We start from the raw sequence: 72,089 nt of genomic DNA, 5'->3' as shown, positions 1-72,089 counted from the left end.
GGTGTTTACAGAAATCATATAGTAAAGTTAAGATCCCTATTGTCACTTAAAAGTAATTCTTATTTATCTTGTTTTTAAAGTAGAAGTTTAGGGGCACCTGGGTGGCTCAGTCGGTTTGTAGCAGGATTCTCGCACACAGAGTCATGACACTGAGGCTTTTCTTTCCAGGAAGCAACTTTATTGAAGCTAGCATCACTCAGTTGGGTTTGTACCCAAAGAACTGAGCCCCGAACACCACATGGCATGGTTTTTTATATATTTTTTACTTCTTTGTCTCCCATATATGGTAACACACAAACATGCAGTATGATTAAAGTGGTCTCATGTTACAAGGTCATGAGGAATGTTGTCACATACACGAAGAGCAAGGTTGCCTGGAGATGTTCTTTTTTTTTTTTTTTTTTCCCTTTCCTTAGGGAGGGGACCCTACCACAAGTTAAGTGTCCAACTTTGGCTCAGGTCATGATCTTGCAGTTGGTGGGTTTGAGCACTGCATCAGGCTCTGTGCTGACAGCTCAGAGCCTGGAGCCTGCTTGGGATTCTGTGTCTCCCCCTCTTGCAATCTGTTTCTCTCTCTCTTTCTCTCGCTCTGTGTCTGTAAAAGAAATAAAACATTTAAAAGGAAAGAAAGAAAGAAAGAAAGAAAGAAAGAAAGAAGGAAGGAAGGAAGGAAGGAAGGAAGGAAGGAAGGAAGGAAGGAAGGAAGGAAGGAAGGAAGAAGAAGGAAAATTTAGTTTGCTCCTTTGGTTTTTGGTACAGCACAACATAACTAAATGATATTTAATGTTTTAGAATTAGATATCCTTTGTCACACTGACTTATTTCATCTAATTTTTTTATTTGGAAAAATAAATCCTAGAAGAAAGTTAAAAACTAGTACCATGAACACCTGCATTCTTTTCACTTCACTTCACCAGTCTGTTACTAACTTAACTATAAGTTCCATCAGCTCTAGTTTATATCACTCCTTGTTTTGTTGTTTCTTTAAATATAAAACAAGAAAATCAGGAATGAGATTTCAGTTTGGGGAGGAAAGGTGTTTAATTTGTTTTACATAATTAATGCAATTTCGAGTAAATAGAGGTCAGAAAAAACTCACTAAAAAATCCGGTTCTCAAATGTTATTTAGCCATAAAAAGAAGGAAATCTTATGACAACATGGATGGAACTTGAAGGAAAAGATGTATGATTCTTTGTTTTTAAATTTTTCAAAATATTTATTTTTGAGGGAGAAAGAGAGAACCTGTGTGTGTGCTTGAGTGGGGAAGGGGCAGAGAGAGAGGGGGCAGAGGATCTGAAGAGGCCTCCACGGGCTGACAGCACAGAGCCCAATGTGAGGCTCAAACTCAGAAACCGGGAGATCATACCCTGAGCTAAAGTCTGATGCCTAACCTACTGAGCCCCCCAGGCGCCCCTGTTTGACTCTGTGTATGATCTCACTTACCTGTGGAATCTAAAGAAAAAAGAAAAAAAAACACAACCCCTGCGAAACCTCCATAGAGAACTGGTGGTTACTAGAGGGAGGGGCTGGGGTGGGCACATGGGTGAAGGGGATCACATTTCCAGTTTTAAAATAAAGAAATTAGAGACGCCTGGGTGGCTCAGTCCATTAAGTGTCCGACTTCGGCTCAGGCATGATCACACAGCTCATGGGTTCAAGCCCTACATCGGGCTCTGTGCTGACAGCTAGCTCAGAGCCTGGAGCCTGCTTCTGATTCTGTGTCTCCCTCTCTCTCTGACCCTCCCCTGCTCACACTGTCTCTCTCTCTCTCAGAAATAAGTAAAACATTAAAAAAATTTTTTTCAAATTACAGGGATATCATGTGCAGCATGGTGATAATAATACTGTATTGTATATTTGAAAGTTGCTAAGGGGAATCTTAAAAGTTCTCACCATGAGAAAAAAAATGTGTTGATGGGTGTTAATGTATTGTGATTACCATTTCACAATACACAAAAATATTGAATAATTATGTTATACACATGAAAGTATATAATGTTATATGTCAATGATATCTTCACAAAAAAATCAGTAAGCTAAATCTAATTCAACCAATTTGGTTGAGTAAATTAAAGAAAACATGGTCTTTATTAAATACTAAGACTTTAAGAACTGTTTTTTGCCTTTAAACATAAAGAAATCAGCCATTAGTTTTGTCTCCAGGGTGAAAGACAGAAAAGGGGTGGGGAGTGACTGCCAGGAAATGGAATGCAAATATTGTGAGTCCTTGGTGAGTTTCGCATTTTATCTGCCAGTCTCCTGCTAGCCTCCGAGTCCCCCAGAGGAAACAAGTTGTCTATATACTGTTATTTACCGATACTTTGCTCTAGGCTGGTTGAACTAGACTGAAGAAAGAATCAACAGGGCCACCTATTTAAAAAGAGTCAACTGAACCCACCTCTAGCAAATGCTTCTCTTTCTTGAGAGTAGAGTGAAGAGCTTTAAGCATTTCATAATGGAAAGTTCTGGTTCAATTTTTATTCTTTTCTTAAGGTATTAAGGACAACTAGGTCTATCTAGTCAACCAGGGCAAGAGTTAAAATTTCTGCCCTTTTTAAAAAAATGTTTATTTAGGGGCGCCTGGGTGGCTTAGTCGGTTAAGCGTCCGACTTTCGCTTAGGTCATGATCTCGCGGTTCGTGGGTTCGAGCCCCGCGTCGGGCTCTGTGCTGACTGCCAGCTCAGAGCCTGGAGCCTGTTTCAGAGTCTGTGACTTCCTCTCTCTCTGACCCTCCCCTGCTCACACTGTCTCTCTCTCTCTCTCTCCTAGAAATAAATAATAAAATATTTTTAAAAAAATTTTTAAAAAATTAAAAATGTTTATTTGGAGAAAGAGAGAGTGAGCAAGCAGGGGACGGGCAGAGAGAGAAGGAAAGAATCCCAAGCAGGCTCTGGCTGTTAGTGCAGAGCTGAACATGGGGCTTGATCCCACAGACTGTGAGATCATGACCTAAGCCAAAACCAAGAGTCCAACACTTAACCAACTGAAACACCCAGGTGCCCCCAAAATGTCTGCTCTTAAAATTTGCAAATATTTCTGTGAAGTTTGTGGGAGTTAGATAAAAATGTTTAGTCCTTACATGCTTCAGTGAATATTTCTTTGAGTTTACCTCCCAAACTTCTGGAAGTAGGTCAGCAAAATCTTTTTCTAAAATTTGTTTCAGTTTATTAGAAGACCATACTCTCTACCAGGCTAAGAAATCATCCCTATTCTATCTTGCATATCAGTTTATATTTATATACACTGGGCACTACAATGGGCAGAATTCTCCAACACCCATTTGCATGTATAGAATGACTGAGAAATAAACATATATTATTTTAATTTTGAAAAATCTGGGGTGCCTGGGTGGTGCAGTTGGTTAAGCATCAGCCTCTTGATTTCGGCTCAGGTTATGATCTTAAGGTTCCATGGGATGGAGCCCTGTGTCAGGCTCTGGGCTGGTGGCAGATAGGCTGCTTGGGATTCTCTCTTTCTCTTCCTCTCTGCCTCTCCCCCACTTGTGTGTCCTGCACTTGGGCTCCCTCTCTCTCTCTCAAAATAAATGGATTAAAAAAATTTTTTAATGAAGCTTTAAAAAGAAAACTACCTCTTTTTATATTGGTCGTAACACTGAACCTGGTGTATGTGGTTACTTTGAAATACTTTCATTAAGGGGCACCTGGGTGGCTCAGTCAGTAAAGCTTTCGACTTCAGCGCAGGTCATGATTTCACAGTTTGTGGGTTCGAGCCCCGCATCAGGCTCTGTGCTGGCAGTCAGCTCAGAGCCTGGAGCCTGTTTCGGATTCTGTGTCGCCTTCTCTCTCTGACCCTCCCCTGCTCACGCTGTCTCTCTCTCTCTCCTCTCTCTCTCAGAAATAAATAAAAACACTAAAAAATAAAATGAAATACTTTTGTGAAAACCTATTAGGCACCTGGTCAAGGGTTAGGCCAAGAGCCTTGTGAATCAAACAGTACAATATATTCTCCCATGAAAGAGAGCTGCGTGGCTGGGAAATAGGAACTGGGAGAGATTTTAACCCTTTTGTAACTTTTGAATTTTGAATTACATGCATGTATTCAAAATTTTTTATCATCAAAAAAAAAAAAAGTATAGGGGCGCCTGGGTGGCTTAGTCGGTTAAGCGTCTGACTTTCCCTTAGGTCATGATCTCGCGGTTCGTGGGTTCGAGCCCCGTGTCGGGCTCTGTGCTGCCTGCCAGCTCAGAGCCTGGAGCCTGTTTCAGAGTCTGTGACTCCCTCTCTCTCTGACCCTCCCCTGCTCACGCTGTCTCTCTCTCTCTCCTAGAAATAAATAAAACATTTAAGAAAAAAAAAAAGTATAGATGATCCCCTGCATAAGGTTTTTCTTCTAAAACACTATTTAGGCTCAGTTGGTTGAGGTTCCAACTCTTTTTTTTTATTGCTCAGGTTATGATCCCAGGGTTGTGGGCTTGAGCCCCAAAATGGGCTCTGTGGTANAGCTGAAGTTGGACGCTTAACCTACTGAGCCACCCAGGCGCCCCTCAGGTGTCCCATTGATATGCGCTTTTTTTTTTTTAACCCTCGTTTTATGCTTCAGTTTAGCCTTCATTAAAATTTCTACTTCATGAGGGGCTCATGGGTGGCTCAGTCACTTAAACTTCCGACTTCGGCTCAGGTCATGATCTCACAATTCTTGAGTTCGAGCCCTGCTTTAGGCTCTGTGCTGTCAACACACAGAGCCTTCTTGGTTTTCTCTCTCTCTCCCTGTCTCTCTGCCCTTTTTCATTTTCTCTCTCAAAAGTTCTACTTCATCAGTTTCCGATAAAGAATAAACAAGATAAAGTTGTTGAAAGTTCAGTTTACACTGAAAAGCATTATGCACAGTTAAGCCATTGCTGAGGAGTATCAGGGACTGAATGTTTGTTACCCCACACCCCAAATGTGTATGTTGAAATCCTAGCCCTCATAGTAGTGTTATTGGGAGGTGAGCCTTTGGGAGCTGCTTTGGTCGTGAGGGTGGAGCCCGGATGAATGGGATTATAAAAGGGACCTCAGCGAGCTCTCTTGCTCCTTCCCCCACGTGAGGACACAAGAAGAAGACGCTCATCTATGATTTGGGAAGCAGGTCTTCACTAGACACTGAATCTGTGGCACCTTGATCTTGGTCTTGATTCCCCACCTCCAGAACTGTGAGGAATAACTTTGTTGTTTAAGTCACCCAGTCTATGGTACTTTGTTATAATAGTTCAACAGACTAAGACAGGGGGCAATGTGGAGAAGTAAGAAGAGCTTTGGAGTCCTACAGACTGGAGTCATCACTCATCAGATAGGTGAACTTGGACAAGTGTCATAGTCTCCGGAATGCAGTTCGCTGGAATGTCGTCATGTGGGTAGGGACTGTTTTCTTCACTATGGTGCCCTCAGCACCTAGAATAGCATCTGACATCAGGTACTCAACAAATGTGTTTTGTGGAGACCTCTCTGCGCTGCGGTTTCTTCATTTGTAAATTACGGAGAATTTGGTCTGTAAGAAGAGAAATGTTTAGAGGTTGGCCATGTGGCTGCTACCTCCTTAGGAGCCTCACAGTAATGACAGCTGTTTATCATGAGATTATTCCCAGAGGTGAATGAATGTCCGTCTCACAGTGTACTGGCAGGGGCTTCTGGCCCTGGTGGGGTATTGGGGCTGGGAGACGCTCTTTCCCACAAACAACTAAACAAAAGGTCAGAACCAGCCATTTCAGGGCTCTGGAAAATTGACTAAAGACAAACAAATCAAGAAGTGCTTATTAATGAAAAACTGCTGAATTGTAAGAGCAACGTGAGTCTGCGCGGTTCTGGCCCGGGGCGCCTCCCTTTCCCATCCCCCTCCCCCCTCTTGCTCCAAGAGTGAGGACGTTCTACCCGGCTGGCTGTGGGCTGTGGGAAGCAGTAGCTTCACTGACGGACAGATGAACTGATTTGTACCAAGAGCAGAAAATAGAACCCAGCCGTGTGGTCAGCAAAAGTGGCGAATCTGGTGAGAAATGAAGGGGCAGAGTCTACCGTTCTGCTCATCTTAGGTTGTAGAGTTCGATGCGGGAGTGGCTGGCAAGACTCATAGCAGGGACGCATCGGGCAATCACAGAGCCCTGGGGAGGCTGCAAAAGCTCTTCACACATCTCTGGCTGCCTGATGGGCTGCAGGCAGGTTCAAGGGAGACCTGAGGGGCCCTGGAGAGAATTAAAAGTTTGAGCAAAACTCAAACAATTCCTGAATTTTTTTTTTTTTACAAATAGTTTATTGTCAAATTAAAACAATTCCTGAATTTTGAACGGACTCGTAAACCCACAAATCCATTGGCAAGGGTTGGAAATCTTACTGGTTTGAAGTGTTGTTTTGTTTGTTTGTTTGTTTTGTATTATAAAGCATTTCTATTTGCTTTTATTTATTTATTTATTTATTTATTTATTTATTTAAATAGTTTATTGTCAAGTTGGTTTCCATATAACACCCAGTGCTCATCCCCACAAGTGCCCTCCTCCATGCACCTCTCCCCCCTTCTCCTCTCCCCCTCCCCCATCAGTCCTGGGTTTGTTCTCAGCATTCAAGAGTCTCTCATGGTTTTCCTCCCTCCTTCTCCCCAACTATTTTTCCCCTGGTTTGAAGTGTTTTAGCACAGCCTTGGACCAATCAGTGGCTGACTACCAGGCAATACACACAGAGGGGCGACTCCTAGCAAGCAAGTCAAGACATAAAAGTAAGAATTGAAAAACGAAAATACGGAGCAGGGACATTAATGGACACACAACACAGGAGAGACATTTTGTTGTCTCTTGGCTAGAAATTCACCCTGGGATTATTAGCTCTGTGAAAAAGAATACTATTGTTTAAATGTTATTTAAACTGAGGCTTTTAAATACTGTTTCTTGGCCAAATATCACAATGTTGAAGTTTTTGAGTAGAGAGCAATGAATAATCACTGCAACTGGAAGGGATTTCCCTTGCTGATTTCCTGTGTCTCTATGCTCCTGTAGGATACATGGTTCATCACAGTTCAGCTCCTACCGCGTCCATGGTTGCTCACTCCCAAGGATAGCTTCTCCACTACTAGGGTCCTGCAATAGCCTGTTACATAAGCATATAAAAGTCTTGAATATCAGCACTGTCAACTAACCTTACCTAAGTGACATTTACAGAGCAGTGCACACAACTGTAGCAGAATACACATTTTTTTTCAAGTACACTTAGAACAATTTCCAGGACAGAACATATGTTAGTTAAGTCATGAAACATATCTCAATAAATGTAAAAGAATTGAAATTATTTGCAGCAAGTTTTCCAGCCACAACAATTAAATTATAATTCAATAACAAAAAGAAATTTGTTTTTTAATGTTATTTATTTATTTGTTTATTTTGTGTGTGTGTGTGTGAGAGAGAGAGAGAGAGAGAGGTCAGAGAGACAGGGAGACACAGAATCCAAAGATAGGCTCCAGGCTCTGAGCTAGCTGTCAGCACAGAGCCCGATGCGGGGCTTGAACCCACGAACCACAAGATCATGAACTGAGCCAAGACGGACGCTTCACCAACTGAGCCACCCACATGCCCCAAGAAATTTGGATATGTAGTCTCGTGCTTTTGGTGAGACATTTTGCTCTGAATAGCTTTTCTGAACACTGTAAAAAGAATATTCCCCACAGTGCTGAGAGGAAAGTATACAGCATTAATGGTAATATTAGAAAACAAAGTCTCAAATCAATAATGTAAGCTTCCACTTTAAGAAACCAGAAAAGAAGAGCAGATTTACCTCAAAGCAGGCAGAAACAAGAAAATGATAAAAATCAGAGTAGAAATCTATAAAACAGAAACAAAATAGAGAAAAATCAATAAAACTAAAAGATCCTTCTTTGAAAAGATCAACAAAATTAATAAGCCTTTAGACAGACCAAGAAAAATGAGAAGGCATAAATTATCAATATCAGGATTGAAAGAGAAAGTTAGTACTGATCTTTCAGAAATTGAGAGAATAATAAGGACTATTTGAACACCTTTCAGTGTTCAAATGATAAAAACTTAGATGAAATGGATAAATTCCCCAAAAGACAAAAACTACCATAATTATTTTAAGAGGTATAAAATCTGAATAGAAGTGTAAGAAATAAAAATTTAGAGTGGTAATGAAAAATATTCCCATAAAGAAAATCCCAAACTAACATAGCATTGTATTTTTTAATGTTTATTTATTTTTGAGAGAGAAAGAGACAGAGTCTGAGCCCAGGAGGGTCAGAGAGAGAGGGAGACACAGAATAAGAAGCAGGCTCCAGTCTCTGAGCTGTCAGCCCAGAGCCCGATGTGGGGCTTGAACTCACGAACTCTGAGATCATGATCTGAGCCGAAGTTGGACTCCCAACTAACTGAATCAGTCAAGCATCCCTGTAACATTGTATGTTAACTCTACTTCAGTAACAAAGAAAGAAAGAAAGTCCCAAGGGCAGATGGCTTCACAGGTAAATTCTAATTAAAGAAGAAATAGTATCATTCTTACATAACTCCTTCACAAAACAGAGGCAGAAGGAACACTTCCCAACTTACACAATGAACCTAGTATTACCTTGACACCAAAGCCAGCCAGATAAATACGTTGTGAAAAAATATACTATAAACTATAAAACTATGGACCAATATCCCTCATAAACATAAATACAAAAATCCTTAATAAAATATTAGCAAGCCAAATCTAGCAACATATAAAAAGGATTGCCCAACATGAGCAAGTGGAATTTATCCTAGAAATATCATGATCATGTCAAAACATACAGAAAAAGCATTTTTAAAAAATCTAACATCCATTCATGATGAAAATTCTCAACAGTATAGAACTATAATGGAACTCTTCTCACCTAATAGAGTCTCTCTAAAAACCCTGTAGCTAATCTCATACTTAATGGTGAATAACTTATCCCTTCTTCTAAGGATCAGGAATAAGACAAGGATGTCAGTTTTCATCAATTCTATTAAACGTTGTACTGGAGGCTCTAGTCAGGGCATTTAGAAAAGAAAAAATAAAGACATAGATATTAGAAGGAAAAAGAAGGAATAAAATTGCTTTTATTGACAGATGACATGATCTTGTATATAGAGAATTGACAATAATCAACAAAAAACCTACCAGAACCAGTTTAGCAAGGTCTCAAGATAAAAGATCAAGGTTTAAAAATAATTTTATTTGTATGTACTAGCAAAGATCAGTTCAAAAATGAAATTAAGAAGGCCACCCTATTTCCAGTAACATCAAAAAGAATACAATACTTTGAAATACATTTTCAAAGAAGTGCAAAAACACTACTGAGAAAGTACTGAATATTTTTTTTTAAAGTTTGTTTTTAGGAGAGAGAGACAGACAGAGAGGAGAAAAAGAAAGAGAGAGAAAGAGAGAGAGAGAGAGATGTGGAGGGTCAGAGAGAGGGAGAAAGAGGATTTGAAGTGGGCTCTGTATTGACAGCAGTGAATCCGATGCAGGGCTCGAACTCATGAACCATGATATCATAACCTGAGTCGAAGTTAGACGCTCAACCGACTGAGCCACCCCGGTGCCCCAAAAGTAATGAAGATCTAAATAAAGAGAGAAACTCTAGACTCAAAATTGACATGTAGAGTCAATGCAATCCTTGTCACAATCCCAGCAGGTTTCTGTTTTGTTGTTTGTTTTCGTAGAAATATGTAAGCTAATCCTAAAGTTTACAAGGAAGCGAAAAGGACCTAGAATAGTTAGAAGACTTTTGGAAAAGAAGAAAGTTGAATGATTCACACTACTCAACTTCAAAATGTATTATGAATACAGTAAGTAAGACCATGTGGTATTAGTGTAAGGATAAATCTATAGATAAGTAGAACAGAATTTATAGTTCAGAGATCAGTCCTCCAAATTACAGTCAATTGAATTTTGACAAAGAGGCTCAGATAATGCAACGGGGAATATATGGTCCATTCATTAACTGGTGCTGGAACAGTTTGGTATCATATAAAGAAGAAGGAGGAGGACAGGAAGGAGGCACAAAGACAACGGTAACAATGAGCTTTACCGCACACAACACATAAAATTTAACTAAGGATGGATCAGAGACCTAAATGTAACAGAGAAAACTAAAAGTTTCCAGAAGAAACACAGGAGAAAATCTTGTGAGGCGCCTGGCTGGCTCCATCAGTAGAGCATGTGACTCTTGATCTTGGGGTAATGAGTTCAAGCCCCACATTGGACGTGAAGTCTACTTTAAAAAAAAAAAGAGGGGCGCCTGGGTGGCTCAGTCAGTTAAGCATTTGACTCTTGACCTTGGCTGAGGTCATGATCTCATGGTTCATGAGATTGAGCCCCGTGTTGGGCTCCATGCTGACAGCGTGGGGCTTGTTTGAGATTCTCTTCTCTCTCTGCCTCTCTCTCTCTCTTACTCTCTCTCAAAATAAATAAAACATTAAAAAAAAATAAAAAAATAAAAAAAATAAAAAATGACAAAAGATTTGAGTATTTGAATAGACATATCATCAGAGAAAATATATGAATCGCTAATTAACACATGGCAAGTTGTTCAATGTTATTAGTCATTAGAGCAATCAAAATTAAAGCCATGATGAGATACCAGTACATGCCCACCAGAATGGCTCTAATCAGAAAGGATGACAATAGTAAGTGTTGATAAAGATGGAGAGCATCTGTAACTCTCACATACTGTTGATGGGAATGTAAAACGGTATAGTCTCTTTGGGAAAACAGTTTGCCAGTTTCTTAAAAAGTTAAACAAACTTATCATATGACCCAGTGATTCTACTCCTAGATATCTACCCAAAAGAAATAGACTTGTATATGAATGTTCATAGTAGCATTATTCATAATAGCCCTAAACTGGAAGCAACCCAAATGTCCATCAACTGTTGAACAAATCAACAAAACTTTGAATACTCATACTAAAGGTACTAAATGGCACTAAAATGGAATAAAACTACTGATACACACCTGCTCCAATATGCATGAATCCTGAAAACATTAGATTTAATAGAAACTAGACACTCAAGATTATGTATTGTAAAAATACAGTCATATAATTTCCAAAAAAACCAAATGCGTAGAAACAGAAAGCACATTAGTGATTTCCAAGAAATGGGGAATCACTGGAGTTGATTTACCTTTTTGGCAACTCTCTTGAGATGATTTATGAATGTCTCCTGCTAAAGTTTCCAGAACTGCCCTAGTCAATTCCCTTCCTAAGATTTCTATGTGCAATTCTTTCCAAAATTCCATTAAGTATCTTAGTTGTCTTCTCACACATTTTTTAATTCATTTAGGGTAGCCAACATGTGTTGTACGCGTGTCCTAGTTATACCTCTAAAGCTTCGGTTGTGCAATCATTTCTTGCACTTCATGAAATAACCTTGCGATCATTCCTTTCTGATTAATCTATTTAATTTATTTTTAAATGTTTTTTAATGTTTTATTTATTTCTGAGAGAGAGAGTGTGAGCAGGGGAAGGTCAGAGAGACAGGGAGACACAGAATCTGAAACAGGCTCCAGGTTCTGAGCTGCCAGCCCAGAACCAACGCGGGGCTCGAACCCACAAACTGCGAGATCATGACCTGAGCCGAAGTCAGACGCTCAACCGACTGAGCCACCCAGGAACCCCTAGAGTAATTTCTTATAATTAAAAAAAAAGTTTTGCCAAATGATAAGTTTTCAAAATCAGCCCACTAGAGACACTGAACAAATCAAGAGTTCTGGATTCTGAAAGATGAGGGTGATGTGGTTACGCACAGGAAAGACTAAGAGTTTCTGCTCTTATTTCTGGAAGAGTCCTATTTCAAAACACACTATACACATGAGCACATATGTACACACACAGAGTGCACTCATGCACGCAAAGCTTTCGCTACGTTTCTGATTCTTTCTAGTTATTAACCTTGTTCCCAGCGCTTTCTCACTATGTTCAGTCTATGGTCAGCAGTCCTCCTTCAAAGGCTATTTCTAGACCTTGCCTTACTTGACATTACTTCTAAATTATTCTCTGTCAAAATTGCCTTTAAAATTCTAGAGAGCAGATCCACTGAAGATCTCATTTGTTCAAAAAGCCAAATGAGACCAAAGGCAGCCCAGCCTCTTGTAAGCACAATCCACACTCACCGACATAGCTTCGCAGATCCAACATTTTCTTCCTATGGCCGAACTCTCCAGACTGCTCCCTCTACACTCCAACTCCTGGTTCTGAATCCAAGAAATGTAAAACTTCTTTTGTTGTTGTTGTTCATTTATTTGTTGGAGTTGATCTTTCTTATTTTTGGTTTCTGGTTTGCTCTTACGGTCCTTAGACTGATTGTGAGAAGCTGTCTCTGCCCTGAAGCTTTGTCACTGCTTCTCTCACTGCTTTAGAAGGTGTCCGGTCAGCAGGCAGATGAAACCAAGAGGCCTAAGTGGTGAAGAAATATCTCCAAAAGGTGGCAATGAGAGTGTTTGTGGAGGTTGGAGACAGAACATGGTATAAAGGTTGAATTTCTTTTTTTTCCCCCAAAGTTGATTTATTTATTTTGACAGAGAGTGAGAGAGAGAGAGAGAGAGAGAGAGAGCATGCACTGGAGTGAGTGTGTGCAGGATAGAGGCAGAGACAAAGAATCCCAAGCAGGCTCCGCACTGGCAGTGCAGAGCTTGATGTGGGGCTCAAACCCACAAACCGTGACATCATGGCCTGAGCTGACATCAAGACCCAGACACTTAACGGACTGAGCCACCCAGTCACCCCGAGGCTGGATTTCTAAAACGCATGTAAAAATGCTTCCAGGGTGCACTGGTTTGGCATTGGCTGACCTGGCAGGGCTGGGACAGGCCCAGGACTGGGGAGTTTTGCTGGAAGATTTACAGAGGAATCAAGGAAAGTGATGCCGTTGCCTTTGTTTGTCTAAACTGGTTCCTATTGCTTTTGTCTCCATAGTCACGTTATATTTACCAGCGGGCACATTTTATCCCTGATTTTGTCATCTTTTCAGAATTTGGTACTTCCGTCATTCTTTCCTCACTTCTCACTTTTTCCTTATTCGAATTTTTTCTTCCCTTAACTTTCGTGACTATCCTCTCTCCTGGTTTTCCTCTCAGCTTGAATTTGTTTGTTTTTGGCTCTTGTTTGAATCCCTTTAATGTTGCCGACTGCACTTCTGCTACCCATGTGTTTGGCATAACTGTATCTACCTTCAAGCTTAAATCACGTACTGTATCTTAGTTCTAGATATTTTCTCTAGATTTCATTTCAGGAACTTGTCTATAATAGACCTCAATATTCTTTGCTCCTTCCTCTCGAAGCTGCCCTTCCTTCCTATTTTTGGTCCTAAATTACAGCACTGTTACACAAGCCCCCGGGCCAGAAACAAACCCCTCCCTCTGCTTTACCATCAACAGTAGATAGTAAATGTGCTAAGTATTGCTTTAAGCATGTTCTAAACCACAGGTTCTCCAAGCGGGGCTCTCAGATCACAGCAGCAGCAACAGCACTTGGGAACGTGTCAGAAATTAAAGTTTTCAGGCCCCACTCCAGACGTACTCAGGATGAAGGCAGCAGTTTGTTTTAACATGCCCTCTAGGTGTCTTTGATGTACACTGCAGCCTGAGGACTGCTATTCTAAACTTGGGATTGTTAATCTTGGGGGTCCATGTTTGGGCTTCAGGAGGACCAAGAAACACGTGTAATTATACCTAAAACTGAGTGTATTTCCATATATATATTTACAAGTGGATAGCTTTTAGTCCTTTATTTTCCTTTTCTTTTATTATTGTTTTTAATGTCTATTGTTGAAATAGAGACAGGGTGTGAGTAGAAGAGGGGCAAAGAGAAAGGAGACACAGAATCCAAAGCAGGCTCCAGGCTCCGAGCTGTCAGCACAGAGGGCTGGAACTCGAGGACAGCAAGATCGTGACCTGATCCGAAGTCAGACAGTTAACTGACTGAGTCACCCAGGTGCCCCATTTCCTTTTACTTTTAAATGGGTTCAGTGCTTCCGCAATTTGGGACTGTTCTTTGATTTCCGGGACTACCACCACTTACCCTTTGATCTAGTTCTCTTGCCTTTAGTCTCCACCCTTTTCAATGGATCTTCATTTTTTAAATTAATTTTTAAAATATTTTCTTTATTTCTGAGAGAGAGGGAGAGAGAGAGCATGAGCAGGGGAGGGTCAGAGAGAGAGGGAGACACAGAATCTGAAGCAGGCTCCAGGCTCTGAGCTGTCAGCACAGAACCCAATGCGGGGATCGAACCTACAAACCGTGATACCGTGACCTAAGCCAAAGTCAGGTGCTCAACCGACTGAGCCACCCAGGCGCCCCTATGGGTCTTCATTTTGTAGTGACAATGATATTCTAAACCATGAACCTCATCATGGCCATTCTTCTGCTCAAAGGCCTTCAATAACTCTCAATAGCATATAAAGTGTATAATAAACTAACTTCTTAGCATGACGAACAGCACCCTTTCATCAAAGCTTATTCTTTTCCGTGCATCTGAATATTCTGGATCTCACTTGGATTCTCATACCTCCCTGCATTTGTATATTCTGCATACTCAGTCTATAGAATTCCCTTCAATGCCTCGCCAGTCCCCCATTCCCCTTAGCCTACCTAATTCCTGTTTGAGATTCAGCACAAGGCATATCTCTTCTGGGAAGTTTATGTGGCCCTCTTATATACTCCCAATTTTTGTCTGAGCTTATCCCTCTGCTAGTAGGTTTCAAATGTTCACTTAAGACCCTTATACACTCTTAGAAATTATTGAGGACCCTGAGAGATTTACAGGATATCTATCCGTATTTACCACATTAGAAATTAAATCTGAGAAACTTATTTCAAAACTTATTTCAAAACACTTATAAAATGATATGTTAATATAAATGATGCATTTTTATAATAAAATTATACTTTCCAGGGCGCCTGGGTGGCTCAATCGGTTGAGCATCCGACTTCGGCTCAGGTCGTGATCTCACGGTTTGTGGGTTCAGCCCCGCATCGGGCTCTGTGCTGACAGCCAGCTCAGAGCCTGGAGCTGCTTCGGATTCTATGTCTCCCTCTCTCCCTGACCCTCCCCTGCTCATGCTGTCTCTCTCTCTCAGAAATAAATAAAAACATTAAAAAATAAAGAGAAAAATTATACTTTCCAAAAAAGAATTTGAGAAGAGTGGAATTGTTTTACATTTTTCAAACGTCTTTCATGTTTAGCTTAATAGAAGACAGCTGGATTCTCCTGTCTGTTCGTGCATTCAGTCTGTTGTGATATATTTTGGTTGAAACATATGAAGAAAATCTGGTCTCACACAGATAAGGAGTTGGAAAAGGGAAAACTATTTTCATAGCCTTTCTAGATAATTCTAGATATTCTTCTTTGATACCACACCAAACTAGACATATGGTAGTTTCTTAAGAGTGCAGTTGCAGTGTGGACTGAGTCTGAAACTGTATCAATTAACTTTTTGTATTCTACATTAAGATGCATAGGTCTGTCTTCCACTTTGATGACTCATTCAATTTTGTAATAGCATGCACTGGTTATTCTGAAAATAGTTGTTTATTGAGTTGTATAGGTCTTCCAAATGCTCAAATATTTTATTATATAATGTCAAAAAATACATGTGTTAATAACGCTAGTATTTTTTTTAACAGAAAAGACTTTGCTGTAAAGCGGTAATGTAAGGGGGTGTATACAGGTTTTACACAATTTGTATTTTTGTGTGAATACTCAATCACACAAGTGCTTTTTCTGGAGAAAACTCTTACTTGGACATGCATTAAGTACTTAACCATTTTTTCACACATATTAAAAAGACGTGAATACTAGGGTGAAGATTTAATGAAATTAATATTTACTCCTTTGTCAAGGACACTCTTAGTTTATTTAAACAATTTTTTTTTTAAATATATGTTTATTTTTGACGGAGAGGGAGTCAGAGGGCAAGCCGGGGAAGAGCAGAAAGAGAGAGACGGAGACACAGAATCTGAAGCAGGCTCCATCCAGGCTGTCAGCACAGAGCCTGCTGCCGAGCTGGAACTCACACACCACAAGATCATGACCTGAGCAAAAGTCAGGAGCTTAGCCAACTGAGCCACCCAAGTGCCCCTACTTAAACAGTCTTAAATTCTGTATGCTATGATTGCAAGGAGATGAATACAAAATATACCACTCTCCGTGGGTTTTGGTGCCTGCCTTGATTCCTACTAAGGTGCCAGCAGTTTAACCTCGTATTACTTTTACAACGTTAGAGCAAATGCCAACAGAGTGAAAAAGGTCAACAAAGTCTTAGCATTATATTGAAAATTGCTTTGACCTTGCCGAAGGACTGAAAAGGCCTTGAGGACCCTCGGGGTTCTGAGGATGGCATTTTGGGAGCAGCTGCCCTAGTTTCTCATACTGGGTTGTCCCTCATTAGGTTGCAAGTTCTATGTAGACCGTCTGTAACTGTCTTTTATGTGCCCTTGCCTAACAGTGTCTGATATGTAACGCTCAATATTCATATCTGCGAAATGAGCGAATAAATGACGAATAAACAACCACTGCAGAGCCTTCATCTTACTGCCTTCCTTCTTAATTCAATCGGAATTTAAACGTTGTGTAAATTTTTCCAATGTGTTTTTTAATCAAGACGCCGACCAATGTTTTCAATAGTTGGGGTGCGGAAGCCTCCGGTATGTGATCGAGACCTGCGACAGTTTGGTCAAGTATTAGACTGTCATTCCTCTTTCACAGCCCGGGACCCGCATGCCAGGCCACTTGGTTCCCCATTCCTACCTAGGGTAAAGACCGGAAAGACCTGGGTCTCCTCGTTTATGGGAGCACAGAAATTAGATTCAGAGGAAGCGGGGGCGATGGGGAACCGATAAAAATTCTGACGAGTACAAGACTAACAGGAGCTAAGGCCTCGGGCACCCAGGAGCCCCGGGCTACGGCCTCCACCGACCCGGCGGGTTGCTGGGGCGACGCTTCCGGCAGGCGCGCGCAGCCCTGGGAGCAGGGGAGTTGCGGAATGGGCGGCTAGAGCTGCCCGCCTCCGTGAATTCGCCAGCGGGAGCGCGCTCGCGGCCGCGCGTACTTCGCTTTCCCGGCTCCGTCGCTGACGCGTCGTAGACGTTGGGGAGCGGGAGACAGCAGCAGCGGGTCGGGATGAATCCCGGCGGCGGCTTCGGTTTGGCTTTAGGCTTCGGCCTCACCCCTACGGCGGTGATTCAGGTGACCAATCTGTCGTCGGCGGTGACCAGTGAGCAGATGCGTACGCTTTTTTCCTTCGTAGGAGAAATAGAGGAGCTGCGGCTCTACCCCCCGGAGTAAGTGCTCGAGCTTGGCTGGGGGAGGGGCGCGGGCGCCATAGAGACCTCGGGCACCGAGGCGTGGGGGAGAGCGCGGACGGGGGCGCGCGGTGCCCGTCACGTGATCTCCCGGGCTTACCTTGGTGCCCATGTTTGATTAGGGCACCGCGGCGCGGGGCCCCTGCGGTTCTGCTCTCCTTGTTAGATGGCCTTTGGGGGTTAACCTTTGCACCGAGTCCTTACAGAGAAAGTAGAGAAGTTGTTTTTTTGGGGTGCCTTTCCGATTTGTGGTCTCCGCTGGGTCCTCGTATTCAGTGTCTCCCCTTTTTCCTTTTTCTTCCCGAACTTAAGATGGCCGCAGGTGGGCCCGGAATAGTCCTCATGGCAAACGCCTGTTAGCGTTTTTGCAATGTGAAAATCTCGGAGACCGCGCGGGAGAAACTGTCCACTTGCTAGGGCCTTAGTGTCAAGCCGTTGTTGCCGATTAGAAAGCTAGCGGCTGATGACAAATTGGAATTAGGGCTACCATTTGTTTCTAGGGTGGTGGTCACAAATTTAGCATCTTCTTGGCTAATCTGACCGAGCCCATCCATGTTGTTAAAGATCATGTCTATTCGCTCTTTTGGCAGCGGATTAAAATTTCCGCTTTGAAGGTCACACTGTCCTAAGCCTTTCAGAAAAAGTATTAGTCGGTTCAGGATTATCTCTGCTGTATGCTCTAAAAGTCTAGATCTTTATTGGCATTCACAGCTTGCGGTCACTTCCCAAGTATGTATTCTGAAGTAAGATTTCCCTTGTGTAGTACTATGTACTCACAGAATTTGTAAGGGCTTACGGGTTGTTCACATCCTTACACGCATAAACTTTTTTTTTTAAATATAGAGCTTAGAATCTTAAAATAGTATTTTGTTCATTGTATCAAAATCCTTTGAAGGAGGGGCTAGTAGTTGCCCAGGATTTCTTTCAAAAGACGAATGTTTCTGACTTTTTGGTTTATTTAATAATGATGTATGTAGATCTATTTTTCTTTCGGTTTCTTATGTATGAGTATATCGCATTGCCACGGAATACGGTATTAGTAAAAGTTGGTATTTGGATTTAAATTTTACTTTTTAAAGTTTTTCTCTACTTTGTCTTCTGAAATATTTAATATATTCGGAAAAGTTGAGAACGTAACACCCACGTTTCCTTTACCTGTATTCTTTCTTTACCAGTTGATTTCTTTCTCTGTCTCCCTCTCTAGCTATCTACATCGTCTACACTTCCTCTTTCTTTCCATCTTTTTCAAAGTAGTTGCAGACCGCATGATTATTTTTTTCTCAACACTTAAGTCTCTGTCTTTAGAACAGGTACATTCTCCTACATTACCACAATACTATTAACATGTGTAAGAAATTTAACATTGGTATATATAACAAGTAGTGCATATTTTTAGTTTAACCAATTATAATCTTTTTCTTTTTCTTTTTTTGGGTCTAGAATGTAATCAGAAACGACATATTGCATTTAGTTGCTACCTCTTTTAATAGAGAACAGTCTTTCACCTTGTTAAAAAATATTTCATGACATTGATAACTCTGTTTTGTAGTTTGTTTTGTAGAACGGTGAATAATCTATCTGGGTTTAGATTATTTCATATTAGAGTGTTTATCTTGATTAGATTCAGATAATAAATTTTTTTGTTCAAGAATACTTCTTCTTAAGTGCATGCACATACATATTTATTGATTAGCCGTGGCATACATAGCTTGAATATCTTATTTAACTTGTGAAAATGCTTTTTATGATCTCTTAATCATTCAGAACGTTTCTTAATAACTGAGAAGTATTTGGAGGAGTGCTGTACCCTTAGGAGTTGGAATCGAGCAGTAATTTTTTTTTTCTTTTTTAATGTTTTATTTATTTCTAGGAGAGAGAGAGAGAGAGAGAGACAGCGTTGAGCAGGGGAGGGTCAGAGAGAGAGGGAGTGACAGACTCTGAAACAGGCTCCAGGCTCTGAGCTGGCAGTCAGCACAGAGCCCGACGCGGGGCTCGAACCCACGAACCGCAAGATCATGACCTAAGCGAAAGTCGGACGCTTAACCGACTAAGCCACCCAGGTGCCCCCGAGCAGTAAAATTTTGTACATGAATCCTTGTAAACTAACCTTGCTTTCAAGGTTGTGGTAATACGGTGTGTCATAGGTAGAAGAAATATATCACAGAATACTATTCAGTGGCAACATAATATCACTTTCATAGTTAAAACCAGGATTAGGGTGCCAATATGCTGCCAGTTATAATCTGACACTTAGTAATGGGCTGTTTTTTGAAATTAGATGTTCATTACTTGGCATTTAAAAGTCAAAAAGAATAAAAAGCTTTTAAACATAGTGGAGTTAGTGTGTCATAAACTGTAATATATTTTGCAAAATTGTAACCTAAATATAACACGTATGGGCCAGGAAAAATTCTTAAATCAATTTTTCCTTGTGCCCTTATACCTGTTTTTCCAAAATAGTTACATGCTTTAAGAGGGTGCTTTCTGCTCTGTAATGAAGTTGTCATTACCTGGTCTTTGTATTAAAGATATATTTGCAGTTTTGAGCTGAAATGGATAACATTGCAATAGTAGTAGTAGTATTGAAGATAGATGATTGTTTTGCAGTGTCTCGGAAACCATATTTTATTATTAATGTTTGGAAGCTGATTACGGTTTCATTTGTTTTAAATTTGGAAATACATTTCTTTAATAGAAAGGGAAAAATCATTTCTCATTAACATTTTAAGAATTCAGTTGCTAATATGACAATTCACATTTTAAATTTAATTCTTTTGGAATGTGGCAGTGATTCCATTTTTTAATTTTTAAACGTTGAGAATTAGTGTGAACATTCATTGTATATGTTAAAAATTCCCCATTGTGATCTTTTTTTGTGCTGCCACGTTGATAAATATCCAGAAAGTGGTTTGGGGTTTTTTTTCTGCCATTTTTAAAATTTTAACTTGTTGCACAACAAATGAATATCATGTCATGGAAACCTTTTCATGTCAGTAAGAAATTTTTTTGTAGTTTTTTCAGTAACCTTATTTTCTTAGGTATAATGTATATACATAAAAGTGAATGGCTAAACTTACAGCTTGATGGAATTTTCACAAAGTGAACATACCTGGGTAATCAGCATCCACATCAGGCTTAACCTGCACTCTAGAAGTTTCCCAGTGTCCCCTTCAAATGACTGATCCCCAAAGAGTAATCCTATTCTGATTTCCAACACCATTTCTAACATCAACACCTATGTTGATTTTTTTGCTTGCTGATTTTCTTCACTTCTGTGGTCTTCAAAAGTATTAACAAGCAAGGGGAAAATGTGTCAACTACTTATTTATTTAGTTAAAAAATTAATAGAATCAGGATAGTCATTTTATGAGAAATAGCGAAAAAGAAACACCCTACATCCTATCAAAACCTCTCTTCATTTCCATGTATTTGCCTGCAATCCTTTTTATGTGTGCTTATTTTAATACAGTGTAATCGAAGGATTTATACACTAGTGGTAAACTTTTTTCATTCAGTGTGTAATAAGCATTTTTTTCATATTGCTGTGGTTTATAGCGATAACATTTTAAAGGCTGTAATTATGTCTTAAGTGTGTTTTTGAAATTCTATCACTGGATACTATTGGTTCCTTTTTTGGTGTTTTAAGTCTGTGGGTTTTAGCTAGAAATGTGTATTTTTGATTGTCAGCAATGATAGGAGTGCCTTCTGGCGTTTGGTGGGCAAGTGTAATTCATAAAAAGATCTTAACGTAGGGAAAAACTGTGCCATCCAAAGTACCACTGGAGTCCTGCAGAGAAATGCGGTTATAAATTATGTGTCAGTTAATATTTTTATACATAAGTCTCTGTACTTTGTCCATGCTTTGGATTATGTCCTTTTTGATAGATATGAGAGTCCTGGGTATATTACTACTATATATAGGCTTTAAAAAAGATTGTACAGTGCAGTGCCATTACCTGTTTAATGAAAAACAAAATAACCATTTAGGGCCCACAAAATTTAACTGATGCTCAAAAAGTTGGTTCTGTAATTTCTGTATTAAAGTCCTAGATAGAAACTTCTAATTTTTTTTTTGCAAAAACGATTGTAGAAAGTTTTGCAGTTGAGAAAAGAAACAAAGGAGCACCCGAGTGGCTCAGTTGGTTAAGTGTCTGACTTGAGCTCACGTCATGATCTCGCAGTTGGTGAGTTTGAGCCCTGCTTCAGGCTCTGTGATGACAGCTCTGGCTCTGTACTGATAGGTGGAGCCTGGATCCTGCTTCAGATTCTGTGTCTTCCCCCCGCCCCCTTTAAAAATGAATAAACATTAAAAGAAAATGGAAAAAAGAACGAAAAAGATGTTGGATTTAGCATATGAGGTTAAAGTAAAATCTTCCATATTTAGATACTCTTTGTTCAGAAGCTTGCACTTAGAACAAATGGAATATGTAATATCTTTTAAAAAAATTAAAACCCTAGGGGGGGCCTGGGTGACTTGTTTGGGCATCAGACTCTTGATTTCTGCTCAGGTCATGATCCTAAAGTTTGGGATCGAGCCCCGTGTTGGGCTCCGTGCTGAGTGTAGACCCTGCTTATGATTCATTCTCTCTTTGCAACCTTCCCCGGATCTCTCTCTCTCTAAAATAAAAAAAGTTGTTTTTAATTAAAAAAATTAAAGTTAAAATTCTAGGTCAAAATTACTTTTATCTATTTATTTTTGTAAGTTTATTTTTGAGAGAGAGAGAGAGCACGTGCAAGCAAGGGGGTAGAGGCAGAGAGAGAGGGAGACAAGGGGACAGAGTATCCCAAACAGGCTCCATGTTGTCAGCACAGTCCTTTGCAGGGCTCTGAACTCGTGAACTGTGAGGTATGATCTGAGCCAAAATCAAGAGTTGGATGCTTAACTGACTGAGTCACCCTGGAGCCCCCAAAATTACATTTACAAGTAACAATTCTATTTAATTAAAAAAGTAAATCTATTTAAAAGTTTAGATTTGTTAGAATGAAAGATATAAGTATAAAAGTTGGAAACAATGACTTATAAATAAATAAATACACAGTTGTTGAGGAATTCATCATCTGTATTTAGGCTTGCCACGATATTTTATTTTCGATTATAATGTTTAAAAGTGTTAAGTATAAGTTGAACTTTATCTTGTAGTTTTAGAAAGATCATTGGAGATAAAGAGAATTTCTTAGAGCACTGGTGTAGTCATGCCTAGTATCCACACTCTTAATGATAATGTTGGGTTAGAACAGATCAACCTTTTTAAACCAGTTCCTGGGCTTGTCAAATCTTGGTATTAGTAGCCTGTCTTAACGTGGAGTTGCTTTAGTAATCAGTGTCCCATTTCTTGGTCCTCTGGATGTTTTAAATTTGCAGTGATGTGGGTTTTAAGTAGGGGTATTAGAAAATGCATTTTTATTTTTCAACAGTGATGATTTAGGTTTCCATTCTTTCACAAAAGGATCTGTCGGTTTAGGAATATTGTCTCCTGGCAGTTTGCTAGGCTTTTGAAAATTTCAGTGCTAAAAGAGAGTATACTTGTAATTGCTAGGGCATTATAATTCTGTGTTTTCTGGGGGAGGGTTTCAACAGACAGAAACACTGCTACCCAGTTTAGCTCACGAAGAGGTAAAATTATTGAAAAGATGGATATTTCCCTAATAGAATAAAGATTATAGTATAGATGGGCCTCATGAGAACTGGGACTGCGAACCAGAAAGATAACAGCATCCAAGGTGATTATCTGCCTCTTCTCAGAGGCTTTATTGTCCACTCAGTTTGTTTCTGTGTATCTGCTCTATTTTCTTTGCAGACTTATTTTGTACTCGGTCATCTGGCATCTGGCCCAATTCCTGACTCTAAGTGACTTTTCATCCCAAGAGAGAGAATCTGATTGTTCCAAGTTCATTTGATCAAAATGATAGGCTGTTGGTTAGTCAGTGAAATGGGCCCTTATGTCATGTGACTAATCAGCTGTGACTAGAGGCTTCCAAAATCTGTTGAGGGTTTCACCCGAGGAAACTAATAAGGCTTGTGCTGAAAGTGGGTAGAATGTCTTGGTAGCACATATAGGAGGGGTACCTAATCACTTTGATATCTTAAAATGGCTTTCCAAAAGATTTGGAAACTTAAAGTCTTGAAGAAAAGTGGAATTACCATTCACAAAGGGAGGTAGGATATCATAGGCAAAATGGAATAGCATGTGCAAAGATGGCCGAGATATTAAGAATGTGTTCTGGAAACCACAAGTATTTCTAATGCCTGGATTTTGGAGTGAATTTATATGATAAAGCAGTAACAGAAGTGTGTCTTTGAGGAAATTTAAGCAGTGGGACAAAATTTAGGGTTTGGAAAGATCACTCTGGCAGCCTTTGTGAAAGACCATTATTAAGAAATTCAGATTGGAGTCATTGTGATTTTTTTTTTTTTTAGGAGCCATTGTTATACGAATGAGAAATGATGAGGGCCTGAATTAAGGCCTCGATAATGACAATGGTAAAAGAATTAATGTGTACAAATATTTGAGATGCAGTCTTCACAGAACTTAATGAAGAATATAAGGAGTGAGGGTTAAGGATGGAAACAACCTCCAGATCTCAGTAGTTTTGTAAAAACAGATTATTTTTTATGCTAAGCTTGCAGAGTAGGGTCTCTGCTCATTGTGGTCAGTCACTCTAGGATGAAGCTGATATAAGCAGCCACCCATTTCTCGAATGTGGCTAGTCACTGTGGCAGACGAAAAGATCCAAACAATGGCCCTTAAAGCGCCTGAATATCATGCACATATTTAATTGGCTGAAACAAGTTGCATATCCACATTTAACTTCAGGGAACAAAGAAATGGAATTTTACCATGTAGCCAGAAGAGATTTGGAAATGTTTAGGGAACTGTACTAATGACAGTTACATTTAATGACTCCCAGGTTTATAACTTGGGTAATACAGTGATATTTTTAACTGAGAGATGAAGTATAGAATGGGGACCAGGATTGGTGAGGAAGAGGGATGATGAATTTATTTTAGACTCAGTAAGTTTTGGGGGATGGGCTCTGTGACCATCACAGTGTAATATTCCAGCAAGCACTTAGATCTGTGGTCTAAAGCTCAAGAAAGGCCTAAATTGGAGATTTGGTAATGTAAAGATGAGTTAACATCTAGAGGTGAATGTTTTTACCTCAGGGTCCAATACATAAAGTGCTGGTCTTAGTTGTTTGGGTTGCTGGTAGGGTAGGCATTGTTGGCGTGTGCCTGTTGAAGCCTTAGGCAGGAGTGAGTTGAGTTGGGTTGGGTGAGAAAGAGGTAGTTTGGTTTTGTCAACTCTTATTATTCTATATATGTTAATAATAGTATAAATAGTTCCAAGTTCTAAATGCAAATATGTTTTGTTATCACAGTATTTTATTAATAGCATTAATATGTATGTTTAGCCATTATCAAGATGGATTTGTTGCTTTATGTGAAAGATTGTTTAATTTTAAAAACGGCTTCTCTTTGTGGAATTGCTAATTAAATAGTACATTAAAATGCTTTTAAAATTCTAGATTAGTTGAATGATTAAGGTTGCATGAGATTTGGATTTAGATGATTACACTTAGATTTAAGTCCCAGTTTGCCATTTAGTAGGGTTAGGATTATGGTCTGATTCCTTGATCTGTTTTTTGTTTTTTTTTTTTTAGTGTTTTATTTACTTCTAAGAGAGGGAGAGAGACACCGTGAGCAGGGGAGGTTCAGAGAGAGAGAGAGAGAGAGAGAAAGACAGACACAGACAGAATCTGAAACAGGCTCCAGGCTTTGAGCTAACTGCCAACACAGAGCCCAATGCAGGGCTTGAACCCATGAACCATTAGATCATGACCTGAGCTGAAGTCGAATGCTTAACCGGGTAGTCGGAGCTACCCAGGTGCTCATGGTTTTTCCTATTTTAGTGTGAAATATCTTAATGCTTTAAAGGACTGTATATGTTATATATTAGGTATGTATTTAGCCCCAGTGGTTTTTTTCCTTGCTAAAGACATCTTTAGACTTTAATTGAAAATAATCGTGGACAGATTGACAAAATGATCATCACTGAGAATAGTATATTTTGGAATCTAAGGAGATGGATTCATATTATGGACAACTGCTTTCATCTGAGCTGTGTCTGGTTCCTTTGTACTATAGGCTGCCTAGGTTAAAGTGAATCTGATAGGATTTAGAAGGGTCTATGTTTTTTTTCATATAAAATATGTAAAATTTTGTTTGCAGAATCTTTTGTCAGGAAAATCACAATGCTGCCTAGGATAAAGCAGTTTAGTATATGCAAAACACCTTAATTTTCATACCATGATGTCTGTCTCTGAGATTCTGGTGAAGTTTTTAGTTGGAAGGGTTGGAAGTGGTTACAGAATTTGAAGTCTTGAGGATTGGGGCTTCTTATAAAGTGATTTTGCCTATTGATGGTGTACTGGTTGAACATTTTTGGGTTAAATCAGCTGTTTCCACATTTCACTGTGATTAAGTACTCATTAATTTACATTTCAATTTTTACCGATGAAATGCTAGGCCTTCCTAAATTGCTGTCAGCCTTCTGAGACAAATTTCCATTAAAAGACTAAGTTTTGCCAGGTGTAGCTACTCTGGACGACAGTATGGAGGTTCCTCAAGAAGTTAAAACTACCCTACCATTCAGCAATTGCAGTACTAGGTATTTACCCAAAGAATACAAAAATACTGATTCAAAGGGTTACATGTACCTTGATGTTTATAGTCAAATTATGGAAATAGCACAACTGTCCCATCGACTGGTGAATGGATAAAGAAGATACACACACCCACACACAGTGGAATATTACTCAGCCTAAAAAAGAATGAAATCTTGCTATTTGCAGTGACATGAATGGAGGTAAACAGTATTATGCTAAACGAAGTAAGTCAGAGAAAGACAGATACTGTGTGATTTCACTCATATGTGGAATTTAAGAAACAGAACAAATGAGCAAAGGGAAAAAGAGAAAGACAAACCACAAAACAGACTCTTAACTATAGAAAAAACTAATGGTTACCAGAGGGGCTGTGGGGTGAGGGGATGGGTGAAATAGGTGATGGGGATTAAGGAGGGCACTTGTGTGATGAGCACCAGGTGATGTATAACTACAATGTATGTTAACTATTGGAATTTGACAAAAATTTTAAAAAGGCTAAGTTTTGCATTTTCATGTCTTAATGATCCTTAGCAGTCAGAATTCTTGTCTTGATTATGTAAGACTGTAAAAAGATCTAAGAAATTTCAAATGAAAACGATGAAACCAACCATATGTTTACTAGTCCAATTGTTTTTCTTTTTCTTTTGCAGCAACACACCTCTTGCTTTTTCTTCCAAAGTATGTTATGTTAAGTTTCGTGACCCATCAAGTGTTGGCGTGGCCCAGCATCTAACTAACACGGTTTTTATTGACAGAGCTCTGATAGTTGTACCTTGTGCAGAAGGTTGGTATCTTACGTGTTTTTTTCTATTATTGTAATCTCTGTCCTGTGTGTTACTACCTTTGGCTTTCCTAGAAATTGGTAGGTTGACAGTACTCTGCTGTGTGTGTGTCTGTGTGTGTGTGTGTGAGAATTAAATTTGAAGGAAATAATTTTTACCTAAGAAAATATATTAAAATGGTTGACTTATTCTGTATGCTTGAGATTTAATAGCCAAACATTTAAAAATTTCATGAATTACGTGGCTTCTCTGGTTTGCTTTTGTTTTCTCTAGTTAATTTGCAAGTTGTAAATGAAGCTTTATGAAATTAAAATATTAAGTTGGTAGGGGAAATTATTTGTAATCTGTGAATAAGTGAGCATTTGCCCCAATGTATACAGTATTAATGGTATTACATAAATAAAAGCTATGCATTTTACCAAATTGAGGATAAATGGTATTTGTAAGAAAAATATTCATAATTTAATCTCTAAAGTTCCTCTTAAGGTAATTCACTTTGTTACTGGGACCATTATTTTATATTCAGTGTGACTGCTGTGCAACTGAAATTTACTTTTTTATTTTAATGGTTTTTCATGGAGGGCCGGTTGGGTAATTGAAGAAAAAAATCATGGAAAGTAATTTTCCAAGGCCTCCATCAAGGAAATAGGTGTTGAAGATGGGAACAAGGCCAAAAGTCTTACAGTTATTACATAAATTTAAGACTTAACCTGCTTTAAGAGCTAATTATTACTAATACTTATTTTTTAATAACTTCTGTTTACAGAGTCATTCACATATAAGAGGCTGTGGTGAATTTGACAGTTCTAGTGTATAATTTTTATTCAGAGTACAGATTATGGCATGTATACATGGAGTTTTAGGTTATTATAATTTAAATGTGTTTAAAATTTGTTTTCACTAGTGGATGGTAAATGTTTTACAACATAAAAAATTTACCTAGAACAATATAATGAGCTTTCATCTATAATGTTTTAAAAACAGCCTCTTTTAGAGACCAAGTTAATATTAAAATAACATAATATATGGTAAACATTGGTGCACTTTCAAAGTTTTATGTTTATTTCGGAATGCCTATTCTGGGATGTCAAAAGTATTATAGTTAACTACAGTGAGTTTCGTTCTGTTGGTTTTGAAGTCCCAGAATAGGACATTCTGTATTTTTTTCAGATAAATTTGGAAGTCTTTTCCCATGCCTGGGGGTTAGAATGGAGTAGGGGGAATAAAAATGGGTCAAAGTTAATTATTTGCCGAAGCTATCCTTATCTCTTGATCTGTAAGTGGACAGTGAGCCCAGAATTAGAGAGCAAGATGAGAAAAGAACTGGTAATGGTGTAGTTCTGCATACCAAGTTCATATCAGTTTCGTGCTAGGTAAACTACATGGGAAAAAAAGAATTTAGGGTGTTAAATGGGAATAGTAATTATATCTGAAAATTATGCCATCACCAGCACAGGATCTTGTATTATATTAGCTCATTACTGAATTGGAAGGAAGAGTATTTTTCAATGTTGCTTTGTTGGAACCTTGCTATATCCTATTGGATTTTTCCTATATTTGAGAAGCCCAGACCGTGATTTGTCCTAAGTTTCCAAGGTTATGGGTGTGTAAGAGGTTCCCTTTTTTGTTTGTTTTAGTTAATAAAGATTGATAAATACAGATTTATTATAATAACCCTTGAATATTGTTAGTGTTGCCATTTTGAGACCATTTCACTGGTTTTGAACATGGAAGTTTAGTTGTATTTTAGAACACTGATAAAATAATTGGTATTAGAGAAACATTCAGGTACACATCTTTCACTATTTGAACTAAATACCATAGAACGCTTTATAGAAACTGAAGAATGTTACAGTAAGCTGTTAAAGATCCGATTATGTGCTGCAAACAAAGTTATAATGTATTGTACTAAAAGAGATAGCAAAGTGAGTTTGAAGTAAACCCAAAGAAAGAGTTCCCATGAATTAAGTTCTCTTAGAGAAGATGGTGCTGTAAACATTCTTGTATTCACCTTACTGGCTGCATTCTTTTTTTGATGTTACAGAAACAGCATTATGAAAGAAATGAGAAAACCATAGAAACAGTTTTAAGAAAATTTTTTTCAGTTTCTTTCAATTTGCTGTTTTTGTAATGCAGACAGTGTTGTAACAAGCCCCTAAAACTGTCTTAAGTATGTTTGGTGTGTAAGTTTCATAGAGAGTAAGCGTTAACTATTGTTAATAAAACATGCCATTTCAAAATAAAATATACTTCCATTATACTTGTCCAGATATGACCTTTTTGTTGTTGCGTGCATCCCAGATTTCTTTTTTATAAATGTTAACACGTAGAAAAAGATAAGGTCAAACATAACAAGGGTGTCAACCTAATCATCAGTCGTAACTTTATGTCCACATTTTCTGGTAGATGGATTTTGACTATTAATTTGGTTTTGTATGTTTTCTCTATGTGATATTTGTGCATTATTAGATGACTAGACTGGCCAAGGCAGACCTGTTACACTTGCCTGAGTTAGGCATTGTTTGCCATGCCACTAAACCTGCCGTCAAGTGAAACCTTCATTGGGGAAATGAGATCGGAGTCTGAACCGCAGAAGATGGACGCCCTGTCTCTGTTTTTTATTGTTTTACTTTAATTTCATTTCTTTTTCTTTATTTTGTCCCTTTTTTTTTGTTTTTGTTTTTGTTTTTGTTTTGTTAAATCTCTTTCACTTTAACTTGTGAGCTGGTTTTCCAGTTCTTTGTAAATGGTATTCCATTAAGGGTTCATAACATTGCTTTGCAGATTATATTTGGGAGATGATTAGCAGAGCTCAAACTTAAGATAAAAGAAATTTTCATAGTAAACTAAACTAGGATATAGTGTTGTGAAGCTCAGTGAGTCTTAACTGGCGTTACAGACTGTACAGGTACATTTTGTTCTTGAAACACTAAAACACTGACAGAATTGTTAGGAACATTTTGTGATCTCATTGCAACATTTTTGCAGTTTTTCTCCCAAATCTACATCTTTCATAAAAGCCAACTGATAGCTTCTAATTTTCATCCTTCCCCCTAGAATTTTAGGCATACAAAATCCTCAAGGAAAATAAGTAAATTTCTTAAGACATTCTAGGGGTAGAGGACAAGCAGAAACACTCACCTTCTTGTATTACTGATTATAGAAAATAACTTATTTCCTTGACTTATAAAGACTTATACTTGCCTACTTGGGGAATGGATATTCGAGAAACTTGAAAACTTACTTGCATATATGTTTCTCTGCTTGAAGTTTTTGAAAAATTTTCAGATGTTACCAGCTTCTAAATGGATTTTGAGGATTAGGACTAGTACTTTAATTTTAATACTGTGAGAGCTGTTTTTCCTCTCAGTTGTCTTTCAGGAGTATAGTTTGGGAAAAATGCTAAATGCTTGTTTGCTTTATACTTTTATATACCCTGACAGTATTTGGAAGGTAAATTTGATAGAACTATATCTTGGAAGTTAAGCAGTGGGACTTTTTTCTTAAAGGATCTCTTTAATGGTAATTAGAATTAAAACATGTGCATACCTATGGTTAGACTTAATATTTATAATAGTCTGTTTCTACTGTGATAGGCAATGAGAGTCAGACAACCAGTTGATAAGTGAGTCTTTATAATATAAAGCATTCAGTTTTCAGCCTGTGTTGAATACTTTGTGTAGTTTTTCTACACTGTCTTTTGTAGACACTTTTGCTTATTTAATTGACGCTTAATTCTAAATTGGGGACATTAATAGATTGAACTATTTATTTGTTTTTTGGGTGCACACGTTAGGGTAATGAAGCATAAGATTTACACTGTGGAACCTCAATTGATTTATCAAGGTACATTCAGGTTTTATAAACATTTGAAAATAATATATAAAACAGGTCTGGTAGCTATATAAGTAGCTTAGCATATATATGGGTATACAGATACATGTATTAATATCAGTAACTAATATAAAATAAATTATTGTTATTTGATGTCTTCAGTAAGGCCTATTTACATTTTAGTTATATTTATGCATGTTTAAAAAAATCTGTGCTTATGCAGAATTTACATGAAATAAAAAAATTGTTTTTGACATTAGTAAATTAATGAGACTTAGATGTTGCAAAATTTAGGAAAAAGGCATTTGTTAAAGCTAATCAAATGTAATTTTTCTGTTGCTAAAAATAAGGTGTAACCATTATTTGAAGCAAAATTTAAAAGCTGTCTTGAATTCCATCCATGTTTAGAGGTATATGCAGATAATATTGTTTAGAGATTTATCCCTGCACATTGGGTTGTTTTAAGTAGAATTTTTACCTCTAAAATCCAACATGGTGCTTTTGAAATGTACTCCATATGCTGTTTCCAATTTAGTGTGACTTTGTACACTGTGTTTTAAATTACTTTTGAAGACTCCATAATGGAAGTGTGTAGCCAGCTACCACATAATTATAAGTAGTTCTTCTAAAATATGTGTAGTCAGATTTTTAAGAACTATTTTAGTGGGGGCAGTAAGAGAGAGGACATAATGGGAAAATGTGTGAAAGTTGCAGTTCTTATCAAGATTGATTAGAGTTCAATAATTAAGTATGGCAAATTGAACTTATTTTAGAATAAATTTTTCATTAGTTGTAGGGATTTTTTTCTTTTTGGTGTCTAAGAATATTTTAATGTTTTTGTCGTTATTTTTGTTAGGCAGTTAAGATGCTTATAAGTAAAACATTTAGGCATTAACCACCCCTCTTCAGACAAGGATACATAAATTGGTTGTAAAAGTCAAGAATTTAAGACATTTCGTGAGACTAGGGACCTTTTTTTTTTTTTTTAAGGGATTCTCAAAAATTTTAGTAGTTTCCCAAGGTGTATTCTTTGAAAATTGGATTCTTTTAGCATCTCTGACCTAGTCGGTGAGATGTCTTATTAACTGGATGGGTGTAGGCTTCTTTTTAAATTGAAGCTGATTACATACAGTAGGCTTTTGGTTTTTTTCTGTCTACTTGAAAGTGAATGGAGTTTATTGGAAGGTTATCAAAATTGTTTGCATCACCAGTAGGTCGTTTTAGTAACCAGGATAGGGGCACCCATTAAGGAACAAATTTCAATTCGCACATATTTGTTTTTTCTTTTTCTTTTTTTTGACTAATTTGGTTATTTGCCATTTCTGGGGATTAAACTTTAAAAAATGTTCTTCTTTTCTGTATCTGATGTTCTGTGTGCTATTAGTGATGCAGCCAACACGAACGGTTGTCATGTGTAACACAACTTTCGATCACCGCGAAAACACCGTCCTGGGAAAGCGTCCATGCTTGATATCGTTTGGTTCATGAACATTAAGTTTCCAGTACAGGTGACCCATAGCTCAAAGTGTTAAATAATTGTCTACATTATTCAATTTTTAAAATAATATTCCATTAATGAGATTGTTAGTCTTTGAAGTTTTGCTCACTTTTATTTTTCCTAAGTAGAGCAGGATAAAAGGAAAGACTTAAGTTCTTATTTATTTCTTTATACAGATCTGATAGATAGATTCATTTATTATTATTATTTTTTTTAAGTGCAAGGGTAATTGTAAAATCATAGTGTAAAGTTTGTGTGGTGTTTCTGCTTTCCGTAATGTTTGGAACTTGCCTCTGCAGGTAAAATTCCAGAGGAGTCCAAAGCCCTCTCTTTATTGGCTCCTGCTCCAACCATGACAAGTTTAATGCCTGGTGCAGGCTTGCTTCCCATTCCAACCCCAAATCCCTTGACTACAGTAAGTATTACACACCCTTTTTTGAAAGGGATTTATGTTCACTTGTTGAATGTTCAGTTGAATAAAGAACTTAGAAAATTATTTCTATTTTAAATCTTTTTTTTTTTTTTTAATGAAAAAGATTCAGAATGTCTACTTAATTTTTCCCCCACGTTATCACTGGCTTAAACTGACTTTTGGAATTACTTCTGAAGTAATTGGCATTCATTTGAATTTGAGAACTAAAATAGATTATTCAGTAGAAAATCAGTTATTGAAACTCCGCATTTTAGGTCATATGAGGAATTGGAAAATCTAGGTAACTGTATTTCCCATTTCATGAAGACTAAATCTATTAAAGTAAAATAAAATGACCCATAGCTTTGTAATGGGAAATGAATTTCTGGGAAACATTTGTCTGATACTGAGAAAATGTAACAAGGTGAAAACATGGCAAAAATATTTTTTTCATTAACTATATACAGTTAAATAGGAATTTTACTGTTTTTATAATTTCTAGGAGGGGTTAAGAAAGATTTTGCTGTTACTTGTCTCTTGTGGTTTTTTTTGTTTTTAGAGTGAAAGAGAGCGTATGCATGAGGGTAGAAGAGGGTACAGAGGGAGAGAGAGGGAATCTCAAGCAGGCTCCACGCTAGCATGGAGCCTAACACGTGGCTTGATCCCCTACCAGGGGATCATAACAAGGTTTGGTTCCTCAACCAACTGAACCACCCTGGTGCCCCTGGTTTTTATGTAAAAGATTCTAGTCATATTTATTTAAAAAAATTTTTTTAATGATTTTATTGTTTTATTTCTGAGAGAGAGAGCGTGAGCAAGGGAGGCTCTGAGAGAGAGGGAGACACAGATCTGAAACAGGCTCCAGGCTCTGAGCTAGCTGTCAGCATAGAGCCCAACGTGGGGCTTGAACCCACGAACCGTGAGATCATGGCCTGAGCCGAAGTCGGACGCTTAACCGACTAAGCCACCCAGGCGCCCCTAGTCATACTTATTTTAAAGAAGGGTCATTTTTCTTCAAAAGTTAATGTAAGACAAAATATAAAATTCACCTTAACTACAAGGTGAATTTTCTTTCATATTTTTAAAAATTTTAAGTAATCCCTTCACCCAGCATGGGGCTTGAACTCACAACCTAGAGATCAAGAGTTGCATGCTCTACCAACTGAACTACCCAGGACCCCCTCCCACCCTTTTTTAAAGTAAGCTGTGCCTCCATTGTGGGGTTCAACCTCGTTACTTGAAGATGAAGGGTCGCAGGCTCTACTGACTGTGCCAGCTAGGTGCCCATGTGATGGTAATTTATTTACCCAAGTAATAAAAGTGGTCCCTGAAACTTTGAAATGCACAATTTTAGTTCTTTTTCTACATAAGATTGTTCTGCTGGAGACCTGCATTGTGATCTGTGGTGGGAAAATGGTTTTTAATTGAACATCTGATGGTTTGAGTTGGCCTTCTTAGAAATTTTCTAGAAAATTTTAATTTGGTTATTTTCTGGCATATTTTAACATGTCAATCCCTGGATCATTACTTTTGTTTCAGACAATATTATCCTGCTGTCTTGAAAATTCTTAGGGTTTATTTAGCAATAGCCTCAAGTTTTTATTTTAATTTGTTGCCTTGAGAGGAAATGGTTCTCTCTTACTTCAGCTATAGATTATCTATTATTTTGAAGTATAATTTATGAAGAACATCTGGAGTCAGAAAAAAGGGAAGTGGCCTGTTTTGACTTGGCTGCTGCGTACCTCTCTGACTTTTTTTTCTACCTGTTTTCCTGACTTACTCTCTATTGGCCATGTTGGTTTTGTTTCTTGAACATGACAAGCATATTTTTGCCTTAGAACTTTGGTGGTACTTCATCCTCTGCCTAGAATATTTCATCTTCAGGGAGACCATGGTTTTTATGTCAGAAAGCAAAGTGTTACATCAGGAGTCTATCATCTTTAACACATCAAAGACCAAAAGGGTAACTAAATACTGCCATATTAAATAGCATAGGTATATGCCGAATGGTATAGTAAAAAGAGACAGGAAAAAGTTCCTAAAGAACTGAATGATCTTTAAATTTGAGAAACAAAGGGGTAGATTAGATGCTTTGGAAAAGCCTATTTTATATATAATGTCCTGGTGGAGAAAATTTGCAGATCAAAGAGGTTGACAACCTGGAAAGGCCTATTTAATGCCTTAAGTCCGTGCGAAACTGGTAAATAATAAAGCCCATATTTGTTATTTAACTTCATGGGATGTAATAATTCTCTTGTACAGTAAAACACATTTAATGTAATGACCCTCAAACATCTGTGTACCTTATACAGTAGAAGACAAGGGGTGAGCAGGGAAAAGGAGTGTCATTATAGAAACAAAACATGGAGAAAAACTAGGCTCAGAGAGTGGTAGTCTTGATTCATAGAGGTCACTCTGAACTAAGATATTTTATACAGCTTTATGATAACTTGAAATGGTAATGCCGAGCAACAAATCTAAGATCTGTTAGTGGCAGGATACCACAGATTATAATATGTGCTATGAAGAACAAAACAGTGATGTCGTAGAGAGTACATGAAGCTTTATATAAAGTCAGGGAAAGCTTCTTGGAGGGGATGGGTGACCTGATGCCTAAAGAATTTGGTTGTCAGAAGCTGGGAGAAGAATTTTTTGGCAGAAGGAACACCAAGTGAAATTTCATTAGGTGAGAAGAACTTGTGTTTTCAGCGAATAGGGTGGCAGTCCGTATAGCTGAAGCTTTGTAAATCGGGGTGGTGGAAGTATGTGTCATGAGATATTAGAGGGATAGATAGGGTACTGATTATAGGGCTTTTTGGCCATGGAAAGAAGTTTGAATTTTATTCTAAAGGTAATTAGAAGACATTGATTAGTTTTAAGCAGGGTAAGACATGATTTTGACATGTTTTAAAAAGATGATACACAGGCCACTTGAGAAGTGTAAGCGATATTTGTTTCATCAACTTATATTTTCACCTTTAGGAAGTTTTGTTCCTTGATAGTTGCTTAATCATAGTTTGTAACAGTGTACAGTCAGTGCTCAAAAATTTTTAAATTGCATAAATGGAAAGTTGCACTGTTTTTTTCCCCTTTGAAATGTCTTCTCATTTTTCTGCAGAATTTTCCATATTCAAATTTTGAGATCTTTTATCTTTTCTAATTTAAGTTCACATTAAAAACTCGTTCCTTGGGACGCTTGGTTTCGGCTCAGGTCATGATTTTGCAGTTTCATGAGTTCAGGCTCCACATTGAGCTCTTTGCTGTCAACATGGAGCCTGCTTGGGATCTCTCTCTTCCTCTCTCTGTGCCCCTCCCCCACTCACATTGTCTCTCTCTCTCTCTCTCAAAAAAAAAAAACTTAAAAAAAAGTTCCTTAATGCTTGAACTAAAAACTGAATTTAATAATGTTATGACAGATCTTTCAAAGGTTTTTTCTGTTCCTACCAGAGTATAAGTAAGTTTAATATTTTAGGTTTCTTTTCTTTTTTTTCTTTTTATTTATTTATTTTTTAATGTTTAGAGAGAGAGAGGGAAAACGCATGAGCAGGGGAGGGACAGAGAGAGAATGGGACCCTGAATCGGAAGCACAGAGCTGATAGCACAGAGCCCGACGTGGGGCTTGAACCCATTAACTGTGAGATCATGAGCTGAGCCAAAGTCGGACCCTGTCTGAGCCAGCCAGGTGCCCCTACGTTTCTTTTCTTAGGTAAACTTTGTCCCTGTTTCATTTTTAGTCTGTACATATGGTGCCCTGCCTTTACCACTTGGTAGCTGAATAGCTTTGGGAAAATCGTTAACTTCTGTAAGTCCTTTTCTTTGTGAAATTGTCATAATATTCGTATTTCTCTTTTAAGGTTGATATGAGGATTATATTAATAACTCGGCAAAAAAAAATTCCCATGATTATTAACTATTGGGAACTCAGTCACTGTTGCTGAATGCCCAGGGTGCACTTAATTCTCATTATTTGTGAATTTTGTACTTGTGAATTCACCAACTAGCTAAAATATATTTGAAACCTCAAAATCTGTACATGGTGGCACTTTTGTGGTCATTTCTTGACCCACAGAATGTTGAAAAATTTGAATTGCTTGATATGTGCGTTTTCAGATAAGTTAAACCAGCAGTACCCTGTCTTCTTATCTTCTAATGCTGTAAAAATGGTCCTTTTTGTAGTCTGGTGCCATGCTTTTTAATGTTTTTTGTGTATTTTTTTTTGTTGATGGTACTTTTTAAGCTAACCTCCCCGAGTGTTGAAGTGCTGTTGTAATGTTCCTGACGGCTAGAAGGCTGTGATGGGCCTTACAGAGAAAATCCATGCCTTAGATAAGGTTCATTGAAGCACTGGTTGATAGCACTGCTGACTGTGAGCTCAATGTTAATGAATCAGCTTTATATATTACATTAGGTGTCTTTAAATGGAAACACATAAAGCAAGATAATGCAGTTATTGGTGAAGAAAATGTGACCAGAAGCTTTCAGAAAGAAACCTAGCTCTGTATTTTCTGTAGGAGTGATGATGCAGTGTTCAGTAATTCATTTCACGGCAACTTTATAGTACGTAACTACTGTGAAAATGAGAATTGACTGTTCATTTTTAGTTTCAAGTTTGAAAAATACCACACAGGAATTATGTTGTATTTCTGGGGTGTTTGGATGGCTCATTCAGTTAAGTGTTCAGCTTCGGTCCAGATCATGGTCTAGTGGTTCCTGAGTGTGAGCCCTCTTTTGGGCTCTGTGCTGACAGCTCAGAGCCTGGAGCCTGCTTTGGAGTCTGTGTCTCCCTCTCTCTCTGTCCCTTCCCCCCATGCACTCTGTGTCTCTCTCTCAAAAATAAATAAACATTAAACACATTTTTTTCTTTAAAAGAATTATGTTGTATTTCTAATTGCATGTAGAACTTCTGTGACCTCACTCTCAATAATTCAGACACACACCTGGCTTAAAGCTAAGACTCCCTAATCACTTTCCATTCTTGTTGAGTTGATTGTTTCTTTTTAAGATTAAAGAGTGGTAGTAGTTGATGCTAATAGAAAATACGTTTTTTTATGTTGTTTTTTTTTTTATAGTTGGGTGTTTCCCTTAGCAGTTTGGGAGCTATACCAGCAGCTGCACTAGACCCCAACATTGCAACACTTGGAGAGATCCCACAACCACCACTTATGGGAAATGTGGATCCTTCCAAAATTGATGAAATTAGGAGAACAGTCTACGTTGGCAATTTGAATTCCCAGGTAACTCATTTAAGAAGAAACTGGTAGAACCTCTTACTCTTCCCATTCTTGAAAGTCCTGTTGATTAATATTTACCTAATATTTAAAAAAAAATATACTTTATTAAAGTGTGACTTTGTTTCTTCAGACAACGACAGCTGATCAACTTCTTGAATTTTTTAAACAAGTTGGAGAAGTGAAGTTTGTGCGGATGGCAGGTGATGAGACTCAGCCAACTCGGTTTGCTTTTGTGGAATTTGCAGACCAAAATTCTGTACCAAGGGCCCTTGCTTTTAATGGAGTTATGTTTGGAGACAGGCCACTGAAGTAAGAAACCCTAAACAAAGAAATTTTAATGATTTTGGAAAAACTTAAAGTATTGCTGATATAATTAAGGCCTTTTTTTTTCTTTTTAATAGTAATTGGCAATTTGTGGAAAGGAAGACTTTGTGTTAAGTATAAATGAAATACATGGATTACTTACCATTTTAGTCTTTAAAGTTATATTTCAAAATGTCTTATTTTCTATCTTATAAGATCTTATTTGATGTTACCATTGTTTATATGCTCTGTGTAATGATTGTAGGTCTTTTTTTATAAGCTGTAATAAGTCAGATTGGTTTTGTTTTATAACTATTCTTATGGATGATTTAACATAGGAGTTGAAGTTAGAGTAATACAGTAATGAGAATTTTGGTAAATCCAAAATCCCAGGAAGAAAATATTATTAAATACTTGAGATGTTTTAAATCATACATTTAAAATTTTAATATTATATCTTTGCTTGCAAAATGAAAAATTGGTGTAGACTTTACATGTTGAAGTTAGAAATTCTGTTTCATGTAGATTATTGAGGCAACAGTTTTATCTGAACTTCGTAGATAATTGCTGTAGTTATACAACTTGATCACGATTCAGCTGTGAAAGGGTACAAATCTCTTTTAGTGAATGCTTGTCTTCTCAGTGTGAAAGGGTAAAGTGAGACTCACCAAATTCATTTATGTGCATCAGGGAAACCACTGTAACCTACTAGGGAAGAGCTTTATCAGGTGCCTCCCACTTTTGAAGCTATAGCTGACTCACTCATGGTCCACGTTGATTAAAATTGTGCACATAACATACAGCTTCCCATTCATCCTCCCAGGTTGCAGAGCTATCAACACAATCCTGTAAGATGAGAAATGATTCATTTTAATATTGGTGTCAGCATTTTAATTTATTATAACTCTAAGTTGTGTGGAAAAGTACTTGTCCTGGTATATTCAAGTTGTTAAAGAAATCAGGGTTCAGTTTTTTCTTTCTTTTTTTCCTTGCTTTTGACATTGTTAGCAAGAGGTAAGGATGGGTGGTAGTGAGAAGAATCATGGTTTTGATGTTGGTTTTGGTTATTTTGTATTTAGCTGTATTGTTCTTAGTGTGCTTTCAAGATGTCCTCACATGTATAAATCTTTGTATCATATAAACATTTGTTTCATGTTTTGTAAAATATGGTGTGTATTTGTGATATGCTAATATTTTTAATTTAGAATTAATCACTCCAACAATGCAATAGTAAAACCCCCTGAGATGACACCTCAGGCTGCAGCTAAGGAGTTAGAAGAAGTAATGAAGCGAGTACGAGAGGCTCAGTCCTTTATCTCAGCAGCCATTGAACCAGGTAAGGCAATAGTGTTGTTACATAGGTCACACTTTAAGATCAGAGAATCGTAGAACTGGAAGGAATTTTAGAAACTATCTTGGTTAGCCCCTTCATTTTACAAGAAGACTGAAACTCAAGAAAGAGTAAGTGACTTACTAGTGTCTGAGGTCAAAGAACTGCTTAGCAGAAATATGTTTTCCCTTGATGCTGAATTGAGGCACATTAGCTTGAGTTAATCAATTCTTTACATTTTCATAGCACAATTAGGTGCTCAAAACTGATTTGCTTAAAGCAAGGTAGAAATGTTATTGTGAAGGTAGAAAAGAGAATAAATATACTTGAAATGCTCTAATCAAGAAGATTCACTTCCCTTCAAAGTTTTAATTTTAAAAGTAGGAAAGAGAGCCCATGATTCAGGAAAAATACAGAGACCGTTTTAGGAAGATAAAAAGGAACACTTACTGAGACTTTGTGTTGCTTTTACTAAAAGTTAAAAATCTAATCTAAAAATACGTAGGTGGTTTACAGTTGAGCACATTTTCTAAATTAGCACTCAGAATTTAAGCTTCACTCTAGCAAAATAAGTGGAGAGATTTACAGTCACTGTCCTAGGAATTACAGACATGTTATAATCGTACGTTATGGCAGCAACAAAATACTACGAACAGCTGTTTATAATCATCTGGTTTATATGTACTGCTGCAGGGTGGCTGCACTCAACGAGTTTATGCAATGACTTTCTTGGATGTTTCTGAAGGATAATTGCACAGGAGGAGGATGTACAGAGAGTAGGCCCCTTGCACTATATATGTGGTACATTCCACTTGTGCCTGATTATTAACTGGGATCTTTAATTGTTCTGAGCTTACACTGCAAAGTGGTTTTTTCCTCCCAGAGTCTGGAAAGAGCAATGAAAGAAAAGGCGGTCGATCTCGTTCCCACACTCGTTCAAAATCCCGGTCTAGTTCAAAATCCCATTCTAGACGAAAAAGATCACAGTCGAAACACAGGTGAGAACTTCTGCTATCATCTTTTAAAGTTTTGTTGTCTAGTATTTGAAAAAGTTAAGATTTAGGCATAAATATCAGAATTTAGAAACTTGAGCAGAGTTCACCAGGAATTATGGTTACCATTAAATGTTGCTTTAATTATAATACTGTAGTTAAGAATGAAATTTTATCTAATCAGTGTATAATTTTTATGATCTCAGATTTTAGTTTTAGAAGTTGGTTTTCTATTGCAAGGTGCAATTCTGGTTTTTCTAAGAATAAACTTCACACAGAACTGGCAGAAACTTTTCATTCTTCTTACTGAGAAAAGGGAACTCCTCCCAACCCCCAGTCTCCTCAAGGCTTGGGGTGTAGAACCTTGGGTCTTGGTTTCTAGTAGTTACCTGTCTCTAGGCCCATGAGTCACATGAGGTGCTTCACATCTTTGGTATCATTGATGATAGCCTTCTTTGGGATCTGAACCACAGGAGTAACTTGGCAGCNTTTAAGACTCTCTTATGTTTTGTCCCTCTCTCTTTTTTTTTTTTTTTTTTTTTTTTTTTTCCTCCTTTTTTTTTTTTTTTTTTTTTTTTTTTTTAATGTTTCTTTATCTTGAGAGAGAGTACATGTGTATGAGCAGGGACGGGTAGAGAGAGAGAATCCCAACAGGCCCTGCGCTGTCAGTGCTGAGCCTTAAGAGGGGCTTGATCCCACAAGTGTGAGATCATAACCTGAGCCAAAATCAAGTGTTGGATGCTTAACTGACTGAGCCACCCAGGCATCCCTATTTATCTTATTTTTGAGTACAGTTCTATCATTTTAATTTTTCTTTATTTAAAAAAAAAATCTGTTGTATTTAGTCCAGAGTGGACCTCAAAATGTAGACTTGTGACAGCATCTTGATTGGAAGTGCCCTAAAGAATCACGGCTAAAGTGATAAGTTTTATTGTCTTCTTTAAGATATGGAAGGATGTGTTTTTGAAATGTGAAACTGGATATACAATGGATCCTGATTACTTGTTGTATGTGCACGCATACTTCAGTCTGAAGAGAAGGGGTAGAGGAAAATGTATGAGTGTGTGTCTGTGCTGAGTGTATGGTGGTGTTAGAGGAGGAGGAAGTTTCGAGGGGAGGGAAAAAAGGAAACCAGTGTGTTGTGTGTTGAACCTCATTAGCAAGCTCCTTTAGTCTGTTTTTCTGTGATACCAAGGAGATTGAAGCAATGAAACAAAAAATATGATGTTCTTTGTTTGACTCTAGTGAACTGTTCTTCTAACTGTTTACTCATACATACTTTTCTGTTATTCTTAGTCTGTACAATTTTTGGGGGGATATGGTTTTACTGTCTCCCTCCAAGGCCTTCCACTAAGGCAAGTTCAGATCCAAGTGAAAGAAGTTGTTGAATGTGCAAGGAATAAGGCAGTGCAGCACAAGCCAGAGTTGGAGAAGGAAAGTGGTACTAGGTTATGGATATTTCTGCAGGTGGCCAGGATGTGATAAAGGTAAAGGAGATAAAAGCAATACAGAATTAAGCTGAAGAGTAATTATTTTTTTTCTGAGGAATAAAAGAGACCCATGACTGAATCTCATTTTGTGTTGATGACAAAAGCTGTGCTTCAAATCTGATACCTTTGTGGTTTTCTAAGGTTGGAAAACAGCAAAACTTGATTAACATTTGTTTCCTTGACAAGGTCTGTGAAGATTTATCTGTTGGAGCATATTATTTAACTGTGCTTTAAGATGCTTGGTCTTATCATTTTAGGTATATTTGGAATTTTCCCTTTCCAAGGGATAGTGGGAGAAGGATTATTCAGTCTAAATATGAAATCAGTATTTAAAATGAAAATGATTCGTTAACTGTCGTTCATAATTCATGAGAATCCTTTCCTGTAGGTCTGACTACTTGGCATTAGAAATTATTCTTTAAAAAAATTTTTTTTAATGTATTTATTTTTGAGAGAGACAGGGACAGACTGTGAGCAGGGGAGGGGCAGAGAGAAAGGGAGACACAGAATCTGAAGCAGGCTCCAGGCTCTGAGCTGTCAACACAGAGCCCACCACAGGCTTGAACTCATGAGCCATGAGATCATGACCTGAGCCGAAGTCGTATGGTTAACCTACTGAGCCGCTCTGAATTACTGGGTAATTTCAGGTGCCCCAGAAATTACTTGTACTTGATACAGACATGCACATTTATATATATATAAAACACTCGAATATATTTTTATATATGTACATTATTTTTATATATGTAGAAACACATGTGCCCTTTATTGAGCTCATAAAGAAATACAAAGGAAGATAGGTTCTGTTTTGGGGGGGTGGAATCCCTTACTCAAAACGTTTGACTTACGGGTCTTGATATGGAGGAACCTACTCCTGTTACCATTTTCCTGGTAGGGGAGGAGGAGGATGGCAAGCATTTCTTGGCTTCCCCTCCCCTGCTAGTTGGATTTGATACCATCCTCAGCCCTGGCTCTCCCCCACTAGACTTAATAGCAGGAGTGTGAGTTTTAGGAGCCTTTGCTCTTGAAGGCTTACCCTACTTTCTCAGCATTCTCAGGTGCTTCTAGAGCCTCCCTCCACACCCCCTTCCCAATCCTTTCCTTGTTCTTTCCCCTTTTATAATGGGAGGTAGGAAGGAGTTTCTCGTCGCTTTGACTGGGTAGATGTGTTTCCACTTTGTTCAAATTTTTATATGTGTTTTTTTTCAAAGGTTAGAAAAGGTGGGTGTAGTACTGTAATCATTATATTTTAAAGTTCAGTAACCTTGACAGACCAACATGGGAATTCTAAGACATTTTATAGTATTTTAATGGGAAACAGCAAACTTAGAGTTGAACTTTGATGAGAGACATAATGGTAAGTTGCCCTATATTTAAACAGTTTAATTTATAAATGCAGTTTTGCACTTTATTCTAAAATGAGATCTCCTAATGGTAACTCAAGTCTTTCTCTTTGGTTGGATTAGATTTGCTTTTGACTTGAAGCTTTTAGTGTTCCTAATCAGAACACTTTTTGTAGGTGACTAGTGGGTGAGATAGGGACTTGAAAGTATTTAATGTCAAAATTAAAACACAGTAGTCACTCTTGGGACTTTGAAACTCTGAGGACCCATAAGGTAAGGTGGGAAGTCAGTGTTTTTTAAAAGAACTTTTACTTATTAAGGCTACCCTTAATTTTTAAAAAGCTGTTTCTTAATTACGGTTGGAAAGCAGTGTTTGGGGAAAACAAAATTACTATGTATATTTTCAGTAAGATTAACTAGAACAGATACGGTAAGACTTTCTGTTAAATACAGAGAAGCAAAGGCCTTATAAAACATTACCCTTATGTGGATTTCTATAAATGGATTAAAAAAGTTTTCAGTTTTGCAGTTTTGCCTTAATACCTAGTACTTGACCCTTGTCTTTTGCTTTATTAGTAATGAAGATGTCTACAAACTGTGACTTACCTTCTCGTATTAAAAATGTATGAAGATGAATGTATAATTTTAAAGCCATATAATGTATGAGTGATTCAGTTGAGAATTAGCTATTAGAAAACAAATTTTAACTAACTGAAAAATGTATTTATTTTATTTTTTTTAATGTTTTATTTATTTCAGAGAGAGAGAGAGAGTGAGCAGGGGAGGGTCAGAGAGAGAGGGAGGTACAGAATCCAAAACAGGCTATGAGCTAGCAGTCAGCACAGAGCCCGACACGGGGCTTGAACCCTCAAACCATGAGATCATGACCTGAGCCAAAGTCGGACGCTTAACCGACTGAGCCACCCAGACGCCCCTGAAAAATGTATTTAAAAAACAAGATTTAATTAATGGAAAATTGTCTGGAGATTTTTCTGGTTTTTTTTTGTTTTTTGTTTTTTTTAGTGTACCATAGGCATTTAACTGTATGTATTTCTTTCATAGATCTTTGTTTTTTAATTCATGAAAACATGACAAGATGAACTTTAATTGTATAAAGCATACTTGTGGAAGTTCATATGATGTCCTTGGAATATATAAAGATAGAAAGTTTTCATATGAGTTAATTATTAATAGTGATGTTATTGAGCATTAAGGATCTTAAGTGTTTACTCTGTGCAAGGACTGCTAGGCAGTCTTCCGTGTATCCTCTGATTCAGTACTCGTGACAGCCCTTAGGTGATGTGGGTATGATTCTGACTCCAACTTGATAGACGAAGAAACTAGGCTTAGAGAGGGTAAGTGACTAGCCATGGTTCTCAAAGCTAGAGTGTGGCACAGCCGAGTGTCAGAGCCACATTGGTTCACTCCAAAGCTGGTGAGTCTCCTCACTTTGTTATTTAAGTTGTGTGCATTCAGTTTTGTTATATTTTAATACAGTTACTAAGCTACCTCATTACGAAAAAAATCACATCATATAAGCAATATTTCAATGGGAAGAAGGGGCCTAGAGAATTTCAGAATTGGAGTAAAAGTTATTTTTCCTACAAGAATTCCAGTTTAATAAAGATTTCTTCTAATAGCTATGTTTATGTAGTTATAAAATCAAGGTCTTGCGAATCCAACATTTAACTCATGACTGATGTTTATTTTCCTGTTGCACTAGCAGCATAATTAGTACTGTGCATCCTTAATACATTCTTAATATATGTTATGACAGATCTCATACAGGCAGTTAGAGACACTGTTCAGTCACACAGCCACTGTTTCTTGTCAGACCAGAACCATAAGTGGTCCTTGTAACAAGTGTTCCATGTAAGACAAGAGTTAAATTTAATTTATGCTACAAAAATGTGTTCTGTGAGAGCAGTCCTCTAATAATTGGTATATAATAGCAAAGGAAAGCCACACTTGGATATACCAGCTTCAGTCTGACATAGAGAAGAACTTAATTTCTTTCTCTGTCTTTATGTTCTGGATAACGAACTATTTGGTAAAGTTGCCAATAAATAATTTATTTCACATTTATCTGAAGCATTTCATAATAGAGAATTTTAAAATACTGATAATACTATTGGGATTGGCTTAAAATTTTTCTTACCTGAAAGACATCTTTAATTTTTAAAAATAAATTCTAAGAGTAAGTTTTAACATTCCAACAATTTGTTTTTCTTTAGGAGTAGATCCCATAATAGATCACGTTCAAGACAGAAAGACAGACGTAGATCTAAGAGCCCACATAAAAAACGCTCTAAATCAAGGGAGAGAAGGAAGTCAAGGAGTCGTTCACGTTCACGGTGAGTTTTGGGGAAATTAGTGGTAATTGTTTTGTGGCTTCATTTGTTAAAAAATGATTGTGATTTAGATTTTTAATGAGAGACATGAAACTTTTCTGATTGTTTTAGTAGTGATTAATATTGGTTGCCATTCATTTGAATCTAATGATGACCATAATGACTCTTGAGGTTTCTAAAATATTTAATTGAGCCTGATAATTGTTTTATTTAGCAGCTTCATGTTCACCTGTGTTATATAGAAATTATTATGTAATGTGTTCTAAGCTGGTATAAATTGTTTTGTGTTGATAATTGTTGAGGACAGAGAGGGAGGTCCTTTTTGGGGAGTAGAATAATTTTAGTTGTGAATTTATTTATTTATTTTTTTTTAAAGGGACAAGAGAAAAGACACCCGAGAAAAGATCAAGGAAAAGGAAAGAGTGAAAGAAAAAGATAGAGAAAAGGAAAGGGAAAAAGAAAGAGACAGGGAGAAGGAACGTGAAAAAGAAAAGGAACGGGGTAAAAACAAAGATAAAGACCGGGAAAAGGACCGGGATAAAGACAAGGAAAAAGACAGAGAGAGAGAGCGGGAAAAAGAGCATGAAAAGGAGCGAGACAAGGAAAAGGAGCAGGACAAAGACAAGGAACGGGACAAGGACAGATCCAAAGAGATAGATGAGAAAAGAAAGAAGGATAAAAAGTCCAGAACACCACCCAGAAGTTACAATGCATCAAGAAGATCTCGTAGTTCCAGCAGGTTTGATAATGCTTAAACCTTTTATTGGTGACAAATGAAAACAAATTGTTCCATGCAGGTGGGAATAGTCCAATAATATGAAAAGGTTCTCGTCTAATTGCAGAGTCAACATTTCTCTGTTAGAGCACTTGCCAAGTATGGAACCTGTGGGAGGAGGAAGAGATGATAATTGGACAAGATGATCTGAAAAGTTATAACTACTTTCTAATCCATTGTTTTAACCTTGGTGGTGGCGGTGGCTGCTGCTGCTTATTTTGTTGGAGGATGAGGTGGCAAGGGCAAGTTCTTCTTCCCTCTCCTTCCTTCCTCCCTCCCTCCCTCCCTTTCTCTCTCTCTCTCTCTCTCTCACTCTCTCTCTCAAATAGGAAAGAATTGATCTCAGACTTCTAAATTTCTTTGGAATGATGGGGTAAATTCTGTATGCAAAATGATCACTAAAATTGCAGTGTTAGTCCTTTTGTCCTTTCAGTTAATTTTTACTGCTCTTCTTTTGAGTGAGTGCATGACGTTTACATTTTAGTTTTCCTTTATCTGTCAATTTTAATGTTTTGTTTTTTTCTTAGAGACTGTTGCCTCTATTAATAAGTACACTGCCACCAGGTGGCAGCAGGTTGCCATAGTAACAGCTGCAAAAAAGAGGACCTTCCTTGATTGAAGATTATCTAAACCTATATCCATAACTCCAGATGATACCATAACTGATAAACAGAGGTTCCTAACTTGTGTTAAGCTAAGTTGTATTTTAGCCAGTTTTCTGGATATTTTAAATGTGGTTTTGCATAGAAAATAATTGGAAATGAATGTATATTTCTTGTGTGTGTGTGTTTTTTTTTTTTTTAACTTTAGGCTGTTCTTTTTAAATTTTTTTTGAATTTATTTTTGAGAGAGACACACACAGCATGAGCAGGGGAGGGTCAGAGAGAGAGAGGGAGACACAGAATCCGAAACAGGCTCCAGGCTCTGAGCTAACTGTCATCATAGAGCCTGATGCAGGGCTCGAACCCATGAACCATGAGATCATGACCTGAGGCGAAGTCGGATGCTTACCCGACTGAACCACCCAGGCGCCCCTAGGCTGTTCTTAATACCAGTGTTTGGGGAAAAAAAAAATACCAGTGTTTCGTCAGATAACACAAGATAATAGCAAGCATTTTTTGAATGCTTTACTACATACCGGATTTTGTCTCAGCACAGTTTGTCCTGACCTACCTCATTTAATCTTCACAGTAAGTCTGTGAGAAGACTTTATTACCATGATTTCAAAATACGAAGAAATTGAAGCTTAGGGGAAATTCTCCATTTGCTCTGCACTTTGATATTAGAAGCGCAGTAGCTCTTTCTCTTTCTTTTATGAGGTTAGGTTTAATTGAGAATTCTATAACTGGTACTTGGTACCTGCTTTTAAAAACTGCCACAGAAGCATGAAGTTGAAAGCAACGGTATATGTTCAGATGGAGCTTAAAATAGATCACTGCCATATTTTGGCAAATTGGACCAAAAACTGAAGAATTGCCTTGACCTCATTGCTCCAGACACCATATGAGCCTCACAACTGCAGCTTCACTGCACAGTGATTCTACTGTGTCACATATTCCGTCCTGTTTATGTGATCATTTAGTCACTGCCCTTTGTAACACAAAATAATGTTTTGATTCCTTTTAAGTTCAATAGAATTTGCTTTTTTGATGACTTTGAAATATTTAATTAAAATTTTCAGGGGCCATTTTAAGTTGCTTCATTTTTATGAAAGTACAGATGTTCACATTCATTCTTAAATATATACTTAACTCACCACTGGGGCCTGGAGAATAAATACTGACTGACATCAGTTTCTAAAGCTTCAGAAATTTGGAATGTTTTCATGCTTTCAGAAGAGCTTGGCCAATAGCATTTTTCTGTTTCTCATGTGCTCTGAGTTGTTGAGTAAACTGAAAACATTTCAACTGCTCAGAAAAATAGTGTGCTTGGTATTTCTATCTTCAGCATTGTCCCCTAATCTACATTTTTAAAGAAAATTTTGATATTTAAGCAGAAAATATTTATTGACACTGGGTATGTGCCGGAGACTTTACTTGGTATTTTACAGGTATTACCCTAAATTCTCATCACAGTGCTCCTTTTCCAGAAGGAAGAATTGAAATTCAAAGTACATAATATGACACTAGTCATGCAGCTGATAAGGTGTGGAATCAAAATTTCACTAAGTCTGACCAACTACAGTTCTTCAAACTATGGCTGACTGATTAACATTCTAGATTGCTGTCTTTCTAGGCTTAGCTCTCATTATCATCAGGTGTCAGTCATTAAGATGTCCCCCTATACATAGTGCTCTTGAACAAAGACTTAAACCAGTCAGAGTGGAATCATATTTTGTAAACAAGTAAGATACACTGACATTCTCATGCTCTGAAATAAGTACCTCCCATTCTAGTGCTGAGCTGTTAAGGCATGGCATTGACTGAATGCAATATCGTTACCTATGTGTTTCCAAAGGTCTTGAGCTTTTTTTTTTTTTTAACATCTGTGTCTGCCACATCTGAGCGTTATCTAATTTTTTTATATTTTATGAGAAATGTAGAGAACATGTTTCATTAGCCTAGAATCTTCTTACTGAAGTGATATGGAGGACTTGAATTCTAGGGAATTTGGTTCTTTTCACCTATATGGCCACTAATCATCAGGGCTTCTTGTGAGATCATTGACCACATTAATTGTAATAAGTATTTTCCCTTACTTCATCCCCTGAAGTTTGGACATCTTGAAATTCATTGTTTCTCATTTGACCAGGTTTTCAATGAAGTAATTTTGAATATGCGTCATTTGCTAACATGTTAGCAAAGTAGTTTTAATAATACTAGACAATGTTAATCAAGGTAGCAGTTATTTTTTATTTCATATTTAAGCCCCAGCTTTTAACTATTTTACTTCTGTCTTAGCTACTTGTACACTCAGTTTTAAATGAATAGAGCAATAAAATGGTAGGAAATTGGAGGGTAAAACAGTTTCTCTGTAAAGTAAATTAATGTAAATTCTTTTTTTTTAAAGAGTTTTTAAAAAATATTTTATTTCTGAGAGAGAGAGAGAGAAACAGTGTGAGCAGGGGAGGGCCAGAGAGAAAGGGAGATACAGAAACTGAAGCAGGCTCCAGGCTCTGAGCTAGCTGTCAGCACAGAGCCCAATGCAGGGCTCAAACCCACGAACCGTGAGATCATGACCAAACCAAAGTCGGACGCTTAACCGACTGAGCCACCAAGGTGCACCTGTAAATATTTTTCTTATAGACGTTCTAAATGCTCGAACTGGAAAGTTCACTTTTTACAAGCCAACTTAATCTTTTAGTTCTTAAAAAGGACTTACTACCTTGTTATGAAATAATCCACAGTAGGGCATCAAGGAGCTAGAAGCATGACAAAGGATCTGGATAAATAAAACATGTTTTAGATGCTGAGGAAGAGCCTACTTAAGAGGATTCGGAACATCTATTATTATTCTTTCTATTTAGGAAATTATTGTTCAAATAAGCCAGATGAAAAGAAGGTCTTTTACCTTTTCTGTTGTAAAATCTTAGAACATATTTTCCATGTCTAAAAACTTGATGGTTCAGAATTTGACCTGCACTAAAATTAGATAACAGAACTTTCTCTTAAGGGACATGATTTTAAACCGACCTTTTAAAGGAATACTGTTCACTTGAGAGCATTAAGAACCCTTTTGTTTTGTATATTTGAATTGTCCTGTATTTAAATTGCTATATTTTTAAATGATATATTCTCAACTTTCAGGGAAAGGCGTAGGAGGAGGAGCAGAAGTTCTTCCAGATCACCAAGAACATCAAAAACTGTAAAAAGGAAATCTTCTAGGTCTCCATCCCCTAGGAGGTAGGTGGAAAGCATAAATCCAGGAATGGAAGTGGGGGAGAAAAATTTTCTTTTTAATCTACTTTTAAACTTTATTTTTTTATTTTTGAAATTTCTAAAGTGTTTTTATTTTTGAGAGAGACGGTGCAAGTGGGGGAGGGCAGAGAGAGAGGGAGACACAGTATCTAAAGCAGGCTCCAGGCTCCAAGCTGTCAGCACAGAGCCTGACGCGGGGGTCGAACCCACAAACTGTGAGATCGTGACTGAGCCGAAGTTGGATGCTTTACTGACTGAGCCACCCCGGTGGCCTTGTCTTTATTTTTAAACCAAGCATAGTTAAAAGAACAAAGCTTAGAATTCCCTATTAAGGTTAATATTTTAAAGTAAAAGGTATTAGATCTCTGAATTCCCCCCCCTAATTCTAAAGGCATATTATTTTTATAAATGAAACTTGTTCATTTAGTCTTCTCTTAACTTTGATCTTGAATAGGTGGGTCTCCTTTTAATGGTGAATGACAGAGGCAGTGGCACTGTAGGTCATTTGAAGTTCAGAGTTTTGCTAGTAGTCATTCAGCCCTTCCTAGGAGCTACCTCTAATTCTTTATCCTTTTCATTCCTGTTTATTCACTTTTTTGTTTTGGAAAAGTAGGTGTGTTTTATTTGAATCTCATTACAGCAGATAAATTAATCTTGAACTAAGAAATTGAAAATACTTAATTGTGGTTTAGGCCACATGTGGTGGCCTCTGCATATCTTTAAAAAACTAATTGGGGGTATGGGGTGGAGTAGGTGGGGTTATAACGTCTGTTTATATTACTTGGTCAAACCAGGTTACTGATATGCTTATTTACAATGTATTAGTGTTAGATAAGGCTGTTTGGTCAACAACATGGTAGGTCTTTAATTTCTTAGAAGTTAACTGGCATATTTTCAATATTCTTATAGCAGAAATAAGAAGGATAAAAAGAGAGAAAAAGAAAGGGACCATATCAGTGAAAGAAGAGAGAGAGAACGTTCAACCTCTACAAGAAAGAGTTCTAATGACCGAGATGGAAAGGAAAAGTTGGAGAAGAATAATACTTCACTTAAAGTAAGCAGCAGTCATTCAGTGTTTAGGCTTGGAATAATTAATAATTGTGATTGTTCTTTTTATATAGTACTAGTTTTAGGCCAAAACTTAAGAGCCCTAGTATCTTCTATGTTTTTGGTATTCTTTAATAATTGTTCAGTTGACAACTTTTTTAAGCTGGAGTTTTGAAGGGATGAGGTATGTGCTAACTGCAATTCAGACAAACACATTCCTTATTTTAGGGAGTCCTAGACTGGCATACAAAAAGACTGTCTCCAGGTAACATGTATTTGATTTTATACAAGATTTCTGATTGAGGCCATTTTCCTTAAAATACATATATTTCCTGAAATATACTTGTTTCAGCAAATTTGACAAAAGTTCTGTTATCATTAGTTTTATAATATATACTGAAATTAGGTTTGTTGAATTAGAATAATTAATGGCAAACCAAACTCCACCAGGTCTGGTTTTTTTGGATAAATCTTTAACTACTTATGAATTACATTAATTCCTTTGTTATACCAGTAAGTATATTTGTACTTGGAAATGAATTATGAGTTCTGGAGGTTTCATCATCAGATTTCATTTACTCTTACGTTGATAGAGGTTTATCGTCAGTAACATTGACAACATCTTTTGAGCATTACTGTATGCCAGGCACTGTTCTACATGTTCTCATTTAATTCTCTTTTAGCTGTGGGCAGAGTTACTGTTCCGGAGCAGTTTTTGCCAGGATGAATAGTGATTTCTTTTTCTACATCCTGTGAATTTTCTGCTTTGATATCCAGATTACAAATCTGTCCTGGCACCTTTGGCACCTGTTTGACTCTTTCAGCTGATCTGTCCCACTTTTTCAATTAAGTAACATTTTTTGAACACGTAGACTTTCTCAACTATTTTATTCTAAGTTACAATTACCGGAGGACATATTGATATGTGTTTGTAGGTCTTATTTCTCTGAGAAGGTAATGGGAGAAACTACTCCGTTTTGTTCAGCTCACTGAAGTACACACTGTAGCCATAAGCAGATGTAATAGGCAGTTGCTGAGAAGACTATTCAGTGTACACCTTAATATTTATTGCAGGAGAAGGAACATAATAAAGAACCAGATTCAACTGTGAGCAAAGAAGTAGATGACAAGGAGGCACCAAGGACTGAGGAAAACAAAGTCCAGCAAAATGGGAATTGTCAGCCAAATGAAGAAAACCTCTCCACCAAAACAGAAGCAGTATAGGACTGACAGATGCACCCCTAAACACACGCTGGAATAAAATCCAAAGCTATTAATTCTTCCAACAAGATGTTAAACAGTGAAGACATCCAGTTGAGTATAAAGATATGAACTAACAGCTTTTCTAGTTGTTAGGTGACTTTGTGGCCATCTTGTTACTGAGTAAGAAAAAAATAAAGCATGGACATCGTGAAAATAACAGGTGTTACCCAAACTCCTCATCTTCTAGAATTTGTGCATTTCCATGGTGGCTGACACACTCGTCATGTGGTTTGTTCGTGTTTGCCAAGAACCATTACAAATAAATGGGACGTCAAAGATCCAAATTTGTACTGTCCCCAGAGACTGGAGATAAGCATTGGAGGCTCTTTTAAAAAATGGTTGTTACTGAATTTTGTATTGTTTTACTTTTTTTTCCCCTCCAATTTCAGTATATACAGATTTGATGATGTGCTTGAAATCGGTGCAAATATATACACACCCTTGTAAGTGCAGAGTATGTAAGAAGTTTTAACATTTACTTCACAGGATTTACGGTGATTGTGTTAAATTCTCACTGTTGTGTTTTATTTTGCTCACTGTTTAGAACAACAGTTTTTTGTTAAAATAGTTTTACAGACTAAAATTGCTTAAATAAGTGGATTAACAAACAACTGACAATGCATGCTACTGTTCTCTTTCAAAAGGAAGAGCAATTGTGTTGAATACTAATAATAATGTATTAGTATTCAGTGTTTAGAATCATTGGGTCTCCCCACAAAGTAAGCATTTCCTTTTGAACTTTTTTTGACATTTCCAAGCTTATTATGAATAATATTGCAGTGTGTGTTGTCAGCTGTAGGTGGCAAAGGTGCCATTATAAAAAGAAAACTGGGTTTTCAAAATGGGCTATGGGAGCACAAGCTGAAGCTTTAGTGCCTTCTACAATGTGGTATACTGTTTTCTAGAATTTTATATGTGCTAGTCATTCTCAATTCATATGGAACTTAGATGGATATTCCATTCACTCCCATAGAGAAAGTGTGCAGGTAGTGTGTCAGAAGAGCTTCTTACATAGTTCACCTCGCAGGAAGTAAGTCCTATTTTCAAGAATGACTTCAGAGCTTAAAACAACAATGCAGTTTTGGGACCATCAGTTTTATACTGTGATAATTGAATATGAAGCATGTTCTTACTTTACTTAAATCAGAGCAAACACTTTCGTTGTCTCCATTGGATGGCCTTAATTATTACCTCTTAAAATCATCTTCTCGTAAGTGATGTGCAGAAATTATATGTAAAGGAGAACACGTGAGGTTATTTGTTTTAAGGATATGTTTACTTGAGTTTAAAATATAGGTCATCCGTTATTCTTAGGCTCACTTTTTGCATAAGTATGCAAGTAGTAAAATGACAACATTGCTAATATATTCCCCAAAGCCATAACTCAGTTTCAGAAATCTTTCATTATTGTTATAGTCCCCCAAAGTTACACTTTTTAATTAGCATGTTATTAAAAAAAAATCAAGTATAATTATTTTAATGCAATCTAATACAATCAAATTTACTCCGTTGCCTTACCTCATGGGAAGAGTTACTTATAGACTTAAAAAGCTGAGTAGCACATCAGTTACTTGGTTTCAACTTGAGTTTTCTTTTAATGTTAATACTATTGAAACTTAAGTATTTGATAGAAAATGGAAAGAATTGCCCTTATTGCAAGTAATGAAGCCTGGTTTGATTATGAAGCTGCTTAATTACTCCTCATGTGTTCAGAATTACTGTGTTTTTTTTCTTTTCCTTTTTGTCACCGTGTACATTAAAATTTTTGAAAATGCTTTACTATGTAAAGTATAGATTGTCATTTTAATCATTCAACCACATACGGTTGGCTAGTAAACAGCTTATTCTGATACAGGAATGCTTGGGTGCATATGGAAAGATTGTGAGTGTGTGTCTTGCATCAGCAGCTTTCTTATTTATAATATGTAGTAGAATAGAGCAAATGTTTGAATCTTTGTTATTTTTAGTACCATTTCTCTAATAAAGCTACGTATTTTAGAGGAGAGTATTTGTTTATGCATTTCAAAACAGCATCTTAGTTTATCATGTCTATCTTGTTTTGTTTGGCATAGAGATTATTTCAGTATGGAGATTGCATGTTTGTGTGGTGTTTTATTTCTTGTACTCTGGACTCTTAATGTTTCCTTTGTTGGCGGTTAACATAATTAGGTTCCTGCTGCTAATTATTTTTCTTGCTGATTATGTTCAGCTTTAAAATAATATTTCTATTGAAAGATACTGATTAGTAAAAGGAGGACATGAATAGGAAAACAGGAGATCCAGAGAAAGTGAAAAATGTCTTCATTGTGTTTATGGAAGCATAATTTTCTAGGGCCTGGGGGTATTGGAGTGAGTGTGTGCGAGACAGAGACAGAGAGAGAGAGATTGAGATTATTTACTTATAGTAGCCTGATAGGTTTCCATTTATTTGTTATTTTCTTTCAAGCTATTTTGGTTTTTCTTTAAGACAATTCTTTTTCATCCCAGGTAGATGTTGTCAGGAAAACTTGAGGTAAGGCCAAGAAGACAGCCATTTTATGTTTGATCCTATCTTTAATTATCTTTTTTCGCTTGATTATACAGAGAGTATATTCTGTTCTTTAATTTTAGTTGCTCTCCATCATTCTAGACAACTTCTGTGGGTCCTCTTGTTTGTTTTCAGCAGTGCGTGATGAATTATTTATATTAAGGTGGGCCTTCATAATAAGAGGACCAGTTTCATGTGTGAAAACAAGTATAAGTTTTTAACTTCTGCAATTGTCTCCATATTATTTCTCCATCTAATCTAATTAATTTATAATTGCAAACACTTGTCAGCTTGTGATTTTGTTTAGAATTCTTAACATTCAAGAGTTTCAGTATCTGTGATGTTGATCTTCAGAAGTGTCAGAGGCTTAAATTTTGACCTGCTCAAAAATAAAAACTTAAATTTAGAATTCTTTCTTGTCAAGGAAGTAACTTCATTTGTGATTTTAGTTATTTGCAGGACCTCATTCATTCCTATATATATGTTGCTATTTTTATCTTAAAACTTTAAGAAGCCCTTAATCTAAATCAGCTCTGAAGATACTATTTAATTTTAAGAATTACAGTATGTAGTAATAGGCTTTTAAACATTTAAAAAAATCTATTAGAAATAATATGATTTGATAAAATCGTATTTTTATGATTAGTCTTTTTAGTAGTTGAATTAGCTATTAGTATGAATCTTTTCGGAGGGATGCATTAAATAACACTTCAATGCATTATTATATTTTCACTGAAAGATAGTGTCCGATTTCAACTGGCTGGGTTATAAAGTAGATCACGTCCACAAAGTATGTTTCTTACATGTTTAAGTATTTTTTCTTTTCACTGCCTACCTACATAGTATCCTCACATTTATTTAGTGTAATATTCATTTAAAATTGTTTGTTTTCAGATTTCAAAAGTTAGGGCTCTAAAAAGGGCTAAATTAGATTTCTGGAAGCAGTAGTCAAGTATAATGTAATATAAACACTTTTAAAATAAAAATGACTTCCCTACCTAATTTTGGGTTTGTGGCTGAATTTGTTTTTCTTAAATACACATCTATTGGTGATTCTGCCTAAAGATTGATACCTTATTTTAAAAATAAAAGCTAAAGCTATTGGTGGTTTTTTGGCCATATTCAGTTAGGTTGGTAGTAAGTAAGAACTACATTTCTTTCCATTCTATTTTACGGTATTTTTATATTTCCTAGCAGCTAATTTATCATAATAGTTTATATCTAAGATAACGTTTCTTAATATATTGTTTTTAAAAGCAGGGTTTTGGTTTGGTGCCTGATTTTTAAGTTTACTTTGTATCTAGCTAACATTTTAATTTGGAAAATTGCCAACTTTTGGGAAACTTCGTATATTTTACCGCAGAGATTTATTTTCTTGGGATTGGAATGGAATAATAGCTCTCTCCATTCTTAACTTTCATTTGCTAGATAGATAATTTCTTGACTATATGTGCAAGTTCAAATTTCTGAAAATCATGCTGAAAGAATTAGAATCGAAGAGATGGAGTTCTACCAACTCGAGGCTGTGTGTTGGGCAACAAATGGTTGGGGAGCAGTCTGCAGAGCTCCTTGATTTCCAGAAGATTACATCTGGGTGTATCGTGTTGTGGTTTAGGTAGTTCAGTTTAATAGTTAAATATTCTTCTTAATCTTACAATAGTGTTCTTTACATGATACTATGGGTTATCAAGGGAAGAGTTTAACATGTAAACATAAGATGCTGCATAGGTCGTGTATATTTATGTGAGTAGGGCTACTTCTAAGTGGTACTAGTAAAGATTTATCAAATAATGCTGCTATTGTGTTGCTATATTTTTAATAAAATGAAAATCTTAAAATCTCACCACTGTTGAGTAGTAATTTCATTTATTTCGGAGACATTTATTTACATGCTCATGGCTTATTTTTTGTAACTGAAAGGTGATAATGGGCTCTTCTAGCCTTGTGTAAGGGTAATATCTTTCTGGTTTTGGTTTATAATATTGTGCTAGCCTAACAGGATAAGTTGGAAAATGTTCCCTCATCTTCAGTTCTCTGAAGGACTTTGTATCATATTGTCATTTCTTCTCCCATAAATGTTAGGTAGAGTTTCACAGTAAAGCTAACCAAATCTGGAATTTCCTTCCCACATTACAAATCACTTTGGAAAGTAGATTCAGGGTTATTTATGTAGGTTTTTTTTCTTCTTGAGTAAGCTTTGGTGTTTGTGCATCTTCAAAGTAATTTGTTGTTAAATCCATTCCAAGTCTATTCTAACTTGTCGAATCTATTGCCATAAAGTTCATGGAATCCCCTTATATGTTAATAAATATAAGATGCATAGTGATATTTTCTCTCATTCCTAATATTGTTGAAAAGTCTTTTTATCAGCTTATGGGTTTAAAAGGAATCAAGTCAGATTTTGCTTTATCAGATTTCCTCTATTGTTTTCCTGCTTTTTATTTCACTTCTTTTTATTATTTATTATTTCTTCTGCTTATCAGGTTTAGTTTGCTCTTTTTCTAAGTTTAATTTTTTTTTAATGTTTGTTTTTTTTTGAGAGAGGGAGACACAGAATCCGAAGCAGGCTCCAGGCTCTGAGCTGTCAGCACAGACCCTGACATGGGGATTGAACCCACGGACTGTGAGATCATGACTTGAGCCGAAGTCAGATGCTTAACCAACTGAGCCACCTAGGCACTCCACTCTTTTTTTAAAGTGTGAGCTTGAGTCGCTGATTTGAGATCTTCTTTTCTAATACAGGTATTTTAACGCTATGAATTTCTCTCTAAGCAGGGCGTTAGGTGCATCTAGCAAATTTTGACATACTGTGTGTCTTTGTTTTCATTCAATTCAGAGCACTTAATAATTTTCCATTTGGCATTGTCTTTTGATCCATGGGTTATTTCCATTGTGTGTTATGTAGGGTTCAAATATTTGGGCCCTTCCAAAGATTTTTGTTACTGACTTCTGACTTAATTCCATTTTGGTTAGTAAATTGTTTATATGATTTGACTCCTTTAAATTTTTCTGAGACTTCCTTTATGGCTTACAATGTATCTTCATAAGTGTTCCATATGCACTTGATAAGAATGTATCATCTGGGTCTTTTTGAGTGAAATAATCTATAATGCCAGTTAGGTCATGCTGGCTGATGGTTTTGTTCAAGTCTTCCATACCATTACTGATATTCTGTCATTGCTGTCATTTAATGCTGAGGTCTTAAAATCCCTTGGTAGATTGTGGATTTTGTCTCTTTGTCATTATAGTTCTTTCTGATTTTGCTTAGCTACCCAGGTGCCCTAATAACTTGTAATTTTTAAGTGGTCTTAGGGTTTATTGTATGAATGGTAATTTATCATAGTCTACTCTTACATAGTAATGCCACTTCATTTATAGTGTAAGAACTTCCCAATAATGCTCTTCTATTTTTCCTTCTCCCAGTTCATGCGATTTTTGTTCTGCAATTTATTTCACACATGTGTATGAATGCATGTGTCATTCCATACAATACACTGTTAACAATTTTTGCTTAAACAACTTTAAAGAGATTTTGAAGAAGGGAAAAGTCTCTGATACCCATATACTTAAAATTTATGGTGTTTTTCATTTCTTCATGTAGATCCAGGGTTCTACTTAGTACTATTTTCCTTCTGCCTGAAGACCTCCTTGAACATTTCTTATAGGGGTGCCTGGGTGGCTCAGTCATTTAAGCGTCCGACTTCGGCTCAGGACATGATCACACAGTTCGTGGATTCGAGCCCTGCGTCGGGCTCTGTGCTGACAGCTAGCTCAGAGCCTGGAGCCTGTTTCGGATTCTGTATCTCCCTCTCTCTCTGACCCTCCCCTGCTCATGCTGCCCCTCTCTCTCTGTCTCTCTCTCTCAGAAATAAAACATTTAAAAATTTTTTTATAGTTCAGGTCTGTCTGCTGGTAATGGATTCTTCCACCTTTTTTTTTTTTTTAACAATATTTTCTTTTTTTTAAAGTGTTTTCTTTTTAATGTTTTATTTATTTCTGAGAGAGAGAGAGACAGCATGAGCAGGGAAGGGTCAGAGAGAGAGGGAGACACAGAATCTGAAGCAGCCTCCAGGCTCCAAGCTAGCCATCAGCACAGAGCCTGACGCGGGGCTCGAACCCACGAACCGTGAGATCATGACCTGAGCCGAAGTCGGACGCTCAACCGACTGAGCCACCCAGGGGCCCCCTTTCACCTTTTTCAGGCTGAAGTTTTTATTTCAGCTTAATATTTTAAAGATACTTTTGCTGGATATAGACTTCTATATTGATTGTTTTTTTTTTTTCCTTTCTACTTTCCATTGTCCACTGGCTTACTTTGTTTCCAACAAGAGATCTGCCATCATTCTTATTATTCTTCTACCCAGAATGTGACCTTTCTCTTGTGATCACTTTTTTTGTCGTTTGTTTATTTTCAAGTAATCTCTACACCTGTTGTGGGACTTGAACTCAGGATCCTGACATCAGGAATCACATGCACTTCTGACTGAGCCAGAAGTTTTATGTTTTTATTTATGTTTCATTGCATGTGGTTCTTTGCACCTCTTAGGTCTGTATGTTTTTAGTTTCAAGTTTGGAAAATTTTCAATTATTCAAATACATTTTCTTCTCCCCTCTTTATTATCGCCTATTAATGTATATTTTCCCTTGAAGTTGTCCCACCACTTACATCAATCTCTTTTTTTTTCCCCCAGGTGTGTGTGTGTGTGTGTGAGAGAGAGAGAGAGAGAAAGAGAAACTTTGGATAGTTTTATTGCCATGTCTCTTGAGTTTCATATTCTGTAGAGTCTAATCTGATCATTTTATTTAAGTATATCTTTTAAAAAATAACCTCAAGTCATTTTTATATCTTTCATGTCTCTTTTACATGTCTAAATGTAATTTTAAGCATATGAAAATGGAAGTCTGCTCTTACAGTTTCTAACCTACTTATTTGGCTCCATACTTTTTGCTGATTCTATCTATTCTCTACAAAAAATTTTTGATCAGACTTTGGGAAAAGTGCAAATGATGGATCCTGAAGCTTAAACTTTATGATTTTCATAGTAAATCCATCTTAGGACCTATTTAAGAAAAGAGTAAGGACAAGATCTCAGGATAGAGGCTTCAGTCCATTCTCATTAGACTGTGCCATGTGCAACATGGCCAGTGACAACCGATGAAGGAGGTAGTAATTACAAAGACTGACTTCTCGATGGATCATGAAATCTCATTTGTTTAAAGATTCAGTGATGCCTCTCAGCCAGGAGCTTGGACCCAATGGGTCTCCTGTGCTTCCAGGGTCAGGCAGCCCGGAATCCGACTAGGCCCAGGAACACACTGGGGTTTGGACGTTGGAGAATTCTCACTTCACAGTGTCACATGAGCTGAATCTGTGGTACATGCTTTTATCTTTGTTGTCCTAACTTCAAGCTCCTACTAATTTCATGGTGTGAGAGCAAGCTAGTTTCAGAAACTTCAGTAGAGGTTAAACGGAGTTTTACCTTAATTGGGATAATGTGATTATTAAACATCACAAAACTAACAATGTAAGGTACAACTAGCAACAGATTGTTGCCATGGGTAGAGTTGGCGATGTAAGCATGACTAGAATTTTGAAATTCTACAGCCAATCTGTTTGGTTTCAGAGTTCTCTAGTTTCCTGTGTATGTAGGCTCTTTATCTGTTCCTAAAAGTGATAATAAACAGTAATCAGTTAATAGCAATAATAATTGTATTCTGAAACTGCTTTCTCTGAAACGAAGGAAGCTGGCAGCTTCTCACAGAAACTCTGAAATCCAGGGAGGTGGATGGGGCTGCCGCTGCTGCCGCTGTGAGCTTCTGTGTTGCCTTTGTGTGAATTACGAAAAGGTGCTGTCTCTGGGTGATGTAAATTCCTGGACACGTGGCTTGGCACGTGGAGCTCAGACAGGTTCAGCCTCCCTGGCCTCCCAGACTGGGCATTCCTGTGCAGTAAACAGACTACACAGTTGTCTCTGGGGCACCAGTGACAGGAGGTGGCTCCAGCGAGTCTCCCCACAGCCACAACACCTGGCTGGCTTGTTCGGCCTTTCTTGGTGTCAAAAGGGATAAAAGCCTAACTGTGAAATCCTGAGCCAATATAAATAATGCTGCAGAAGATGAAGAAATGTTCACACATAACAGTATTTTAGAGCTTGAAAGGATTTGGGAAATGATCTAGTTCTTCCCTTCTTGCTCTTTAATGGATAAGGATCCCAAAGCTCTCAGGAAGTGAGTAGCCCCAGGTTGACCAGCACTAAGTAGCAGGGTCTGGCCAGGGCCATTAGCAATTTCCTATCCAGTATTTAACTATTTTTAAATGGTACATTAAAACCCATCTCAAAAATGCAGATAAAAAGCTATGTTTTCTGATTCAATGAGTACGGGACTCCCAAACATCATTTATAGTATTTGGAAAAGCAGTTTTCATTTCCGTAGAATCATGGCTTCTGGCAGTAATAATTCCATTACCCTTGATGAACCAACTGAGACTTCCGAGTTAATGCAATTTGTGTTCAAAGATGTCCTAAAAGGCTGAGGTAACTTCATTATCCGCGCATGACTGTTAAACGTACTACCGCTATTAAACAATGGGAACATCTAACATGACTGTAATAGGATTTTCTGTTCTTTGAGGTCAGGTGCAAAAGTTTAATGAGCAATTTAATTGCTTGAAGAATTCAGTATGTCTTATTTTTGCTTCAGTGTTTTGGTAACATAGGTTCAGTTGAGATATTAGAGTTTGGTACCATTGGTTTGGATGAGAGTTTTTACCTTCAGGGAAGAAAACCCACCTTAGAAGTCATGTCCAGCTTTTTCAGATCCTATACTGGCCCTAACCTCACCTGTTACTAATTAATTACTCTTCATAAAATCTATAAAACTTGGAGCTACATTTCATTTTAGAAATTTTACTCGAGTGAGAGACAACCACCACAACCTGGGTGGCTTAAGATCATAGGAATCCAGCCTCTCAGACCTCTAGGTCAGAGGCCAAGAGTCTGAGATCAAGGTGTCCTCAGCGTTATGCTCCCTCTGAATGCTCCAGGGGAGAATCTGTCCCATGCCTTTCTTTTGGCTTCTGGTGCTGCTGGCTATCCGTGGCTCCCTTGGCTGATTGATGTGTCACTCCAGTCTGTTCCATGGTCACATGGCATTCTCCCTCTAAGTGCCCTGAGTCTCCTCTTGTAAGGACGGTAGACCCATTGGATTAAGCGTCCTGATTAGTCCAGTATGGCCTCATTGTAACTAATTGTATCTGCAACAATCTTATGTGTGACTAGGGTCACATCCGCTGGGGTTAGGAAATGAACCTATCTTTTGGGGGTGGAGGTCACAGTTCTAAATACTATATAGGATGCAACCTTACTCCTATGAATACAAAAACACTACCAGTAGTTATTAATTACCTTTCTGTGGGGCTCTATGAGTCAGGTGAAGGTGGGGTGTGGGGAATCCTAAGTTACATCAATCATTCTTGTCCTCACAAGGTTATGAAAAAACTGATGATGAGTAAATCACTTTAGGTATATGTCATAATAGGTATTTATTAGAAAAAAAATAGATCTGTATAGGACACAGTTCACATCAATGTAGTTAGGGGAGGCCTCTCTGAGGATATACATTTGAACTAAAAAAGGTTGAAATGAGCCAGTGATGGGAAAGACAAGGAGAAAAATGTTCCAGGTAGAGGCAACAGCGAATACTAAGGCCCCACGGTGGGAAAGAGCTCAAAACTCCAGGTCCTCAAGGAACAAAGAGGGGAGACAAGAGGAGATCAAAGATGTAGGTGGGATCTTAACCTGATGGTTGATAAGTGGCTCCCCAGTTTTTTGTTCTCAACACTGCAGCTTAGAAATACGGGTGCATAGATGTATATGCGTACACACATACACACACACACACACACACATGCACACAAGTGGATGGTAAGAAGAGAAGTATTCAGTCACGTTTTGGAGATGACATCTTAGGATGCTAATGTATCACTTTAAAGCCATGAGAAATAGGTGAGATTTGAGGAAAGGGAGTAAAGGAGAGTGGGAGCAAGTCTTAAACTGAGAACAAACCGTGCAATCACTAAGTGTGTCCGTCATCATTATTTTGTGCCTAGCCTAGCACACAGCACCGATGCCACAGTGTGTAGTGAACTAAGATGTGGGATCCCAGCAGGGCAGCATGTGAATCCTAGCCCTGACTGGTCCTAGCTGTGTGACTGGAGCAAGTCGTTTAACCTCTGAGCTTCTGCTTCCATATCTGCAAAGTGCGATCAGTACTACCTACTTCACAGGGTAGGTAGGTACGCTTCACTCAGTACTTGTTGGGTTCCTATCCCTTTCCCCCGATCATGTATTTCAGGGGTCGGACGATGGGAAGAAGCAGAGAGGGCCAAAGAAAAAGGTGTTTTAGAACAACTTGAACTTATTTAGTGCCTTGCTTAATGCCATCCAAACAAACAGTGCTTTATAGATGATTGATATATATATTTAATATATATATTATATTTAGTAGGTTGAGGGCTTCCTCCTCCGTTGGGGAAACATGTGTTCCTTTGAATCAGGAGGCCCCAATCTGTTGCCACTTGAGCCAGTCTTATTTTCTGTATGCTTGCTGCTATTCTGTTCAGTGATTTTTTCGCCCCCTCATTTAAGAAAGCTCCTGAATGCAAGTCCATTTCTTCATCTGGGAGCAAATGGAAGGAAGATATCAAAGGCAGTTTGACTATCCTGGACTACTTTTTCTTCTTTTCAAGTACCTAAGTTAGCCATGTGATTACTACTTATTTATGAAAAAGCCACTGGTAATAAAATAGATCACAGTTATTGTTCCTGTTGGGCAGGTCTCTGCCGAGTTCACAAATGAAAGTGAAGTTCGTGCTGTAACTGAGTCCTTGCCCAGGTATTTAACAAAACTCTGGACCCACTGAGTCAGAGTGGGGGCTATAGGTGGGATGGAGGGAGATGGGAATATGATTTTAACATACTTTCCAGGGTATTCTTATTAGCCAGATTAGAATCTGAGAACCATTTTTGTATGCTGAGGAGAAAGTTGTTATCCATTCTAGATCCTAAAACAGGAATTTATTCAATCACCTCTTGTCCCTAAATGAAGCCAACATGCAGAGTACATTCTATGTGAAGCACATCTTACTTAGCAAATGGATTGCCTCTGTTATTGCAACTCCAAGAGTCTTTCCACCGTGAGTTCCTCAAATGTTTTGAACCATGAGAAACTGGGCACAAACGTGACATCAAGGCTTAGAAAAATCTAGAAATAAAATTAATAACAAGTCACATTTTCAACCTAAGAAACAAAGTTTATTACTTAAGAAAAGTCTTTTTTACAAAATGGTTTTTGTAAATGTGAATTGTGAAATGTGAATTGCACATTAAGATTTTGTAAAGGCAGAGGCCTGGAGTGTGGGTGTGCGCATGCGGGTGTGCACATGTGTGCTTCTGTGTGTTTCATAGAAGACAGGCAGTCCTGTCTCCGCTGGAGAGTCACACGCATGTCCCTGCAGGCTCCCTGCACCCTCCTCAGAGCTGGCCTCTGCAGCCACAGTGGCTTCCCATGTTTCGGACTGCATAGCACCGGGTTGGTGGTAGACATACAAAGAGCAGTCATCAGAGATTTGACAGTTTCCTAGCAGATATCTGGAAGGTGTCTCAGTTGAGGAAGGAGTGCCATTTTCTCACTCACACAAAGGGTCTATATGAGCCGGCAGTGGTGCTCCCCCATGAGCCTCTAACACCACCCCAGTCTTGGAAGCGATTTTCCTTCCAGGATAACCAGGATACCTTTCAGTTTAAGTATAAACTTCTGGACTGAGATTTGACATGCTCTTGGGGGTAGACTTGGATCAGATCTCTAGTCTGTGTGTTTCCCACACCTTTTTAAAAAATGTTTATTTAGGGGCGCCTGGGTGGCTTAGTCGGTTAAGCGTCCGACTTTCGCTCAGGTCATGATCTCGCGGTTCGTGGGTTCGAGCCCCGCGTCGGGCTCTGTGCTGACTGCCAGCTCAGAGCCTGGAGCCTGCTTTGGATTCTGTGTCTCCCTCTCTCTCTGACCCTCCCCTGCTCACGCTGTCTCTCTCTCTCTCTCTCTCTCACCTAGAAATAAATAAAACATTAAAAAAGTTAAAAGAAAATAAAAATAAAAATAAAAAATGTTTATTTATATTTTGGAGAGAGAGGCAGAGAATGAGAGAGAGGGAGACACAGAATCCAAAGCAGGCTCCAGGCTCTGAGCTGTCAGCACAGAGCCCGACGTGGGGCTTGAACTCACAAACGGTGAGGTAAGACCTGAGCTACAGTTGGATGCTTAACCAGCTGAGCCATCTCGGAACTCCCCACACCTTCTTTGTGACATCTGTGAATTTCTGACCTACTTCCTTCTGTCCTTCCTCATTGGCTTCTCCATCCGAAGGTGCTGCCTCAGTTTGACCCCATACTAGTCACCTCATTAGCCTTGTCCTTGTCCCCATTTTGCAGAAGACAGTCCACGGGACACACACGATTTTGTGAAGGCAGGAATGCTACTGAAGGCTTAAGGAGTTTCAGGTCCACACGGGCACTGTGTTTACTACAACACTGTTTTTTCCACCTCTCTGGTTCTGTCTCCCACAGAACCATGATCCTGACGTTCAGCTTTTCCCATGTTCTAGTCTGTAGAATACCCTCCCTGACAAGCTCACTTCTACTGGGACCAACCTTGCCTTGTTGACCTTGAACTTCTGGGGAATAAAGATGTTTTAAAAATATGTACGTGTATTTTAGATTGTGTTTTAATTACCTCATTTTGAATAGGAAATAGTCATATGTTTCAAAATTCAAAGGCCGTAAAAGCATACAGTTTCCTTCTTCAGAACATAATTTGTTTCTTGTGAGTCTTTCTAAGGTATTTTATTTTTATGGAAACAGATTAATGTGCATTTATTTTCTTCCATTTTTAATTTCTTTAATGTTTATTATTTGTTTTTGAGAGGGAGGGCATGGATGGGGGAGGGGGAGGGAGGGAGACATAGAATCTGAAGCCGGCTGCAGGCTCTGAGCTGTCAGCACGGAGCCACACGCGGGGCTCAAAGCCATGAATCATCAGATCATGACCTGAGCTGAAGTCGGCTGCTTAACTGACTGAACACACAGCTCTGAACTTTTTGCTTTTTTCACTTAGTACAATTGGAATGAAATTTTTCTCCACCTCATTTCCACCATGGCCGGAGGTTGACAGAGTGTTCCCTGTGGTGTAGGGAAAGCATCCAAGAGGCTTGGGTGGACACCAGGGTCACTGGGTGAGCAAGACTCTGTCGCAGGTCAGGACAGGGAGCTAAGTGGACAGATTCTAAAATCTTAGAGGACTGGGCTGGTTTTTCAGAAAGTCTCAAGGAGAAGGTGGAGATTGGCTGGGGTCTTAAAGCAACTGGGGACAGAGCATATCCTTCATTGTTTTCTTCCCTTCATTGGGTTACAGAGGCCCGCTGGAAGGTAAGGCCTTTATTTTTCCCCGGGAGTTGGCAAGCCACTTTCTTTTCAGGAGATTTTTCAAGCACCCTCTGGTGAGCTCTGGGTAGGGGCACTTTAAATATTTTAGGATATCAAATTCTTCATTTCTGTGTTTGAAAAAATAAAGGCTATTGGAGAGATGAGGTATTTCAGATTTTTTTAAGTTTATTTTTATCTTTGAGAGAGAGAGAGAGAGAGAGAGAACTACAGGCAGGGGAGGGGCAGAGAGAGACACACACATGTACACAGAATCCAAAGCAGACTCCAGGCTCTGAGCTGCCAGTGCAGTGCCAGATACAGGGCTCAAACCCACAAACTGTGAGGTCATGACCTGAGCCGAAGTCTGATGCTTAACCCTCTGAGCCACCCAGGCACCTCAGAGACAAGCTATTTCAAAGCGTAAGGGACTAGTGTAAAGGAGGCACCAGGAACTGATTCTGGAATTTTCCTCTTCTCTCCTGAGGTACAGTAATCCAAAGTGTCTCTTAAAAATCCATCTTGCAGGCCCAGGATGACATCTTCAGAAGATATTAAGCTGCTGAAATGAAAGCCACAGACATTATCACTTAAATAAAAGGAGCAAGTTTCCTCTGCTGCTTTCAAGCTGAATAGCTCTCAACCCAGCGCACTTCCTGTGTGTACATGCACGCGTGCACGTGCTGACGGGCTTCTCTGAGGTAAAGTGAAGTTCATGAGCCGAGACGGAGCTGAGCTGTCCAAATTGGTTTCAGCTGAGGGCCTTTGTTAGCAGAGGCCGCGCTCCTGCTATCCGTCTTGTTATTTTTTTCGTTTTCTTTCTGAATTCATTTCTTGAGCTTGGGGCCTCAAAAATAACAAGCTTTTAAAATGACTGCGTATGATACTCTCAGGCTCCACAGAGCCCAGCACTCCCTGCTTCGTGAGGCAGGAGTCTGGGTCCCGTTTTCCAGACAAGTCCCCTGGAACAGAGGTAGGGAGCGAGGTCTGTTAGCGCTCTCGGCTGGAGGAGGAGGGAAACGAAGGTCAGGAGGGCGAGAAAGGTGAGGGTCAGAGGCATGGGGAAATACTCCTAAGTAATGGCTCAATTCTCAAGCGTTCTTTTTTTAGAAAAAAATTTTTTTAACGTTTGTTCATTTTTTGAGAGACAGAAAGCACAAGCAGGGGAGGAGCAGAGACATAGGGAGACACAGAATCCGAAGCAGCTCCAGGCTCTGAGCTGTCAGCACAGAGCCCGACATGGGGCTGGAACTCACAAACCGTGAGATCACAACCCAAATGGAAGTCAGATGCTTAACTGACTGAGCCACCCAGGCGCCTCTCAAGCATTCTTGAGCAATCTTCACATTGTACTAAAGTTTGAAATTGCTGGGCAAATGCCTTTTGGTAATGGATTCCTCTTAAGTTCTGGCTCATACTCTCTTGGACCACGGCATAGGCACCTGTGGGAAACTGCCAGGCACTTAGCCAGGCATGGCCTTCTAAGAGGGTTCTGTCTTCCTTAAGATCTGCCCCACTACTAGATCAGAACCAGAGTCAGAGCTCTGGGTGAGAACAGTTCCAGAGCGCAGAGGAAATATGGCTGTTGCTGAAAGGATTGCAGGAACAAAATCCCGAAAGTGTATGCTGGACCCAGGTGCTGTGTGTGGATAGAGTGTGAAGGGGTGAACTGGGGCTGGGGAAAAATTATTGATGAGGGAGCCCCTCCTGGCAAAAACATCAAGGCCACCAGCCTGCTGGCTTGCTCTTTGTTTTTTTCCACCTTTACTTTTAAATTTTTATTTCTTTTAATTTTGAGAGAGAGAGGGAGAGAGAGAGAGAGAGAGACTCTCAAGCAGACTTCACACTTAGCGGGGCTCCATTGCACGACTCTGGGATCATGACCTGAGCCAAAACCAAGAGCTGGATGCTCAACTGATTGAGGCACCCTGGTGCACCATGGCTTGTTTTTTAATACAAGGACAGAGTGGTGGCATCCGGTTAACCAGCTGCAAAGCAGAGCTGCCTGAGTAGAGTGCTGAGGAAGGGCTCCAGAGCTCAGGGGGCCAGGGGTGCTAGAAGGGATTTATTGGGTGAGGCCAAAGTAAGTACGCCTAACTATGTTCCTTGAGAGAACTGAAGAACACTCCCTCACTAAGCTGATGAAGTGTTGTGCCTGATTCGCGAGTCCCCTAAGACCCCCAAGGAGCCGACACCGATGCAAGTACAAAAGGGTCTTTATTACAAGCTGGAGCAGGGGCTCACCTGCCTACCGATGTAGTGGCAGAAGGGGAAGCCAAGAACAATAGTGAGCAGGGTTTTTATGGGGTAAGGGATGGGGATGTTACAGTACGTGTAGCATCATCACATAAGCACCAATTACAATTGTCCAGCACCCATGGTAACAGCTTTGACCATTCAGTATCTGTGAGGTGTTCATTACTTTTGGTGGGACCCAATCATGACTTTTGAGAATCCTTTGAAAATGACCAATTATGAGGTGAGTTCAAAGGCCCCATGTGGGGTTCAGGCAAGCGGTGAGAAATTGGCTAGTTTGTACAGAATAACTGTCTACAGTTCCCAGCCTTGACTCAGACCACAGGAATGTTTTTTGATTAGCTGATCTGAGGGCGGTCCGAGGATGGCTTTAGCCTTGAGCAATCTGAGGAACTGGGGCTACGTGCAGCCCAAGGTTGCTCTTAATGGAGGCCTTAATTTCAAAATGATGTTACTTAGGCTCTTCAGTGCAGGGGGAGGAGGGACTGGGCATTCTTGAGAACCTCAGGGAAGGTTGCAGGAGACCTGCTGCCACCGAACTGGCCACTCCAGTACCCATGGGGATGAGTCACCAAATGGCAGATGCAAAGTGGATGGAACTAACCTAATAGCCAGGGGAAAGTCAACGCTGGTTTATAATGATAAAGACCATAGAGGGCTGCTTCAACACCCAAGTGTTGAAGTTATAAAGTGAGTGTCCTCTTCTTTTTTTTTTTTTAATGTTTGTTTTTGAAAGAGAGAGAGAGAGAGTGCAAGCAGGGGAGGGGCAGAGAGAGAGGGAGAAATAAAATCGGAAGCAGGCTCCAGGATCTGAGCTGTCAGCACAGAGCCCAATGCAGGGCCCAAACCCATGAACTGGGAGATCATGACCTAAGCCGAAGTCGGACTCCCAACGACTGAGCCACCCAGGCACCACTGCGAATGTTCTCTTCTTTGTCTGCAAATCCCTGTTGACAGTTTTGTGCGTGTCCTTCCAGATCTTATCCCATGCACATACAAAGTTCATGTATTTATTATCATCCTGAGCTCCCATCTGACGGACTGGGGAATGTTCATTCTGCATGCCAAGCTTTGTGAGGCCGACGGAGTCACAGGCTTGCTGAGGAAACACCAAACCCTGTTCTCTCGTGCTGTCATCATTCGGCTATCAGGATAATGGGGTGAGAACAGCTTTCTCCCAGGCAAGGACTTGTCCTCTGGCCCCCAAGGGGTTACAACTCAGACATGAGCCCTTGGGGCTGGAGCCTCCCACTGCCCCCCCAACCCATGCCTGACCACTGTAGTCCATCACACGCACTGCCACCAGTCATTTCTGATTATGCCTCTTACCTTAAAAGCATTCACTTAAAAGCATTCATACCTTAAAAGTACTACACTGCTGTCGTCTACACTAGAGTCCCAACCTGGTACACAGGCCCTTTCGAGGCCCTCCAGGATGCAGCCCTGTGGTAGGTAGGCTGTGTTAATTGTTAGTTTTGTCTTCCTTTTCTCATCTCCTTTCTTCTGGTTACAGACCCTGTTCTGTAACAATAAGGTGGGCATACAACTCGGGCCTGGCCAACCATTGCACCCCATTCACAAGAACCCAGTGATCGGTGCAGAGAAAGGCCGGCGTCTTGAATAAGGTCGATCAGATTGATCTCTGGCTCTAGGCAAGAGGAGAAGTTGCCTGATGAGGGGCTGTGCACCTGCAACTGCTGGTGCTTGTGTTTCCGTGACAACCCGGAGGCAGCTGGCCTGCGGAGGGAGGGAGGGAGGCCAATACTCGGTGAGTAGGGCTGAGGGAAGGCGAGAGAGACAAATGGGAGATGTTTTTAGTGCTTAGATCCAAACGTACCTGAGGCTGGCAGCAGCCCTGGGAGTTCCAGTTAGGAGATCATTGAATTCCCTTCTTTTTTGACTCGCCTAATTTGAATTTGGTTTCAGTTCTTTCATTGGAAGAGTCCCTTCCTGATGCGGGCCCTATCCATCTTTACATCCCATGTTCCCTTCTCCTTCTTTCTTTTGAAATGTTTATGTATTTATTTTGAGAGAGAGACAGAGAGCATGAGTGGAGGAAGGACAGAGAGGGAGACACAGAATCCGAAGCAGGGTCCAGGCTTTGAGCTCTCAGCACAGAGCCGACACAGGGCTCGAACTATGAGATCATGACCTGAGCTGAAGTCAGATGCTTAATGGACTGAACCACCCAGGCGCCCCTCTCCTTCTTTAAATATATACCCTGAAGGCACCTGGGTGGCTCAGTTGGTTGCGCTTCTGACTTCAGCTTTGGTCATGTTTCGTGGGTTCTAGTTCTGCCTCAGTCTCCCCACTCTCCACTCTCAGCGAAAAGCCTGCTTTAGATCCTCTGTCCCCCTCTCTCTGTCCTTCCCCTGCTTGCGCACATGCTCTCTCTCTCAAATATATATATATATATATACACCCTGTGCGTTCCAGGCATACTCTGCTCCCCACGACTTGGCCCCTTTCCTGTGCCCTTGCCTTCTCAACGTGGAATATCATCTGTTCCCCATCCTGTCCAATCCCATTTCTCCAAGTCCAAATCCACTTCCACAATGCCCAATTCAGTAGGTCTCCTCCATGAGAAGTTCTCTCGGGTACTGTCTTAATCTGCTTGGCCTGCTATAACAAAATACCACAGACTGAGTGACTTATCAAAGTAGAAATTTGGGGCACCTGGGTGGCTCAGTCGGTTAAGCATCCAACTCTTGGTTTCAGCTCAGGTCATGATCTCATGGTTCATGAGTTCGAGCTCTACATCGTGCTCTGCGCTGACAGTGTGGGCCTGCTTGAGATTCTCTCTCTCCTTCTCTCTCTGCCCCTCCCCTGCTCTCTCTCGCTCTCTCTCTCTCTCAAAATAAGTAAATATTTTTTTAAAACCCAGAAATTTATTTCTCACAGTTATAGAAGCTGGGAAGTCTAAAATCAAGGTGCCTGGCTGATACCCTCTCATTGTATCTTTACTTGGAAGAAGAGGCTGAGGTCTCTCAGCAGCCGGATTTATAAGGACACTAATCCCATTCATGAGTGCTCCATCCTGATGGCTTAAGTCCCACCACCTAATACTATCATCCTTGGAGGACAGGATTTCAACCTTATGAATTGGGGTGGGCACATTCAGACCACAGCAGAGAGTAGAGTTAAATGGTTAGATACTGTCTGTGGGCTCTGCAGCTTGACCTACAACATTCCAAAGTTACAAGCACGTATGGTGCTCAGGGAGCTGTGGTCTTTCAGAAGTGGATACGCTGTGCTCTGACAGGACCCGCCCACAGAGCCCCAAGACGAGACAAGCATCATACCATTTATCATAAAAATTGATTTTTCTCTACCATGTATTGCTAAGATATATCCATCA

At 38.5% G+C, this 72,089-nt stretch overlaps 1 protein-coding gene across 5 annotated transcripts; it reads left to right on the top strand.

Moving 5' to 3' along the window:
• Window positions 1-16,995: 16,995 nt before the first annotated feature.
• On the top strand, window positions 16,996-55,413 carry SREK1 (splicing regulatory glutamic acid and lysine rich protein 1). 5 transcript variants are annotated; one of them, XM_077773595.1, is made up of 13 exons: window positions 26,662-26,750; window positions 29,218-30,594; window positions 31,967-32,090; window positions 32,380-32,495; window positions 37,562-37,726; window positions 37,854-38,032; window positions 39,232-39,362; window positions 40,240-40,354; window positions 45,416-45,535; window positions 45,909-46,271; window positions 50,054-50,149; window positions 51,074-51,218; window positions 52,286-55,413. In XM_077773595.1, exons 4-13 carry the CDS (start codon window positions 32,433-32,435, stop codon window positions 52,433-52,435), a joined length of 1,527 nt encoding a protein of 508 aa, XP_077629721.1. In that variant the 5' UTR covers window positions 26,662-26,750; window positions 29,218-30,594; window positions 31,967-32,090; window positions 32,380-32,432; the 3' UTR covers window positions 52,436-55,413. The 5 variants fall into 5 exon arrangements, with proteins under 5 accessions (XP_077629719.1, XP_077629721.1, XP_077629720.1 ...); XM_077773593.1 differs by lacking the exons at window positions 29,218-30,594; window positions 31,967-32,090 and adding an exon at window positions 16,996-17,278 and having other exon boundaries at window positions 26,617-26,750; XM_077773594.1 differs by having other exon boundaries at window positions 29,218-32,090.
• Window positions 55,414-72,089: the final 16,676 nt, after the last annotated feature.

Source organism: Crocuta crocuta, unplaced genomic scaffold (genome assembly GCF_008692635.1).
Source record: "Crocuta crocuta isolate KB4526 unplaced genomic scaffold, BGI_CrCroc_1.0 scaffold383, whole genome shotgun sequence".
Classification (NCBI taxonomy): Eukaryota; Metazoa; Chordata; class Mammalia; order Carnivora; family Hyaenidae; genus Crocuta; species Crocuta crocuta.
The sequence above is the reverse complement of the archived record's forward strand: the minus strand, read 5'-3'. Positions and strand labels throughout refer to the sequence as shown.

What these genes read in the sequence shown, in the direction of transcription:
- SREK1 (XM_077773593.1), top strand. Translation starts at nt 17,118, where the DNA reads ATGAATCCCGGCGGCGGCTTCGGTTTGGCTTTAGGCTTCGGCCTCACC. An exon ending in CCCCAAATCCCTTGACTACA is followed by an intron (nt 32,496 to 37,561) that starts GTAAGTATTACA and finishes TTTTTTTTATAG; the next exon opens with TTGGGTGTTTCCCTTAGCAG. An exon ending in AGATCTCGTAGTTCCAGCAG is followed by an intron (nt 46,272 to 50,053) that starts GTTTGATAATGC and finishes CTCAACTTTCAG; the next exon opens with GGAAAGGCGTAGGAGGAGGA.